The following is a 72,089-nucleotide window of genomic DNA, read 5'->3' on the forward strand; positions in this document are numbered from 1 at the left end:
GTAGATATTTCCACTTTAGTTCTTGTGTTTTATGGGAAAGTATCACATGATTTCAAACATGCTTTAAACTCACTGGTAATTTTTAGTGTAATTAATGATTTCGGACCTGTATGTCCAAGAATGATCATGTGATTTGTCCATGTTAGAAATTTGCATACAAAAGAAAAATACTGATGACAATGGGGAAGAATTTAAGGTGGGAAAAGGAAAGAATTAAATTTATGGTTAAAAAGACAGTTACATGCTTGCTTTTTGTGATTAATCTCTGTATCTTATGAATACCCACCATATGCAGATTACCATCTGGAAAACTAGTAGAGGAAAGCTAGAGGGATAATGTTTTATGGATCTCCATATTCCAATATTTTCTGGTCTCCAAAGTATTATGAAATAAAGAACCAGAAACCCATCTTTCCCAACTTTCTGGCTCTCATTAACTAGTTTCTATTCTGAAACTCTGACCATGTCTCTGGCTCCCTGAAACATACAACTGAAAATACTTTTAAGTATTTTCTTAACATTATAAATATGATAATCTATTCACATTCATCAGTTTTAAAGACATATATTTATTTATTGAAAATAGAATCTCCTCTCATTCAATACATCCAAATCATAGTTTCCCATCCCTCTACTCCTACCACTCCCCCACCTTCCCTCTGTCCCAGAATCAGTCATTTTTCTTTCCATTCAGAAAGGAGCAGGACTCCAAGGGACAACAATCAAAAATGATAAAACAAGATACAATAAGACAAGGCAAAAGCCCTCATACAGAGGCAGGTAAAAAGACAATGCAATAGGAGGAAAAGGATCTCAAAAGTAGGCAAAAGAGTCAGAGATACACCCACTCCCACTGTTAGGAGTCCCAAGCAAACACCAAGCCTGCAGCCATAACCTACATGCAGGAGCCCTGCTTCAGTCCTGCCAGGCTCTGTGCTTGGCACTTCAGTTGCTATAAGCCTGTGTCCTCTATTACCATTGTAGATTCCAGGACATCTCCAACATCCCTCCTCCCAACACACCCATTCTAATTCCAGACAGCTTTTCCTCACTCTCTCACTCCATCTCTTCTACATGCACCTGAATCCTACCCCCCCCCTGAAAAAAAATCTATTCTATTTCTTCTTCTCAGGGAGATCTATACATTCGCCCTAGAGCTCACCTCTTTATCTCATCTCTTCATGTCTGTGGATTATAACATGATTATCATATACTTAACAGCTAATATATACTTATCACATTTGTCTTTCTGGGTCTGGGATTACTTCACTCAGGATGATTTTTCTAGTTGCATCCTTTTCTGGCTTTTTTTTTTTTGAATAATACTCCTTTGTGTAAAATGTACCACATTTTCTTTATCCATTCTTCAGCTGAGGGATATCCAGTTTCTGGCTATAATAAATAAAGTTGCTACGAATAGAGTTCATCAAGCATCCTCCTTATGAAGTATCCTTTGGATGTAAGGCCAAGTGTGGTATAGCTTGGTCTTGAGGTAGATTGACTCCTACTTTTCTGAGGAACATTCATATTGATTTCCATAATGGCTTGTCTTAGGCTTTCCATTGCTGTGAAAAAACACCATGGTCAAGGCAACTCTTAAAATGTATAACATTTAATTGGGGCTGGCTTATAGATTCAGAGGTTCAGTCCATTATCATCAAGGCAGGAAGCAGGTCAGTATCTAGGCAGTCATGGGACTGGATGAACCAAGAATTCTAGATTTTTGGTTGGAGAAGACTGATTCCCACATGGGTAGAAGTAGGGTCTCTAAGCCTACAGTCATAGCAACACACCTCCTCCAGCAAGGTCACACCTCCTAACATTGCTACTTCTGGGCTAAGCACATTCAAACCTCCACATTCTACTTCCTGGCCCAATAGGTTTGTTCAAACACATGAGTCTGTGGGGGCTATTAACCCAGAAATGTTCCTGTCCAAAGGAAGAATAGGGACAAAAAAATGGAACTGAGACTGAAGGAAGGACCAACCAGGGACTGCCCCACCTGGGGATCCATCATGTCTGTAGACACCAAACCCAACACTGTGGCCAGGGTCAAGAGGTGCTTGCCAAAAGGAACCTAGTGTGACAATTCCTGAGGAAATCACCAATTCAGATGTGAATCCTGGAGCCAACCATTAAACTGAGCTCAGGGAACCAGGTGGGGGAGCTGGCAGAATGACTAGAGGAACAGAGAGTGATTGCAGCCCCATTGGAAGAACAACATAGTCTGGCCTGGCCACCCAGCTCTCCCAGAGTCTAGACTACCAACCAAGGAATGTACCTGGAGAGATCCATGGCTCCAGATACATATGTAGCAGAGGCTGGCCTTGCCTGACATCAATGGGAGGGGAGGCACTTGGTCCTCCAGAGGCTTAATGCCCCAGCACAGGGCGATGCTGGAGGGGTGGGGTGGGAGAGTGAGGGAGCATAGGCAAAGGGGAGGGGGAGGGCAGATGTGAGATGGGGCTAGTGGAGGGTAACCAGGAAGTGGAATCTCATGGGATGGGAGTTGGTGGAGAAGATAACTGGGATAGAAAAGAATGGAATGATTAAACAAATGAAAAAAATGTAAAAAAAATTAAAAAAACAAAGAAAAATATATTTAGTCCAACTTTAAAAGTCCCCACAGTCTTTAGCACTCTCAACGATGTTAAAAGTCTTTTCTGAGATTCATTCACTACTTTACTATAAACCCCTATGGAGATTCATTCTTCACTTTACTGTAACCCCCTATAAAGTCAAAATCAAAAAGCAGATCATATACCTTAAACATGACAGAATATACGATACTATTCCAAAACTCTATAGGGAGGAGATACTGGACCAAACAAAAACAACAACAACAAAAACCAAACCAAAACAAAAACAGCTGAGCAAACTTCAAACTCTGCATCTCTGTCTGATGTCAAAGCTCTCTTCAAATCCCCAACTCCTTACATTTTTGTTGATTGCAACAAACTTGTTTCTCATGAGATGGTTCCATTCTGTTAATACCTTTCCTCAGGGGGTTTCCCACAGCTCTCGCATCTCTAGTATCCTCCCTCCTCCCTCCCTCCCTCCCTCCCTCCTCCCTCCCCTCCCTCCCCCTCCCTCTCGTTCTTAGGAGGAGGAAAAGATCATTTATTGGGGGATCCTGCATCACTTCTTGGCCGCTGCCTTCCTCATGGCTGCCAGCACATTGCTCAAGCTCCTCCCGCTTTCTCTTGGCCCGGATGTGCATGGCCACCCTCTTGATGAACTAGAGTGCATGCTTGTCTTTGGATACCTTGAGCAATTCTGTGGTACACAGCTCATAGGGCTGGAAGCCGCACACCTCCTAGATCATGTCCAGCACGAACTTGGTGTGCTTGGTGAGGCGCCCGCGAGCTGCCTGCCAGCTGTGCCTCAGCTTGCTAACATTCTTGTGGCCCTTGTTGTGGCCCAAGGCCATTGGGTAGCACAGGGCCATGGCTGCTGCTCTCTGATTGTGGCCAGGACAGGAAGAAAGGCGCTGCGCAGAATCCTGGGCAATACCTGTTGTTCCTTCTTTTTAGTTTTTTTTTCTTTTATATGTGATACCAGTGGTTTTTTCTATTTTTCTCCTGACTTTTAAAAGTACATTATCCATATATTTTTATTTATTGATAGTTTCATACATATATGCAATGTATTTAGGTCCTTTTCCTCCCTAGTGCTGCCTGCAACTACAATGTCATCTTGTCCTACAAGAATTTTTATTTATTTCACATTCTATTGCGTGTTTTGTGTGTGTGTGTGTGTGTGTGTGTGTGTGTGTGTGTGTGTGTGTGTGTGTGTGTGTATTTTGCATGGGATATGACCGAGCAAAGGTATTTTTTTTTTTTTTATTATTAACTTGAGTATTTCTTATATACATTTCGAGTGTTATTCCTTTCCCGGTTTCGGCAAACATCCCCTCCCCCTCCCTTCCTTATGGGTGTTCCCCTCCCAACCCTCCCCCATTGCTGCCCTCTCCCCAACAGTCTAGTTCACTAGGGGTTCAGTCTTAGCAGGACCCAGGGCTTCCCCTTCCACTGGTCGAGCAAGGTATTCTTACTGGATAACTATATTTTCAGAATCCTGGGTTGAAAATGACCAAATCATCTCAAAACATGCAGTGTACTGAAGGCGGAAATTTTAGCCCTCTTAGATTTGGAGGCTCAGGAAGCAAAGGAGTCTATGCTTATCACTGTCCTACCTAAAGGAGGCCATTGCTGTCAAAGCAACAAGGAAAACAACTCGCGGTGTAGCAGAGAGCTCTGAGGGAGGATAAACAGTCAGCCTGACTGTGTGCGGGCCTCTCACTTTGTTGCTTCTTACCCTTCTGTTTATTTATCTTTATGTGAATCAGCAGAAATATAAGTAACAAGTGACCAATCAACACAGCCCATAGCAGTGATGTTCTCCAGGTGCAGTCTACCTTGTATTTTGAGACAGAGTAGCTCATAGACTCGGAGGACTAAAGCCTATTCATTAGGCTGAGAGGCTTGCCTGAGAGCACCAGGGACATCTTCCTTCTCAACACCGGGATTATAAAATACACCACTCTATTCAGCTTTTTCCCTCGGGTTCATGGCTTTAAACTCAAGTTCCCGGCCTTGCGATGCAAGCAATTTATTGACTGAGCACCTTAATCATTTATTTTTTAATCTTCATAGGTTCTATTTATTTCTTATTGAAAGCAACAGTCATATTTTTCATGTTCTAAATTCTTCTTACAGTAAGTTTTTCCTGAACTATTGTATTCTGTGTATCTACTTGCTTAACCCCATCCTAACAACACAACATAAATACAAATGAAATTTTCTAGAAAATACTAGCGTGATAATGATACAGTATTGCCACATTTGGCCACATGTTCGTTACCGCTCATAGTAACTTCTTTCATTATGTCTGCTTGCTTTATTGGAAATGATAACTAGACTCATTTTTTTTTTTTTGGTCTTATCCCTAAGTGTCAGTTTGGTAATTTGATTCCAAGAATATTAAAATAAACAGTTATAAAAAAATCTGATATCAAATTATAGATGTAAATCTGGAGAAGAATGCCACTTTTATGTGATTCATTTAATACCATCTAATGAAATAATCTTTACTCTATTTTAAAAAAATCTTTTTGGATGTCCTTTTATAACATATTGTAAAATCCTTCATATTAGGGGGTATGTAGTGCTTATTAAATTCACTTCTAACTCTTTCATGGCCTTTAGTTATAATCATAACATATTTCCATTTTGATTTATAATATGAGTAATTAGAATATTATGATTTATATATTGGTTTTATAATTACACATCAAATTAACTTGTGAATTCATATATATTATTTCCACAAGGGTATTTTTGCAGTGCAGGAAGACTATAATCAATATTTGGTTAATTCTGTTTTTGTCATGGTATGTCATTCGTTGAATTATATTACTTTAATTAGATAATGTGTACTGAAAAGCTGATTAATATTAATGACAGTCATTATCTATGCTCTGGTCTGCAGGAGCTTTCCCATTTTACATTTAAAAATGACGTTTGCTGCTTCTTTGGAACAAATAAATAACATTTATAGTAAGCTTTCTATTTTAACTGTTTTAGTTATGTTGAACTTTACTTAAAGCGAAATTCGTTTTTCTTTAATTTTTGTTGATTAAACTCTTCATTCCATGTATTTATACATCATTACCCTTAATTATAAGACATTGCTCATATTTTGATAGATTAATATTTAAAAGTTTTGGCATTCTTATTAAAATCTTAATTTGTTCCTGGTATCCTGTTCTGACCTCTAGCTTATGATTTCTTTGAAATATTCACAAACGTACTGATGAATTATTTTTGTCCATGATTTTAAACTATCCGTTTCTTATTTAACATTACTTCTACTAATCTACACTATCTTTATTCAGATATTAATTGTGTACGTGAATTAGAACCAGGGGGTATTTCCATCCAGACATAAAGTTTTCACCGTCTGGACTTAGTGCATAAGACTTGTGTGTACTTTACCCTCATCTACGTCTACTTTTATGCTGTTACCCCACTTGCTTTATTACTGTGGCTCTATTTGTGTCTGAAAAGTAGACCACAGATGCAAACCCACTTTCCTAAACCAGGATAACCAACATAATTTACAGCCTAAATATCTGTCCTTATACCTGTAGGTAAATGAAGTCCTTACCCCTCATCAAGAAAACCTTTCCTTGCAACAGATAGAAACTATTTCAGAAAACAACAACCAGTCAAAATGGAGAGTTGTGGCGTTCAGAGCAAGTGGTCGGTCTAAAGAACTACTTGCACGTAAGACTCAGGGAACGTTTCAGGTGAGGGGAAAGATAGATTCTAAGAGCCAGAGGATCAGGAAATGGGTGGTCAGACTGCGTCTCCTAAAAGTTGCCAGTTCTTACTGTTGTTTTTGGTAGATTCTTAAAAATAGGAATTGACTCAGACTTTTAACTTCTTTTTTATTGGTTATTTTGTTTATTTATACTTCAAATGTTATCTCTCTTCCCGGTTTCCACTCCGAAAACCGGCTTTTCCACTGCTCTTCTCCCTGCTTCTATGATAGTGCTCCCACCCACTCACCCACCCACTCCAGCCTCTCCGCCCTAGCATAGGGGACTATGCTGGGGCATCGAACTTCCACAGGACCCTCCTATTGCTGCCAGCCATGGATCCCACTTTGGTTGGTGGTTTAGTCCCTGGGAGCTCTGGAGAGTCTGTTTGTTCATGTTGTTGTTCTTCCTATGGGGTTGCAAACTCCATCAGCTCCTCGTGTCTTTCCGTTAACTCCTCCACTGGGGACCTTGCGCACTCACTTGTGGCTGACCGTGAGTATCTGCCTCTGTATTAGTCAGGCTCTGGCAGAGTCTTTCAGAGGGCAGCTTTACCAGGCTCCTGTCAGCAAGTGCTTCTTGGCATCAGAAATAGTGTCTGCGTTTGGTGGCCTCATATGGGATGGATCCCTAGGTGAGGCAGTCTCTGGATGGCCTTTCCTTTGGTCTCTGCTCCACTCTCTGTCCCTGCGTTTCCTTAAGACAGGAGCAATTCTGTGTCCATATTTTTGACATGGATGGGTAGCCCCATCCCTCAACCGGGGGGCCATGCCTAACCTCTGTATTTTCCTTTGGTTGTATCTTTAGTTCATGTTGATATTTTAATAAATTTTGTTACTTTTACTCATAGCCAATGATTTATTAGGCTAGAGTTAGATTTATCAATTTAGATTTTTAAATGTTTATATTCTTTTTAATTCTTGAGTAAAATTTTGTTCATTTCCAAAATTTTGTGAGTTTGATTATTTACTTTTGTTATATAATCTATTTGGACTATTATCAAAGAAATCAGCCAAAAAGTACCTAATACTTGAAAGTTTATACTTTCCTTGTTGATAATAAGATTTTCAATTGAACTTTTCTATAAATATTTAGTCAGCACATAAAAGTCTATGTATAAATATATAAATACCACATATTTTCTATTGCCTTTTTACAATGAGGTTTGGTTCAAGGTAATGGCTAGTATGTTAAGTACATTTTCCTATCTATAAGATATTTTAATGACAAGGTTGATAGTGAATAAAATATATTAACAACAACTGATATCTTAATTTTCATTTTGTATAGTAAATACAAAATATGCATTATATGTGCATATACCATATAAATTTATTTCATTTATATGTATGAGTTGTTTTGTCTGAATGTATGTATGTTTAATACATGTATGCCCAGCTTACCTGAGGTTAGAAGATGATGTCTGATTTCCTAGACCTGGAGTAACAGCTGCTGGTGGGCCCCCATATGTGCTGAATTTTGGACTCCAGAGTTCTGAAAAATCAGTATATTTCCTAACCATGGAGCCATATCTCCAGTCCCTTAAATACTTTATTTAAATTAATTTTAAATCAAAACATAATGGTCTTTTAAAAAAAAAAAAAAAGCGGAGAGCTTTCTTTTGGAATTTTTTATAGTGTGCTTTGATCATTCTGATCCCCGACTCACAGGAACTTGCCCCAGGCCCACTTCCTGTCCTACCTAACTATCTTTTTATGTCTTAAAACAAACAGGCAAATAGTCAAGAGCAATTTGTGCTACACAGATGTTCTTGGATGTGTGGCCTTCCAGTGTCATGTGCGCGACTGAGAGTCTCAGCCCATCTTCCAGAAAACAATGTACCTGGTTTGACACCTCCATGGCTCTTCTGAGTCCCTAAGCAGAGGTACTTTACCTGACCTTTGACCTCATAGAAAGGATGAGATAATAAATCTGTTGTTCTAGGCTCTATAACTATGGCGGATTGTTATGGAAAGATACGCATCTAATGAATCCCTAGTCTGAACTGCAGCTCTGTGTGTTTGCCTATTTAAAACTTCATATAGGTAGAATCATTCAATGGATAGCCATGGCCTTTGGCTTCTGCAGCTCTTTGATGCCTGCATATATATAAATTTTGAATTGTATTTATGGTTTTTTCTCTACTTATTTTTCGTGAGTGTCTCGGCATCTCTCTGACCAGGCAACTGTAGCCAGTTATGGTTATTTCATGAGTCACAGAGCCAAGTAGGAGACAGACAAAACGTACAGAAGAGCGAAGCAGATTTAACGGACCGTCTCCCCTGCACCTCGTCTTCCATCACTAAATTATGCTCAATAACAAAGTATACCTTAAGTCTATAAGTTTTATTTAAGTCTGAAATTATGCAGATAAGTTTATCTTCAGTTCACAATTTTAATATTTTTCTCAAGTTATTTTGGGAGAAGGCTGCTTAGAAAATCCTGCTTATAAAAAGTTTTATTTTGCCACTAGCTAATATGGAGAGTTCTCGTGGAACTGTAAATGAGCTCAATATTCATTATGCAAATGAATACAACCAGACAAAATTAAATGGGTTCAGCTTGGTGGCAACGTTTCAGGGATCTCATTTAGGGGCTTCAGGCCTCTGGCTGGAGAGAGCAATAGGAGCTACATTAACATGCACTTGATAAATAATAAAACATTTCAAAAAGAAATTACGTTGGAAGGGGTACGACCTACAGACGACCGGAGGAAGCGCTCCAGGAAGACGATGCCAGGCAAGGAGGAGGATCCCATCCTGCACTGTTCCCTACTTTAAGTCTGCTGGAGTGTTCTCTCCCTCATCCTTTAGTTCTATGATCGGCTCACCCACTCAAATGTTTACAGACTTATTGTGTATTGCTACCAACGCCTTTTTCTTTGATAAACTATATTTTATCATTTCAAAATATTAGTAGAGTCAAAAGAAGAAGGGTATTGGCTGAATGTGTTGTGCACATTTAAATTATTATATATAAGTGACTGAAAGAATATCTTATCATCTTAGGTAGATAACTTTCCCCTTCTAGTTCTCTTTCTTTTTTGTTAAATAAGGTAATGACGACGAAATGATATAGAGGAGTTGCTCTGATACAGGCTACTAAAGTCTTAGAAATTAAGTAGGAGGGAGCATGACAAAGTAAGTAAAATATTAAGCACCTTCACACACGAATACTGTCCGCTGGTGTTGCTGCTTCCATATAAACTCAAAGGTGGGCCACTTCAGTCACAGCAAAGGTTCTGACATGTTGCTCACACGGAGATGACGCTGAGTAGGGGAGAAGTAATCTATGTAACCAGATCCCAGTATTGTTAATCAAATTTCCAAATTTCTTTTTGTTTTCACCCTCACATTAATTTCAAGTATATTTACTTAGTCTTCAAAAAAAATACACACGATTTCACGTGGGAGTGCGAAAAATTCCACCAAAAAAAAAAAACAAAAACGCAAAATAATCAGCATCTGGGCTTCTTTTGCCAATTTAAGGTAATAATTATCAAAAATAACACCCAAATCTGTGCTGAACTATAGGGATATCCTTGTGTTCTCTACACTTGGAATGCTGAGCTAGAAAAATTAAAGTGTTCAAGGCTAGCTTTAAATATCACATTCATAGCAAGACTGAGGATAGCCTGGGCTACACGAAGCCCTGTCTCAAAAGCTGAACCCAAAACAACCGAACTAAAACAAATAAAAACCAAACCGCTGCTCTGCGCGGGCGAGATGCAGAGAGCTCATATCCTCAACCCACAAAACTGAGCCACGAAGAGAGAGAGTTCCCGCCACCATTCTAAACAAAACCGGAAGGGTCCTTGCTACTGTGTGGCTCTAGATATTGTCTGAGAAAACTGAGAGCTTTCTTAATAAGGAATGACGGTTGACCCGCTCTAGAAAGTGAAATCAGCTTGCAGCTTTTACTAACCGTACGTTTTAACAAACAAGAAAATGGGTAAGGGCTTTTAAGGAAATGAGGTTCTGCTTTATAGTTAAGAATAGAGCTGCACATGTATATATGTATGGACATATATTATCATCAGATCATCTACTAATTAATCCATGATGGTAGATATGATTGTTATTGTTATTATTATTATTTTATTATTATTATTAATGTTTGATACAACAATTTATCTGTATTCTTCAGGTAAGAGTTTTACCGCAAATGTTGTCATAACTCCAAAAGTAGGGTAGCCTCTACAATTGTTTCTAACTATCTAAACAAGCTGGGTCTTTACAGAGAGTTGTAATTATTTTGATGAAGTTGTCCAGACACCCGGCAACCCTGTCTTTGCAATATTCGAGGCGGAAAAAAAAAAGCAGTTTTTTCATGCCAACCTCCTGCTAATCCCAAAGAAGCACTTTCAAAGGAGAAGGAAAGTCATCGTTGCTTTTCTTCCAAGCCGTTTTTTAAAGTCGTAGTTTCATAATAATTCCTACTTCAAACTAATCAAGGCTATGCTTAGCAAGGTGGGCAAGTACATCTCCAACACCACTGGAAGACTCAGACATTTTTCCTTAATGTTCACCCCTGACACTGCTTTCAGTATGCACTTCATCCCCCTACCCCCATCCCCCAGATTCCACTACTGCGGTAGGCATAAGGCTGAGATGATACCTAGCAAGGTTAGGTGTCCACATTGAAGCCACTGGCTGGTCACCAGAGGAAATCTTTATCTACCAGGCCAGGGACAACCCCACATTCCTTAGATACTCCTTCTGGAATAATCTAGCAAAGAGCTATTTCTGCTTCCTCTGTTTCTTGACTGGCATCTGCAGGAGCACCGATGTGGGATGTGGACATGGGAACTGTGTGTGGTAGAATAAAGCGGTAGTCGTTTTAATGAGACATTCCTCCACCCGCCTTCAATGGCACTTACAACAGTTTTACATAAGAATCTTGGGCGACTGTCGTTAAGCTAAAACCAAAAGAAATAGCAGTACTATAAACCAGGGCAGATTCGAAAAAGAATAGGTCTGATGGCTGAGAGTATCTCAGAAGACATTTGCAAATCCTGATATGTAGGCACAAAGTTCACTTCAGATATTGATTATCAACACACCAGCAATGAGCAGGCTAATGTGGCATAGTGAGCATTGCTTACGTGAAAAAAAATGTAGTTACATGTTGCTTTTGCTGGACTGACAATTTGATTTGGTAAATTCCCTCTGGATTCGGGTATACAAAATGTAATATTCATACAAATTTGAAATACGTTAGTAATTATCTTTTAACTTACAGTGAAAGGGTCTACGTTTGAAAACTGAGAGCTGACTTGACAGAAATGAGTATCACATGTATAAAATATACAAATGAAAGCCAGCAAATAAAGTTTGTGCTGCCCGTAAATGCTTCGATTTGCAGCCTTCCCTCTTAAAAGAAACTTACTAAGTCTCTCTCAGCACCTATCTCAGCCAACAGCGCCTTAGCTAAGGATGTAACTTCATGTCATGTCACTTCTCCATGGTCCACATTTTCCTGGCCCAAGCTTGTAGAGAGAGGTCTTGCTGTGGACTCATACAACTAAACTGTGTTCAGGAAACAATATTTCCTTGTCGTTATAGACTATTTAGGTCTGTTACAGTCATCCATCCCCTCTTCTACAATGATCCCTGACGCTTAGGATGAGATGTGTGGTATAGATGCCCCATTTATAGCTGAGCATTCACCTCTGGTCTAGCTGTGGGTGTCCATGTGAAGTACTGTCTTTACCCAAAGGAGCTTCTTTAGCGAGGACTTGCTGATGTACCAGTCAAAGAAAACAAAGGCAAGAAGCCATTAGAATTCCGTCCAGTACTATGTCCATTTAGTAGAGTAATACTAGGTTTTATCCTGGAGCCTAACACCCATCTAGTCACAGGGTCTTGGCAGCACAAACTATATGTGTTTTAGAGAAAAAAAAATAGGGTGATAAAAGTTGACTGGGTAAGGAAGTGGAGGGAGAAGGAGAGGGCAAATACGATCAAACTACATAATATGAAATCCAAAGAACTAATGACGTGTTTGCAAGGAATAACTAACTATCCTGGGGTAGAGCGGGGCATGGTGATAAAGGGATTCTGAGAATTCCTACCTTACAGTTCTGATCTGCCAATGAAGTTCAATGGATTTTGGTTCTTTGGTTTTTGTTTTTATTTCTTGATTTGTTTTTTGTTGTGTTTCTTCTTCTCTTTGCTCAGTGACATCCTACCCTGGTGAGACAGCCGTTCTGTTAATGCCAAGACTTGCTTCCTGGGTACTCTTATCAAGGCCCAACACCTCATTAGTCTATCGAGTTCATTTTGACCTTCACTAATTAAGGAGATTTCTCCCAACTTTTCCCCTAAAAAAATAACAGCCAGCTCCTTATTTGCACTTACAAAAAAAGCTTTTGCTTAAAGCCAGCTTGCTGTACATGAAGTGTATGTATTTTTGAACCTGAGAGTTAATCATCACCCAATTATCATCTTAGGCATCACTTGAGAACTTTGTTTTTCTTGTTTTCTATGCACCTGATAGATCATAAGAACAGATTACGTATGGGAATCAAGCAGTCATCTATTTACCAAGATGACTAAAATTGGTACCCGAATGGAATTATGGATGGATCAAAATAGATAGGTGCTAAATGCATTCAGAAAACAAACATATATTTGGAAGTCTCAAGACTTCTGAAACCAAGCCTGGAAATGATTGTGAAGGTCACATTATCCCTGATATTCCTTCCCTGTCATGCAGTAACTCTACTCCAGAGGTTCTCAACCTGTGGGTCGAGTCCCCTTTGGGGGTTATATATCAGATATCTTTTAGATCATATATATTTATGTACAGGATGATTCTCAACAGTAGCAAAATTCCAATTATGAGGTAACAACAAAGTAATTTTATGTTTGGGTGTCACCACAGCATGGGGAACTATATTAGAGGGTCCCAGCCTTAGGGAGATTGAGGATCAGTACATCTTCACGTCAGTGTACTTATAACAGGAACTTGTCACTAGCAAGTGTAAGTCCTGGCACTGTAAAATGTTTCTGAGTGTGGTAGTGTTTTCATTACACTTTATATTACCTCCTGTGTGATCTACACTGAAACTGATATCTAACTGCTTACTTTTTCCCTATGTCTAACTTCAATACTGTCCTGTACGACTACCCAGGAAACAGAAGTGTTTCAAAGGATTTACAGTTTTTACAGAGTTTTCAAACTTTGTCAGGTTTTCAACCTTCCCATATCACGCTCCTTTTCAAGATATGAATTTATCGTTTAACTAAAGCCAGTAATAAAATGTTATTAATAACTGAAAAATGAAATATATATAATTCTAGAGAGTAGATACCAAACCCATCTATCTTTCAAGGGCACAGCTAAGACCCACTATATCTCACAATCCACAAGATGAAACTTCTTTCTGGGGATATGGAGCATTGAAGATTGAAGCCAGGACCCAGTGAATGCCAAACAAGTATTCTACTAAAGCTCCACTTTCCACCCTTCAAATTTCCATTTGTAGTAAGCACAGAATTGCACTTGTGCTTTTAGCCTTGAAATGAGAAGTACAAATGATATCTACCACAGAATCCCTATTTAAAGTGTGTGTGTGTGTGTGTGTGAGAGAGAGAGGGGGAGAGGGAGGGGAGGGAGGAGGGAGGAGGAGGGAGGAGAGAGAGAGAGAGAGAGAGAGAGAGAGAGAGAGAGAGAGAGAGAGAGAGAGGTTTGAAGAAATTAGTCAAGGAACACTGATGGGAAAACTTCCTTCTCCTCCGTTACTGATTACCATAAGTTGTATTTGGCATCCATCATTTTGGGCAGCTTCCATAAGTTTATCCAGATTCCCTTCATTCTTGGTCACCATTTCAGATGACGCGGGTAGCATACCTGGTGATAGGACCCATGCATTCATTCCTGACATCTCTACTCATAACTGATTAACTCTTTCAGTGTCAAAAATGTCCAAGTGTTTATTCACACATACCCCAGATATAGAAACATGAGGTGCCTTAAAGACTGAAAGCAACCATACCCATTAAGCATAATCTGGTAGTTTCTCACCTTCACTACTTAAGGTGCTTCACCCCTACTTCTTCCCTCAACAAACAACAACCAGCTCCCTACTTGCACTTAGGAAAAGCATTTTCTCTCTGTAGTCCATGACCACTTCCTTGGCAAATATCATGGGATGCGAAGAACAAATTGCAGTAGTAGAGCTGGAAAGGTGAGGGTTGGTCCTTCTCCCCCAAAAGCTTCACACGTCTGTACTCACTACTGAACTCTGTTGATTCCGTAAACTGACTGCATCTTGGCGATCAGTTGTGCCTTCTGGCAGGGCTGTGGCTCAAACCCTAACTTAGCTGAACCTCAACACTGAGCTCTACAGTTTTGTAGTCACACCCCAAAATGTGTATGTGCGTGTGCATGTGTATATGCATGTGCATGTGTATGTATATGTATATGTATGTATTTCATACAATAATCACTAGGTATAGCTGTTTCATTGTAAAAGAATCTGTTTCCTCACATAATGATGGGTGTGATATCAAGAATAATGAAGGAGCATTTTGCAATCATTAAGTAGCTGTTTTAGAAACCATGAAGGAGGTAATTGAAAACCTATGCCAGTACTCACTATCAGTTCCGGTAAGAAGGAATTTTTACCCGTTCTGAACTGAAAGGACTTGATTTCATCGCTATGGTGGTATGACGCGGCCGGGTGGTCTTCCACAGGTGGTCTTCACATACAATGATCATTGTGTGGACCGACCTTCTTCAGATGGTGCTGTGGCTTCAGACACGTCCCCACAGCAGGTGCTGCAGTGCTCTGAGACTCTTTAACCTGTGTTAATAGATGAATTCTAAGTGCAGTTTGTCCTTACTTCAAAGTTTTTCAACCAGAGCACTTTCTTGGAAGCAAAGGGGAGGGAGTTGGGGTAAAGAACTCAGGGATGGGAGACCTGGAAGGGCGGCAAACTTTGGAATGTAAATAAAAAAATAATTAAATTTTTTTCAATCAACTATAAAATAGTGATTATTTACTTTTTATTTCATCCAAACTTTCAGGCACTGCATATTCAGGGTCCCACCATCCACTTACATTTCTACAACCCCAACTGAAAGCCATAGGGGATAAAATCACTCCACTCCTCAAAGAAAACAGTTACTGTCCAAAAGGCTCCACTTTTCTGACTGTTTCTACAGCTACCCCTTCCTCAGCAACTGGATTTGCTCTAAACTTCCTAGTAAATGAGAAAGGTTATGAGGTCAGATGAGAGCTTCAAATCCTACAACCTTTAGGCAGAATTCTTCCGTAATCCGACTTAAATTTACAGACACCTTGTCTGTTTATTGCCTGGAAATATGTGCACATACAGCAGAGAGGCATAAAGAAAGGCTTATTTGGGTTATCCAAGCTGAGCATAATGAAAACAGCAAACAAATAGAAATTAGGGAATATAAATCCAATTTACAAAACTCTCTTAGGACTAATAAAACAAGGTAGACGGTCACTTGCAGGACCTGAAGAGTGCTTCTTTATTGTCCTTTTTTACAGCCTATAATTCTGACACTGACAACATTCATTTTTATGGGCTAGTTATATGAATATTCTATTCAATGTTTACATTTTAAAAACCGAAGAAAGGAAGCAAACCTGCAGAGCTAGCTCTCCGTGGCCTGAGACGTGACTCACTCAAAGAGATTACAAAGTATCAACGAGCACCAATATCAGATAGCAAAGAGTTTCAAAGGCCACACAATTGCAGCAGAGGACAGCTCAGCAAGCTTTCTTCAAACTTAACAATGCCTGCTACTTCCACGTAGTGTTTTATGAACATTTTAGGACTGTGCTTTCCACGAGTTTCTAAAGAGAAGATCCCAAAGGCATCTCTCCATTATCTCTGCTCAAATAAAATACAGTGTGGGTGGTCTTAACTACAAAAATTACAATGTTAAGAGATTCTTTCTGTTGGAACTTAAAGGTTGAAGTAAAAGAAAAATATATACAATTAGGAGTCTGGGCTGGGGACAGAGGTTATGCCTGGGAATTAAATCAGGTACAGAGGATGCCAAAGGTCTACCACCCCTCACTTCCCTAAAAGCCTTTTTCTTTTGTTTATCTCATTTTGCAACATAATTAAAGGAGCCATATCCATAGTTAATAGTCTATCCCTTAAGGATATTTAACCTTGTTCAATTCTAGCCCAATGTATATCTGTTGTTCATAGGCCTTCTTCAAGGCCAACTACCCAACCATTTTATCCCATGTAGGTAAATACAAAAGGGAAATCCACCTGTCATTAGAAAATGTAATTACAGCTGCATTGCAGAATGAAGACCAAGTAGAGATAGAAAAAGAATTCTGTGGTCCTAGAAAGAATGACTCCCCTAGTCTACTCTGTGCCTGAAGTCTAGATACTATGAATAATAATTATGTCCATAAATTATTTTTAATGTTTAATATAAGTTTAATGGGGCTCTATTGCCTTACAGCAAAGGAAATAAAAAGTGCCAAGGTTGTACTCAGGACTCATGGCTAAAGGTTGTCTTCCAGAAAACCCTAGACTTTGGCCTTTTGAAGGACACAATATGTTTGAATCTATTTTATGAGCCTGTAGAGCAATCTTGATTCTGTCTTATCATAGGAGATGGAATTTTTATATGGTCTCCTTCTTCCCAGCTTGATCTCTATGACTTACAGAAATCCCATACCCTCAGTGTATTTGAGAACTTGGACTTTAGTACAGAATCACAAAAAGGGTTGTAGAAGGTTTTTGAGCACTCAGAAACTCAGAAGTTAATTCAGTGTCAACTGTGTAATGACTCTGCGTTATTTCTGGAAATGCTGTCCTGTTTTGCATTGGCTTCTTTGAAGCCTTGGTTCTGAACACACACTGCTCTGTGAATCCCAATGACAGGAACAGGAGATAGAACTGACCAAGCAGTTTTAAGGTATGGTAACTGAAAGTAAATGTTTTCTTATTTTACTAAAACCTGGAATATCTGAGGCCCTGTCAGCTATCTGCCCTAGCCAACAGCTAGAGACAGTGCCAATATTTAAGCCAAAATATTCTTGATTCTGCTCTGACCAAAGGCTAGGCATGCCAAAAAGGGAGGTCTAGTCTTACCTCTCCTCCACAAAAGAGCATGCTTGCCTGCTCCCTATATGTGAAGACAATGAAATTGTTAGAAAACAACTGGAAAACTAGTGACAGAGATGAGCGGGCAGACCCACTCCCTGTCTCTGTGCCTCTCTGCAGTTTCTTCCTTAAGTTGTATGAAAATCCTCTCCCTGCCTACATCTTTCTTAGAGACCTCATTCTTAGAGACCAGCTCTGTCAGAGCTCTGTCTTATTTTGCTTAAGTTATCCCGTAGGTATGATCTACAACGAAAGCCTTTCTACACTTCTCATTCCTTTGTCAATGTCTTTCCTGCTTGGAATTCATAAAAGAAGAACTCAGAGACCTGACTCGGTGATTGCTCTGTGTGACCATAAAGATCTGACACACTAACGGCAGAGTTAAAGCCCATTTGAGGGTAGAGAGAAAACCTCCTTGGAATCAAAAGTCATCCCAGATTCCCTAAACTACCATCCTATTCCACGGTCTGAGCACGGCTTCCTGAATCAGCTCAGGGTCAAGCATGAAAATACCTTGAAAAGGTTATACATTGAAAATAACGTTTTAGTGAGATCTTTGATAGAGAAGAATTCTATCTTCCTCCATAATAGGAGACAGTTGACATAAATGTAATTTCCAGCCTAAAATCAGCCAGAAATCTTCAGACTATTTCTAGAAAAATCTAAAAGCTTAGAATGTCCTCTCATCTTTAGAGTAGTATTCTAGTCTAAAATACATGTTCATTTTTTTTCCTAATCAAGAGTAGCAACCTTCATGAATTTGAACTTAGATGCTAAGAACAACATTTGAAAAGGCTTAGACAAACACTGAACTCTCTTTCTTAAAATAGTTACTGAAAGAAAGAAACAAACAAATAAAAATTTCTATTCAGAAGAACTTTCTTAACTCTAATGCCATATCCTAAGGAAAATAACAAAGATCGTTTGTTACTGTTTGCAAAATAAAGTCACAAAACTACAAATAGGAGAGATGATGAATTGAAAGAAAACCTTCAGGAAGAGAAAACTATGCTCTGCGTCTTGGGCCCAGTCCTTGTAGATAAGAAATAGCAATGAGAAAGAAGAAAACCACCCATTGAGTAACTCACTGGGCAATTTTTTCATGATTTGTGAGTGAACTATCTGATTGTAAACCTTGGCTCTGCTGATCTTCAGATGTATAGCCAATAGGCAAGACATCTGAATCAGTGTCCTCACCTGTAGCACACAGTAGACCTCCTACATGATATAGTCACCATGAGGATTGGATTAGCTCCCAACCATCTCAAAAGTATTGTCAGTTTCACCTCAGGTAAAACTTCTACTCTTCTCCGCTGTGGGTTCTAGTGTTGTAATCATCTATCCAAAGTCAATATCACGTGTCAATCTTCCATAGCTACAGTTTGGCCAAATTACTCTCTTCTATGTTTTTCCTTCCTGCTATCCCAGAGGAATGCCTTCTATAAACAACTCAGGTGCTTCGCCATCTTCTAGTGGATTACCTCAGTTTGTAAGCATTCACTCACTTAAACTCATGACTGCCCATTGCTTTTTTTTTTTAATGTGTTGTTTCTTTCCCATTTGGCCTTTTCATGATTAGAAAAGAACTACACAGAATATCTCTAGTAATTCTGATGTAGGAGAGAACCCGAAGGTTAGAAATGAACTGTCTGATAAGGACGAAAAAGATTATGAAAAACAAATAACCTCACAGTCAGATAAAAATGAACCCTTGTTCAGGAGCTACACTGCAAGTCTGAGAACCAAGAGGTATAGCTTGCTGCAGTATTCCAGAAACACCGCCAGGGGACTCCTGCTTTTAATGAAGAAGGCAAGAAAGAACTCTCCAGATAGGCAGCCAATGAGCAAAGAGAAGACATGTGAATGATAAACATGAGTATTCCACTATATTAAAAAATACTGAATTCCCTTGTTTTAAAAGTGTGACACACATGAGAAGAAAAACTGTGAAATTGAGAATTGTTTTTAATTTATTGAGAAAATAAGTAGACTAGAGAAGGGCTAATGCTTTCTGTTTACTTTTTCCCAATCTCCTATCACGAACTGTTACAAAACCCCCTAGACAGGTTGTCAGTAGTCGTAGGTTAAATACATAATAAGGTGGTTGGAAATCTATTTTCATCCTCCTGGGAAAATTATGTCATATACCACAGAGAACATTCGAGAGGATTATAGAAACAAGAGGGTGCTGAGCTTTCATCCTTCTTATTAAGAATTTAAAATAAATAATAACACTGTTACTTGCGGGGAAGAACGAAATGATCATTGAAACAACAGATAATTCAGTTGCTAGCTCCAGCCGACGCTTCCTGCATTTAAATGAGCAAGCCATTGCATATGATGGTGAAAATATTAGAATTTTTCTTTATTAGCCCTTTATTTTTTAATAAACATGGAAGATGCAAGTCTTTTAGAACTCTTGTCATCCATTTTAATAAGAATACTGAATGTTTTCAGGCACTGGCTTGAGAAAATAAAATCACATAAGTAGGAATAAATGCCAGACCAAACATCAATGTTGGTTTGTTTCTATAAGTCTGCCAAAAAGGAGAGTCTATTTACAAATAGAAAACACTCTATTATTAGGCTTTACTGTCACTGTAATACCTCACTAATGTTCCATCTAAAAGGAGAAAAGAGACCAAAACCTCCCTGTTGCCCGATAAGTATTCTTAAGGGTGGGAGCACAGAGAGACTATACCCCTCTCAGCAGAAAAGGTCTGTTGGGAGGAGTGGGTAATATATTTTGTTTTAATGCAGCTACAATTTAAAAGATCTTATTCTTCTCTTTCTCATTCTTTTTCACAACTTCACATCATCTCGCCAGCTCTCCTAAATTGGTTAGATGCCAGTATTGTTATCTTTCCTGATGGGTGCTCCTTGTTTGCTTTCAGTCTTTATGATGAAGCAATGTATTTAAATTATGTTACATATATGTTTAATTAAATAAAATTTAAAGCCAAATAGGGACAATAATTTACACACCAGGCAATGGGGATAAGCTAAATGGGATAGCTAGAGAGGAACATTTAAACTTACACTGACTAGAATTAGGACAGCTCAATGAACTAGCAAGCCATATGCGTGCAGAGAATTCTTTGAACTTAAGTAGCCAGTTCCTATTAAGCATAGCTGGGAGAGGGGTGGATAGCTATATACACAGTGTTAACAATGTAATAAATCTTAATACAATCTTCTGCTAAGTACTGAGTTTATGTATTGAATATGGATAGGAAAAAGATCTCCAGCTATTCTAAGTTGTAGAGCTATTTCAATGAAGTGGGAGAAAGAGGAAGTTGGCAGAACGTTAGTGGAGAAACTCTCTTTTCTCTCTAACCCATCTCTACTTCATTGAATTCTGATCATCTCCTGTGAAGCGGATATTGAAATGGAGCTTGGGCTCGGCATAATGAAGTGAAGGAAGAGCTTCCGTTCAGGATTCCTTCCTGAAAGCTGGCTAGTATTTCCTGTGTAAACAACTGCACTAGAAGTTAACAAGTAACCTCACGTGCCATCCATCAGCAGGCTTGAGTCTGAACAGTTTGCAAGAACAGATGGAGATTAAGAGTCTGATAATAGACTCATGCATCTTAAAACAAGAGAAAGCGCGATTAAAATTTCTGTTCGGTATTAAGCACATTGTGTCTGTTGTCTTATCAGTGGGTGTCCTATATGGGGAATGTGAGGCTCCCTAGCTTGGTGTCCTATACCAATGAACAACAGACTGGAACATCATTGGATGTGCTGTGCTGCTTCGACTGAGTTAGTTATCCATGCAACCCATCTTTCCCCTTTCACTCTTCCAAAGGACGGGGGTTCTTTTAGTTAAAGCTTTGATGCAATGTCCTATCCCATATAAGAATACTGCTATGGAGCTAAAAATGCCAGGGAAACAGGGACACTAACCAAAGACTCTCACCATACCCTTCTCTCCTCCAAATCCAACCTCCACTCTGCAACAGAACTCCTGCTCAGCCTTCCTCCACCCTAACATCTTTTGTAGATCTCACAAACCTTCCTCTTCTAACTTCCTGCCAGCCCCCATACTCTAGTCCAGTCCCTGACTCCTGCAGGCTCCCCCTGTTAATCCACAAGCCTTTTCTGTCAGGGAACAAGGTAAGTAGACTCTAGTAGCTCTTCCTCTGCTCCTCCAGAACCAAGCTCTCTGGTTTCGTCACCAGTTCTGCAACAGAAGGAGTCTTCCCTGCCCTCCTGCACTCGTCTCCTGTGGGTCCCACAGTCCCGCTCCTCCTAAGATCCCTGCCCCACTCTATTGCTTTACCCTACTCTCAACCTCTGAAGACGCCATCTGCTAACCTAAAGGCCACACCTCCAAGGGAAGCAGCTAGGCTGACAGCAGATCTCCATCTCTCCTTCAGCTTCAGTCCAATCCACCAGTCTCATCCCTAGCTCTGTAGCTTAACACTTGCTGCAGTCTTCTTTTCCTTTCTGTCCCCATGCCCAATGGATCACAAAGATATCCTCCAACATTTCTTCCCTAACTCATCCTCCTATTCCGTCTTCTAATACCAGCAGATATTTCCTGTCGACACACCAGTTGAGAAGCCCAGGGGAAGAGTTAAGCTAAGGAGACCTTCACCACTCATTTCTCTCCTCCAAACACCAGCTGTCACCTTCCTTTCTCCTCTGTTCATATCTCTTGTTCCCACAGATCTCCTCTTCCTAAACTTCCTCTCCCAGCTCCTAGCTCCAGAAGGCCCTCCTGCTAAGCCCCAGGCCACTCCTGCCAGAGAAGCAGGCAGGTAAATTCTTTCCCTCTCTTCCTCTTCCTATACATCCAATCTCTCGATCTCATCCATGCATTGTGGCAGACTTCTGGGATGATAACTCTTCACTGCCTCCTTCCATTCCAAGGAGATGGAATAAGGAGACCCTAGTTGAGCACTCTGCTCTCTTTGCTCCTGTGAACCCCTTCACACACTTAGCCTCTCCTCATTCCTACATATTAGCTCCGAATACCTAGAAAAAAGATTTTACCTTGAACTCCCAGTGTCCACAAGCAAACCTATCAGGTCCAAAGTAAACTTTCCTACCAGGCAATACACAAACAGCAAATCTCGATGAACCAAAAGAAAAAACAAAAACCAAAGAACAAAGCACTCACCCAACAAACACAAATCCAGACATCAGCACCCAGACCTATAGTTATTTCAATCTCAGATGGCTACACACCAATATAAGAAGAAAATCAATAACAGCCAGGGTAATACGTCTCTGCTAGATCCCACTTTATCCAACTGCATCAGACTCTAACTGTTCCAACATAGCTGAAGCAGAAGAAATAGACCTTAAAACTGCCTTCAATGAGGATTATAGAGATCCTTAAAGAGGAAATGAAGAAATCCTTAAAAAAAAGAATCCAGGAGAACACAAGCAGTGAGAGGAAATGAATAGAGCAAAGAAATCCAGGAAAACACCAACAGTAAAGGGAAACTGATAAAACTGTCAAAGATCCTAAAATAAGAATGTAATCAATGAAAAATCACAAAACTGAGGCGATTGTGAAAATGAAAACTTTAGGCATTCAAACAGGAGCTATGGAGGCAATCTTCACCATCAGAATATAAGAGATGGGAAAAAGACTCTCAGGCACTGATACCATAGAAGAATTGGGTACACTGTTCAGAGAAAATGTTAAAGTCTCAAGAACTCCTGACAGAAAACATCCAGGAAATCTGGAACATTCAAAAGTCCAAATATAAGAATAAAAAGAATAGAAGGAGAAGAATCACAGCTCACACACCCAGAAAATATTTTCAACAAAATCATAGAAAAAGAATTCCTAACTTAAAGGGGAATTTTTATAAAGGTCCAAGAGACATACAGATCACCAAATAGATTGGGCCAGAAAAGAAGGTCCGGTCATCATAAAATGATCAAAGTATTCAGACAAAAGAATATTAAAAGGTGCAAGAAAGAAAAAGAAAGTACCATAAAATGGCAGACCTAGTAGAATCACACCTGACTTCTCAATGGAGACTCTAAAAGCCAGAAGGGCCTGGACAGATCTAAGTGACCATAGATACCGGCTCAGAAAATCTTTCAATCACCATAAATAGAGAAAATTAGGTATTCCCTGACAAAGCCACATTGGAACAATATCTACCTACATATCCAGCTCTGCAGAAGATGAAGAAAAGTTCCAATCTGAGATTAACTATACCAATAAAAACATAAGAAACAAATAAACCTCACATCAGTAAAACAAAAGAAAAAGGAAACATGCACACCACTGCCAAAAAAAAAAAAAAAAAAAAAAAAAAAGAAAGGAAATCGAAAATTTACTGGTCATTGAAAACGCTCTACATCAATGGTCTCAATTTCCCAACAAAAAGACAGAGACTAAGAACATGTATGTAAAACAGGATCCATCCTTCTACTCAATCCAAGAACCATATCTCAATGTCAACAATAGACATTACCTCAGGGTAAAGGATTGGAAAAAGATATTCCAAGAAAATGGACATAAGAAGCAACCTGGTATAGACATTTTAACATGTAACAAGATAGACTTCAAACCAAAGCTAATCAAATAGACATAGGGAAGGACACTACATATCCATCAAAGAAAAAACAATCCACCAAGATGACATTTTATTTCTTAACATCTATGTCCCAAACATAAGGACATTAAGCTTGTAATAGAAACACTACTACAGCTCAAGTCACATATCTACCCTCACACATTAATAGTGGCAGACTTCACTGATGGGCAAGTCATCCAGACATTATAAAACAAATGCACCTCACAGATATTTACAGAGCCTTTCACTCAAGCACAAAAGATTATGCCTTCTTCTCTGTTCCTCATGGAGCTTTCTCCAAAATTAACACAAAGCAAGTCTCACCAAATACAAGAAACTTGAAATAACTCCCTATATCCTATCAGACCACCATTCATTAAAGCTAGATATCACCATCAAGAGAAACAACAGAAAGCTTACAAACTCATAGAAATTGAATCCCTCTCTACTGAGTGAAAAACGAGTAAAGAAATACTTTCTAGAATCCAATGAAAAGGAACGCACAGCATGGCCAAACTTAGGAGATGCAATGAAGTTGGTTCTAAGAGGCAAGTTCACAGCATTAAGTTCCTACATGAAGAACCTAGAGAGATCTCATGCTATCAAGTTAACACCCCTGAAAGCTCTAAAATAAAAGATATCTAATCATACTTTTAATCTTTAGAGGTTTAATGCTTAAAGAAGACATAGATGTAATAGTTCTGGTGACATCCTAAGTAGTTCTTTTTTGATACATGATTATAAACTCCTGAGGTTAGCCCTTGTAGCTTTTGTTTGGGAACATGATATCAACCTCTCACAGGACATTGTACCATTTCCCATGAGGCCCTGACAAGAGTTTCAACCCATGAGGCTGTCTGATCTTGGATTGCCAATCTCCAGAAATATAAACTCAATAAATATATTTTAATTCTGATTGCATTTTTTTCTTTCTTTGAGACTTTGTCTCATTATGTAGCTACCAGCCTGGAACTTACGATGTCACCGTCTTTCTTAAACTTAACTCCTGGACATACTCCCATATCACCCTCCCTACTGAATGCCAGAAATACAGGCACTGGATAGCAGTGCAGGCTCAAACATTTTTTCTATATAAATATCTACCTAAAAGCAATCAATTATAAGTGAAGAATGTCCAGTATAATCACAATTTCTTATAAGATTGAGTGGGATTATAAGTCCTTTAGGATGAGGGGAGTTAAAAGCTTTTGATGATGAGCTAAAATATGAATAACACCGAAGAGGATATGGATTGCTTCAGTATTTTCCCTTTTGATTAAACTTCCAATACAGGAATCATAGCTTCAAAGGAAATATAGTTGGTCCACGAGATTATTATCTTAATTGGATAAGAGCTATTTGTTAGCATAGCCTATAAGATGGTAATGGCTGGCAAGGGGAATTGGATGATGAAAACACCCTGAAATAAGAGAAATAGTAGTGTGATATTCGGCATGCCCAATCCCGTGTCAGGTAACGGTGAACTCTGAAAGGAAAAGGTCATCAAGATGGACACAGATTTACTATCATGGAGCTTCATTCAACTGAGAAGAGACATACGGTGAACCAAAGAGATGGTAGGCTAGGCGGTTGCTGCATTATCTACAACTGTAGTCTACAGGAGACAGAGACAAGAGGACCACGATGTGAGCTGTATGGTCGGCCACATAACAGCATAAAAACAGAGAAAGAAAGGCACCATCTTGTAGTGGTAAGTGCTGAGAAGTAAGTGCTGTAAGACAGGAGGATGCAGGTGGTAAGAAATACAGGGAAAGCCCTAGACCAACAGTCAGGTAGAATGTCTCTGGTGGGAAAAGATTTCAACTGAGACTTCAGTTTGGAGGACTCACAGCAGTACAAGCTATCCACAAAAGAGAAACTTTTCATATAAAACAGATTATTTTTCCAATGTACACATGTCAGTATAGAGGCAATACAATTAGAATAAAAGTTAGCGTTAAGTTTGGACAGAGAATATGGGCCATGTTCAGAAACCCTGTTATGATGGTTAGAAGTCAGATTTTAAAAGAATCAATGGAGACAGTAGTAGAATATATGGCATAAAATCAGGTGAAAATATTATTTGTGTCAAATAGACCAATGAGAGAAGACTAGCGGGAAAATGAATAACAACAAAGTGTGGTGTGTGTACATGTGTGGGCACATACATGTGTGTGTATGTATGTGTGTATGTATATGTCTGTGTGTGTGTGTATCTCTGTTTCTGTGTGTGCATGAGTGTGTCTCTGTGTGTGAAAATGTCACAAGGAAACCCACTCTTTTGTGTGCATATTAACAATTTAAACTTAAAAGTTTTGCTTTCATACTGATTGATTTCAAAGTTACTATAAACCTTTAAGTCTTTAAATTTCCGTAGCAGAATACCATATGCTTGGTTTCTGGTGTGAGGGAAATGCTTTTCCCACCATTTTGGAAGATGCATGTCTAAGGTTACAGTGACAGTTGGGCTACTTTGTCATGAGGCCTCTCTTCTTGCTGCCAGTCAGCCACCCCTGAACATACCCTAACAAACACATTCCGAGGCTCCTGTTGTCAGCCTCTGACGGCTGCTAAGGTAGCATTTTCCTTATGTACGTGCATTCCTAGTATTCTTCTCTTCCTCAAACAAGCGATACTACTGCTTTATCATCTGACCACTATGACATCACTTAATCTTACTTATTTTCCTGAAAGTTCTTTCTTAAGAAACAATATGATTAGGGATTAAGTCTAGAAAGTTTTAGCTTAGGGGAGCACAACTCAGTCAAAGCAACGATTGGCGTTATTTTGTAAAAAAAAAAAAAAAAAAAAAAAAAAAAACCTCTCTAGAGGCTGTGAGGATTTCAGTTGGTGGTCATAGCAATATATAAAGATTCAAAGTCAAAAAATAAAATAAAATACCCCAAGTCAGTATTACCTAGCTGTACCTTATGTGAATGTGTTCTTTCAAACCTCTGTTGTTAAAGGCACATGAAAAAATATGCGACATGCTTGTTTATTGGCAGTTAACAATAGATCTGAAAGTCAAAGTTCAGTACAAATGAAAATCCTGGATGTACTTCAAGAACAAAAAAATTGCATTAATTCTATTAAGCTTTCTTTCTCTCTTCTTTGAAAGATCACAAGGTCATGATTTTCTTCTTAATAAATTCCAAGAAAGGCATTTTATTAGATCGTTAGTAGCAACATGAATTCTGAAAAAAATAAAATACGAAACAACCCAAAACTTTATCATCATAAAGGTCCTGCCTACTAAGGGAGGCAGGTTGCTGGCTTTTCCTTTTGTTTTGTTTTGTTTTTGTAAGCCCAAAGCGATTTGTTGACTAGGCCTCATTCGCTGTAGTCTTTCAGAGCCTAGGTTACATACTCAGACAGACTGACAGACAGAAGCTTTTTCCCAGCTTGCTCAACTGGACAGGAAGTAAGAAGAGCGGAGAAGGAAGAACTATGTGAAGTCAGAGCTCGTTCTTTGTCCCAACTAAATAACACGTGACAGAAAAATCCCCTTGAGCTGAAAACCAACCCAAGGTAAGTTGAATAGTTACATACGATGTTGCTATAACAAAATGCCTGACAAAGCAATGGGAGGAATCAAGACCTTAGTTTGACCTACTGTGTGAGGGCACTGTCTGTTGTAACAGGAAGGCCACATGCAAATGCAGGCTTTGATGCCAAATGCATTAGGCAGCCACTCACATTTCATTTGTATTCAGAAGCAGAAAGGGGAACTTTCTTTATTCCTTTGGTGTTCAGTCTTTGACCTTAAATTATAGCAGGGTGCCTCCTTGCTACACATTGGGGCCTCTCCACTCGGTTGTGCCTCTGTGGAAACTACCTTGATCACACAGAGCCTCGGAGGCACTTTCAGTTGTCCTTAACAAAATTTTAAAACTGAAAAAAAGGAGGTTCAGAGGACGAATCTGATTATCTGAAGCCACATTAGTCAGTATGGCCCTGAGAACATGATGTACCTCAAAAAAGTCTATATACATTGCTGCAAGCCACTGGGTATTTCTGTAAAGAAACCAGAAATGTTAGGGAAGAGCTCTTAGAATGATAACAAAGCAAACTTTGCCATGAGGTGTTAAACAATTTACAGTTAGTCTAAAAAAAGATGTAGCAATCTAACACCTATATACTATATCTATATATTGTATAACATATTATATAAAATATTATAATTATAACATATTATTTAATAATATGTTATAATTCATATATACACTACATAATAATGTATAGTATAGTATACGGAAGTGATATATATGTGTATATATATGTATACTTATACATATATATATATACATATATATATATATACTTGCTACATTATTTATTGAGACTGGCTGTTAGTCATATCTCCAGTTTTGTATCCTGCCATTGTGGACTCTTCCTAGCTTACACAGCTGCAGCAATAGGAGAGGATGCAGTGTATTCACCAAAACAAGGTCGATTGAGTTTTTGAAGCCCAGTGGCTTTATCTTGAATCTTATTGAGTTTGAATGAAAGAAAAAAAGTGATAATTTATTATCCATTTGCCATTGATCTATGTATGAGCTTATGAATGTGCACACATACACAGGTGCATGGATATCATTAAACAATATTAAGATCATACTCTGTCACACACCCTGCTCTATATTGTGCAAATAACTTCATAATAACCCTCCAATAGCTACACGGTGAGTGCTCGTTCTCTCTCTGAAAGCAGGAATGTAAGTGGAACCTGAACATATCACTAACCAACAAAAATTTGATCTCCATTTCTTTCCTCTGAACAGGGTGACCTGATTCTGTTTCTTTCCTGGGCACATTGTATTGTATACTCTCAAGGAAACATTTACCGTGAAGGATCTTTCACACCTGTGTGGACTCCAGTCATGAGCCACCTCTGTCCTACCTTCATCCATGGAAACTGGATCCCACTCCCCTAATGCATTCAGCTGGGGAGTCCTTACTCTGAGAATGCCAGGACAGACCACTTTCACGAATATTTAATAGCAAGTCAAATAAATGCATCTATATCTGCTCTGTCGTTTCTAAGAATGTCATGATTTCCATGCAGATACATTGTTCCTGAAATCATAGGAGATACCCATAATGGTTTTACTTAGAGGACCACTGAAAACAGAGAAAAAAATCTCACCAACAGTTTTCTTCAAACAAATCTTTCATTTAAACTCCAACCTCATTGCCTCCTCATCCTTAAAGTCCCAGAGAATGCACAGTTGCATGGGTGTGAAAGAGCGTACCCCAAAACGGGGAGCTGCATCTCTCGCTCCGATCTCGGGGTGGGGTGCCCCCAGGAATCACCAGCAGCCATTCTTGATGTAAAAGCATGAGGTACCTTTATTAACGAGATCCCAGGTCTTAGCGGGATCCCGGGTCGACTCGTATCTCACACAGGAGACAGAGGAATCGACCCCGAGCTTCCAAACTCTAGTTCTACAGGTGGGCTCTGCTAGTCCTTTTTTGCTCTGGAAAGCTCCTTTGTGAATGGAGTTCTCGTAGTTAGACCTGTAAAGAAACTGAGTCTGACCATTCATGGGACTAGAAACATTTCCGCAATGGCAGATAGCTCATTTAGTAATTGTAGGGAGCCGTATTGGATTTGGGCCTGGCCGCTTTGTGACTGCATAGCTCAAGGTGGCTACGTGACTCTGGGCTGTATGGCCACAGATGCTCACCCCTAAGATGGCTGCTGAGATTGTTGGACAAAAGCCTCTTCCAGGAAGATTCCGGGAGCAATCACACGATGTTTCAGCCTGAGCAAACACCAGATGTCCCTGAGCAGATTCCTGAGAAGGGTTCGACCTTTTCAAAGAACATGGCCCCGGAAGACTGTTGCCTCTTTGTTTAAGGAGGATATCTTGCAGTTTAGTGATTCACCTTATATCCTTGGGCACTTCCCAATACTCCCCCACCTTAAGCTTCAATTCCTGCCTCAGAGCTTTAAATGCTGTACATTCCTCTCAATAAACAAGACCATGACAACAGAACCTTGCTTGGTCTCCTTTTCTCGCCCGCCTTGACCCTCAGGTAGCGCCTCTTCGGGACCCTGAATAACTGGACCTGCTGGACGGGTCAAATAATAAGTCTGAAAAGCAAATTCAGTGGGAAGCCTAGTTTATGCTCTATTTATATTTCTTAGTATCAGTGATCCATTACTTTACAGATTTAAGAGAAGATGTTTTCCATCAAAAGAGCTTCTAGCCGATCTGTGAGCACAGAGGGACTTCAAACAGATCAAATGCTGGTTTAAATATAGCTGTTATTAGCGTAATTATTAGTATTGTAGTTCACACTTCAGCAAGTAATTGTTCTGTTTTTCTTTGCAAGATACTCTGAGATTTTTTTTTTTCCAGAGACACATCAGTAAATAAAACAAAACTGTCTGTGCCTAAATTTCTGTCAAGGGAGATTAGGGGAAGTTAAGCAGAACAGTGAATTTGTGTACTTGCTAAAATTTGTCAGCATTAATAAGGAAGGAATAAACAGGGAGGGCCTGAGAGACATTGAAAATGACCATGCAGGCGTTTGCTTCACCTAGGGTGGTCATATAAGTGTTTGCCTTGGGTAGATTTAGGCAGAGACTAAAAAGGTGAGCAAACCTGGGGAGAAATTCCAGAGAAATACATTAGCCAAAGAAAGAATATTTCTTAAAGCAGGAAAGAACTGTGTGTTTGCAGAACCAGGTAAGATTTTCTAGAATAAAGAATTAGGAAGACTTACTTGTAACCATTACTAAAGGTATCAAGGCCCTCCCACTGGCATTTTTTTATTTTTTATTGGTTATTTTATTACATTTCAAATGTTATCCTCCTTCCTAGTTTCTTCTCCATACGTCCACTATGTCCTCCCCCTCCTCCTGCTTCCATGAGGGTGCTACCCCACCTGCCCAACCAGTCCTGCCTCAGTGCCCTAGGATTCCTTATCCTGGGTTATCAAGCCTCCATAGGACTAAGGGGCTCCCCTCCCAGTGCTGACAGATAAGGCAATCCTCTGCCACATGTCCAGCTAGAGGCATGGTTCCCCCAATGTGTATTCTTTGCTTGGTTCTGCAGTCACTGGGAACTCTGGATGTCTGGTTGGTAGATATTTTTGTTCTGCCTATAGGATTGCAAAACCCTTCAGCTCCTACAGTCCTTGCCCTAACTTCTCCATTGGGGTGCCCACACTCAGTCTGTTGTTTGGCTGTGTACATTCACCTCTGTATTGGTCCAGCTCTGGTAGAGTCTCTCAGAGAACATCTATATCAGGCTCCTACCAGTAAGCACTTCTTGTCACCAGCAGTAGTGTCTGGGTTTGGTGTCTGTATATGGGATAGATCCCTAGGTGGGGCAGTCTCTGGATGGCCATTTCTTCAGTTTCTGCTCCACATACTTTGTCCCTGCATTTTCTTTTGACAAGAGGAATTCTGGATTAATAATATTCTGGGTGGATGGCCCCATCCTTCAACCAGGGGCTGTGTCTATCCACTGGATATGGTCTCTACAGGTTCTATCTCCCCTTTGTTGGGTGTTTTGGCTAATGTCCTCACTTTTGGGTCCTGGGAACCTCTGGGGTCCTTGGCATCTGGAACTTTCTAGTGGCTACTCCCAGTTCCCTGTCCCCACTGCTACACACCTACTTTCAAATTTCTGACCCTTTGTACTTCTCCCCAATCTTTTCACATATCTAAACTGGCCACTTTTTTTTCCTTCTCCCTGCTCTCTCCCTCCCAGATCCATCTCTCTCTCTACTTCCCAGAGATTATTTTCTTCCCCCTTCTGAGTAGGACTGTAGCATCCACACTTTGGGTGTGGACCTTTCTTCTTGGGTTTCATATCCACATATTAGGAAAATATCTTTACCAACTCTACATCTGATAGAGGATTAACATCCAAAATATATAAAGAACTCAAGAAATTACACTCCAGAGAACCAAGTAACCTTATTAAAAGTAGGGTACAGAGATAAACAGAGAATTCTCAATAGAAGAATTTCAAATGGCTGAGAAGCACTTAAAGAAATGTTCAACATGCTTAGTCATCAGGGAAATGCAAATCAAAATAACCCTGAGATTCCACCTCACACCAGTCAGAATGGCTAAGATAAAAAACTCAGGTTACGGCCCAGGAGAGGCAGGAGCCCTGCCTGAGACACCGCCGGAACCTGAAAGAAACAGACCGGATAAACAGTTCTCTGCACCCAAATCCTGTGGGAGGGAGAGCTAAACCTTCAGAGAGGCAGACACGCCTGTGAAACCAGAAGAGACTGCTCTCTGCACACATTACTGATTCCAGAGGAAAACACCGGAGGCCATCTGGAACCCTGGTGCACGGAGGCTCCCGGAAGGGGCGACGCAGATCTTCCCGGTTGCTGCCACTGCAGAGAACCCGTGGGCAGCACCCCGAGAGCGAACTTGAGCCTCGGGACCACAGGTAAGACCAACTTTTCTGCTGCAAGTGACCTGCCTGGGGAACTCAAGACACAGGCCCACAGGAACAGCTGAAGACCTGTAGAGGGGCAAAACTACACACACGAAAGCAGAACACTCTGTCCCCATAACTGGCTGAAAGAAAACAGTAAAACAGGTCTACAGCACTCCTGACACACAGGCTTATAGGACAGTCTAGCCACTGTCAGAATTAGCAGAACAAAGTAACACTAGAGATAATCTGATGGCGAGAGGCAAGCGCAGGAACACAAGCAACAGAAACCAAGACTACATGGCATCATCGGAGCCCAATTCTCCCACCAAAACAAACATGGAATATCCAAACACACCAGAAAAGCAAGATCTAGTTTCAAAATCAGATTTGATCATGATGCTGGAGGACTTCAAGAAAGACATGAAGAACTCCCTTAGAGAACAAGTAGAAGCCTACAGAGAGGAATCACAAAAATCCCTGAAGGAATTCCAGGAAAACACAATCAAACAGTTGAAGGAATTAAAAATGGAAATAGAAGCAATCAAGAAAGAACACATGGAAACAACCCTGGATATAGAAAACCAAAGAAGAGACAAGGAGCTGTAGATACAAGCTTCACCAACAGAATACAAGAGATGGAAGAGAGAATCTCAGGAGCAGAAGATTCCATAGAAATCATTGACTCAACTGTCAAAGATAATGTAAAGCGGAAAAAAGCTACTGGTCCAAAACATACAGGAAATCCAGGACTCAATGAGAAGATCAAACCTAAGGATAATAGGTATAGAAGAGAGTGAAGACTCCCAGCTCAAAGGACCAGTACATATCTTCAACAAAATCATAGAAGAAAACTTCCCTAACCTAAAAAAAGAGATACCCATAGGCATACAAGAAGCCTACAGAACTCCAAATAGATTGGACCAGAAAAGAAACACCTCCCGTCACATAATAGTCAAAACACTAAACGCACAAAATAAAGAAAGAATATTAAAAGCAGTAAGGGAAAAAGGTCAAGTAACATATAAAGGCAGACCTATCAGAATCACACCAGACTTCTCGCCAGAAACTATGAAGGCCAGAAGATCCTGGACTGATGTCATACAGACCCTAAGAGAACACAAATGCCAGCCCAGGCTACTGTATCCTGCAAAACTCTCAATTAACATAGATGGAGAAACCAAGATATTCCATGACAAAACCAAATTTACACAATATCTTTCTACAAATCCAGCACTACAAAGGATAATAAATGGTAAAGCCCAACATAAGGAGGCAAGCTTATACCCAAGAAGAGGCAAGAAACTAATCGTCTTGGCAACAAAACAAAAGAGAAGAAAAGCACACAAAAACACAACCTCACATCCAAAAATGAATATAAAAGGAAGCAATAAACACTATTCCTTAATATCTCTCAACATCAATGGCCCCAACTCCCCAATAAAAAGACATAGATTAACAAACTTAATATGCAATGAGGACCCTGCATTCTGCTGCCTACAGGAAACACACCTCAGAGACAAAGACAGACACTACCTCAGAGTGAAAGGTTGGGAAACAACTTTCCAAGCAAATGGTCGGAAGAAGCAAGCTGGAGTAGCCATTCTAATATCAAATAAAATCAATTTCCAACTAAAAGTCATCAAAAAAAGATAAGGAAGGACACTTTATATTCATCAAAGGAAAAATCCACCAAGATGAACTCTCAATCCTAAATATCTATGCCCCAAATACAAGGGCACCCACACATACGTAAAAAGAAACCTTACTAAAGCTCAAAACACACATTGCACCTCACACAATAATAGTAGGAGATTTCAACACCCCACTCTCATCAATGGACAGATCATGGAAACAGAAATTAAACAGAGACGTAGACAGACTAAGAGAAGTCATGAGCCAAATGGACTTAACAGATATTTATAGAACATTCTACCATAAAGCAAAAGGATATACCTTCTTCTCAGCTCCTCATGGTACTTTCTCCAAAATTGACCATATAATTGGTCAAAAAACGGGCCTCAACAGGTACAGAAAGATAGAAATAATCCCATGCGTATATCGGACCACCACGGCCCAAAGCTGGTCTTCAATAACAATAAGGGAAGAATGCCCACATATACGTGGAAATTGAACAATGCTCTACTCAATGATAACCTGGTCAAGGAAGAAATAAAGAAAGAAATTAAAAAACTTTTTTAGAATTTAATGAAAATGAAGGTACAACATACCCAAACTTATAAGGGACACAATGAAAGCTGTGCTAAGAGGAAAACTCATAGCGCTGAGTGCCTGCAGAAAGAAACAGGAAAGAGCATATGTCAGCAGCTTGACAGCACACCTAAAAGCTCTAGAACAAAAAGAAGCAAATACACCCAGGAGGAGTAGAAGGCAGGAAATAATCAAACTCAGAGCTGAAATCAACCAAGTAGAAACAAAAAGGACCATAGAAAGAATCAACAGAACCAAAAGTTGGTTCTTTGAGAAAATCAACAAGATAGATAAACCCCTAGCCAGACTAACGAGAGGACACAGAGAGTGTGTCCAAATTAACAAAATCAGAAATGAAAAGGGAGACATAACTACAGATTCAGAGGAAATTCAAAAAAATCATCAGATCTTACTATAAAAGCCTATATTCAACAAAACTTGAAAATCTACAGGAAATGGACAATTTCCTAGACAGATACCAGGTACCAAGTTAAATCAGGAACAGATAAACCAGTTAAACAACCCCATAACTCCTAAGGAAATAGAAGCAGTCATTAAAGGTCTCCCCAACCAAAAAGAGCCCAGGTCCAGACGGGTTTAGTGCAGAATTCTATCAGACCTTCATAGAAGACCCTCATACCAATATTATCCAAACTATTCCACAAAATTGAAACAGATGGAGCACTCACCAATTCCTTCTATGAAGCCACAATTACTCTTATACCTAAACACAATAAAGACCCAACAAAGAAAGAGAACTTCAGACCAACTTCCTTATGAATATTGACGCAAAAAATATCAACAAAATTTGGCAAACCGAATCCAAGAGCACATCAAAACAATCATCCACCATGATCAAGTAGGTTTCATCCCAGGCATGCAGGGATGGTTTAATATAATGGAAAACCATCAACGGATCCATTATATAAACAAACTGAAAGAACAAAACCACATGATCATTTCATTAGATGCTGAGAAAGCATTTGACAAAATTCAACACCCCTTCATGATAAAAGTCCTGGAAAAGAATAGGAATTCAAGGCCCATACCTAAACATAGTAAAAGCCATATACAGCAAACCAGTGGCTAACATTAACCTAAATGGAGAGAAACTTGAAGCAATCCCACTAAAATCAGGGACTAGACAAGGCTGCCCACTCTCTCCCTACTTATTCAATATAGTTCTTGAAGTTCTAGCCAGAGCAATCAGACAACAAGAGGAGGTCAAGGGGATACAGATCGGAAAAGAAGAAGTCAAAATATCACTATTTGCAGATGATATGATAGTATATTTAAGTGATCCCAAAAGTTCCACCAGAGAACTACTAAAGCTGATAAACAACTTCAGCAAAGTGGCTGGGTATAAAATTAACTCAAATAAATCAGTAGCCTTCCTCTACACAAAAGAGAAACAAGCCGAGAAAGAAATTAGGGAAACGACACCCTTCATAATAGACCCAAATAATATAAAATACCTCTGTGTGACTTTAACCAAGCAAGTAAAAGATCTGTACAATAAGAACTTCAAGACACTGAAGAAAGAAATTGAAGAAGACCTCAGAAGGTGGAAAGATCTCCATGCTCATGGATTGGCAGGATTAATATAGTAAAATGGCATTTTACCAAAAAGCTATCTACAGATTCAATGCAATCCCCATCAAAATACCAATCCAATTCTTCAAAGAGTTAGACAGAACAATTTGCAAATTCATCTGAATAATAAAAAACCCAGGATAGCTAAAACTATCCTCAACAATCAAAAAGGACTTCAGGGGGAATCACTATCCCTGAACTCAAGCAGTATTACAGAGCAATAGTGATAAAAACTGCATGGTATTGGTACAGAGACAGACAGATAGACCAATGGAACAGAATTGAAGACCCAGAAATGAACCCACACACCTATGGTCACTTGATTTTTGACAAAGGAGCCAAATCCATCCAATGGAAAAAAGATAGTATTTTTAGCAAAATGGTGCTGGTTCAACTGAGGTCAACATGTAGAAGAATGCAGATCGATCCATGCTTATCACCCTGTACAAAGCTTAAGTCCAAGTGGATCAAGGACCCCACATCAAACCAGACACACTCAAACTAATAGAAGAAAAACTAGGGAAGCATCTGGAACACATGGCACTGGAAAAAATTTCCCTGAACAAAACACCAATGGCTTATGCTCCAAGATCAAGAATCAAATGGGATCTCATAAAAAACTGCAAAGCTTCTGTAAGGCAAAGGACACTGTGGTTAGGACAAATGGCAAACTAAACAGATTGGGAAAAGATTTACCAATCCTACAACAGATAGAGGCCTTATATCCAAAATATACAAAGAACTCAAAAAGTTAGGACCAAGAGGGAGACAAATAACCCTATTAAAAAATGGGGTTAGAGCTAAACAAAGAATTCACAGCTGAGGAATGCAGAATGGCTGAGAAACACCTAAAGAAATGTTCAACATCTTTAGTCATCAGGGAAATGCAAATCAAAACAACCCTGAGATTTCACCTCACACCAGTGAGAATGGCTAAGATCTAAAACTCAGGTGACAGCAAATGCTGGCGAGGATGTGGAGAAAGAGGAACACTCCTCCATTGTTGGTGGGATTGCAGACTGGTACAACCATTCTGGAAATCAGTCTGGAGGTTCCTCAGAAAATTGGACATTAAACTGCCTGAGGATCCAGCTATACTTCTCTTGGGCATATACCCAAAAGATGCCCCAACATATAAAAAAGACACGTGCTCCACTATGTTCATAGCAGCCTTATTTATAATAGCCAGAAGCTGGAAAGAACCCAGATGCCCTTCAACAGAGGAATGGATACAGAAAATGTGGTACATCTACACAATGGAATATTACTCAGCTATCAAAAACAACGAGTTTATGAAATTTGTAGGCAAATGGTTGGAACTGGAAAATATCATCCTGAGTGAGCTAACCCAATCACAGAAAGACATACATGGTATGCACTCATTGATAAGTGGCTATTAGCCCAAATGCCTGAATTACCCTAGATGCCTAGAACAAATGAAACTCAAGATGGATGATCAAAATGTGAATGCTTCACCCTTCTTTAAAAGGGGAATAAGAATACCCTTGGCAGGGATAGAGAGGCAAAGATTAAAACAGAGACTGAAGGAACACCCATTCAGAGCTCTGCCCCACATGTGGCCCATATATATATACAGCCACCCAATTAGATAAGATGGATGAAGCAAAGAAGTGCAGAAGTGTAGATCGCTCCTGAGAGACACAGCCAGAATACAGCAAATACAGAGGCGAATGTCAGCAGCAAACCACTGAACTGAGAATAGGACCCCCGTTGAAGGAATCAGAGAAAGAACTGGAAGAGCTTGACGGGGCTCGAGACCCCATATGTACAACAATGCCAAACAACCAGAGCTTCTAGGACCAAGCCACTACCTAAAGACTATACATGGACTGACCCTGACTCTGACCTCATAGGTAGCAATGAATATCCTAGTAAGAGCACCAGTGGAAGGGAAGCCCTGGGTCTGCTAAGACTGAACCCCAGTGAACTAGACTGTTGGGGGGAGGGCGGGCAATGGGGGAGGGTTGGGAGGAACACCCATAGGAAGGGGAGGGGAGGGGGATGGGGGAAACTGGGAAAGGGAACAACACTTTCAAAATGTATATAAGAAATATTCAAGTTAATAAAAAAAAAAAAAAAAAACTCAGGTTACAAGAGATGCTGGCCAGGGATGTGGAAAAAGAGGAACACTCCTCCATCGTTGATGTGATTACAAGCTGGTACAAACACTCTAGAAATCAGTCTGGCAGTTTCTCAGAACATTTTAAATAGTTCTTCTACCTGAGGACCCAACTAAACTATTCTTGGGCATATACCCAAAAGATGCTCATATACATACATACATATTCATATATATATATGTATATGTATATATATGACATATGCTCTACTATGTTTATAGCAGCCTTATTTTAATAGCCAGAAGCTGGAAACAACCCAGATGTCCCTCAAAAGAAGAACGGATACAGAAAATGTGGTGCATTTACACCAGGAAGTACTACTCAACTATTAAAAACAATGCCTTCATGAAATTCATAGGCAAATGAATGGAACTTGAAAATAGTGTCCTGAGTGAGGTAACCCAGCCACAAAAGAAAGCACATAATATGTACTCACTGATAAGTGGATATTAGCCAAAAAGAATCCCACGTGGAATACCCACGATACAACACACAGACCATTTGATTCCATTTTGAACGCACTTTCAGCTTCATTTTGGTAGTCAGTGATAACGGATCTCACAGCAAAAACCTAGAGACAGTATGGCGCGCGCACATGTGTGTGTGTGTGTGTGTGTGAGAGAGAGAGACCATGTGGTGGAAAGAATGATTTTAACCCACAGTCCCTCACTGAGTCACGAGACTGTAAATTTGGTGACTCTTGCGTCCACTGCTGCAGCTGTAGAATGTAGCAAATGGCATGGCACAAACCCATGCCTCAACAAATGTCACCTGGAAGAGTAAATGAAAGAATGCAGTGGTCAGCTGTACATCGCAGCTGTATTGTCACTAATGTGATTTCATACTCGTGCATTTGATATTTTTCCAAGAGAATTAGCTGTATGGCTTTGTATAAATGTATTATTTTTCCTGGAGATAGAGTTATTTTGGATTAACAGGCACCCTGAAGATTAGCCTTCTATAGCAAACATAGGTCTACTGTAGAAGGCTAAAAGTTCAGGTAACAAATGACCCTTTGCAGAGGCCATGAGTCATATTGGAGCTATGAGACCATATGGACCACATATAGAGAAACTCAAAACTCCTGATATGGGGACAATAAAATGGTATCTTTACCAATATATGGATTATTTTTCCTGGATGTTTAGGGAACAGTTAGTGCTTTACCAACCTAAATACTGGTTGCAGAACAGGGCTTGAGTTTTGCAAGAATTTTGTCAGCCGTGTTCTTTGAGACCAGCTCCTTAGTTTAGCTAGAATACTTGTGTACTATCTAGGGCACAAGGTGAGACAAATCTTTATTTGGCACCTCTCTATAAACGCACCCTTCAAACCTGCAGGGATGGGACAGAGGTACAGACTGCAAGGACATTTGATTTTTGGTATTGTATGGTAGGTACTTACCATGAAAAATTCATTTTGCTGCCAGCTTTATGTGGTAGAAAGAATAATAATCTAGAAAATTAATACAAAGAACGTAGTGCCTGACTACTGAATTACTTAGTATTTTAATATTTTCTCTTTATGGTTCTTTTGTATGTACATCGACTTTTCAAATACCACTGTAAAATATTTCCATAATTACTCTTTAGGATTTTCTTAAATTTTGCTTACTAAATGAGCACCTTACTTGGTTTACTCTAGGCCAGTTATGCCTTAACTGATAAACAACAAATAAATATTACATATCTCCTTTATTACTGTTATTTTGTTAATCCCATTCTACTGAAGACCGATCTCCCTGTGTCTCTCTGTCCATTTCTCATTCTCTCTTTTCTCTCTCTTATAAATACACACTTATACAGGAGCTAAAAATCTTCTACTAAAATTTCATACTTACTGATCTATGTCATAGCCTGTTTTCCGAAATGTAAAAAAACAACAAGACAACAACAACAAAAACCCCTACATATTATTTACCATAGGTAGCCTTTTAAATCATATGTCTCCATATTCTCACATATTACCCACATGGCGTGGTACAGGATTTAATGCTGGGAATGCAGTATGAAAGCTTTATCTGTCACAAGCACATGCTGCTTTTCTGTGACAGTTCCATCTAATCTGATCAACAAGTTTAGAATGGTGCCTGGGGAAACAAGATTTAGCTCTGCATAGATGATTACATTTCCTGATGTGAGAGAGAACCAGATCTATATTGGCAGAGGCTGTTTTGAAAGGCACATTCTAGAGAAGGAAAGATATACAACTGACATTTGCATTGAAAACGTATACAGTGGGCAAGTGTTCAAGTATTTGTCACTGTGAAATTGTATTGACATGTCCTGTACTTGAATCATGTGATTCAACAGCTGTACGTTTTGCCCACATCATGTTACATTTGCATCCTGATGCTTTTATTAAATTTATTTATTTATTTATTTACTTTACAAGCCAATATCATTCCTTTCCTCCCAATAACCCCTCAGATAAGTCCTCCTCCCATTCCCCTTAGAAGGGAAAGCTCCACTCTGGGTGTAAACCTCCTTCCTTATCTCCCCATCCAACCTCCTACTCCACCTCGCCTAGTCCCAGGGCAACTTGATGTGCATCCTGATTTTTCTGCTGTGACACAAACCTAATTCTTCACAGCATGGCCAATAGGAGTGAGGTGGGAGGAAGAGAAGTATTTTGCAAAGCTTATGTATACTACTCATCATAATGTCTGTATGTATATATCATACAAACATTGCTGGAAATATGCCACATCTATAATTTAACAGAATTTTCTTGTTAATTGGTCAAAATTGTATTAAAGTTGCAATAAAAAATATTGTGCTCTTTATCATACACTTTCTAATAGATGTGTGTGTGTGTGTGTGTGTGCGTGTGTATGTACGTGTGTGTACTAACATTTCAGTTTCATCACTGACATTTGTTAAAATTCATGTCTAAATAGTCTATAAGACTAAAAGCAATGTACACTGTTAAGAAAAAAAATTTGTGGGACAAAAATGCCTAATTCCTGATAGCAAAAAAAAAAGTTGATATTTATGTATGGAACTGAGTAATTTAATGGTGTTTTGAAACATTGAAAAATCTGCGATTTGGTTCCTTCTCTTTCCAGATTCTTTTTGGCTGCTCTTCCTAATGGAAATGTAATTCTTGCCTTTGTCCACCACACAACTATTTAATATTAACATAATGCTTGCTTGGAAAAACCTTTAATAAAAGGTAACTATCCTTCTCATCCATTTTAGCTTGTAAAACATGAAGCAACAACAAGGCCACATTTCTAATCGTCTTTTTCACAGAAGTTTGTATTTCCAAGCTTCGGTTCTTTAGTGATGGTGAGAAAAGCCATTCTGTGTATTCAACAGTCCTAGCATTTCCAGAATGAGAAAACTATTAGTCACAGTATTTTAATAATATAGAACACAAAGCTGAATGATTTATTTAACTCATAACACAATACATTTTTTATAATTATCTTAATCATTCAGGTTTTCCCCTCAGCTAAACATTTGCGTCATTGTTTGAGTTCGAATGGTAGATTTTTGACTAAGATGGATATACATATAGTTTTCTTATTTGTAATTGTTTGCTACTATTATATTTCACCTATCCAAATATATTTTATTTTCACCATTTTATTTTTATGTTTGTGTTTCATTAATATTTTGATATTTGCAGAAACAAACACAAACATCTTTAAAGAAAATAACACTTCCTTTTTCCAAGTCATGAAAAAGAAGTGCAAGGATTTTATGGGGAATAAATAATAAATATACAATTTGTGCTCATATCTTCATTAAAAAAAGGAAAACAGAACAGATGGAAGTGAGGAGAGAGCATGAATGCAACAGTTTCTGCGCATAAGTAACATCGCCTTCAAGTCGGAGCTCTAAGGTCTGAAAAATCAAATTGGGCTTTATGGACAATGAAGGCCATTCTAAAATAAACAAAGTAAGAATAAAAAAAATCTGAAATCATTACTCAAACTGTGATCTTGCCTGGGAATCCGGACTTCCTTGTAAAAATTAAAAAGTGTGCTCAGTGATTTGATAGCAAGATCCGAATATTGTCAGAGACCTGGTTTACTTCTTAAAGTGAGGATGAGTTCAGATTGAAGCAAACAAGATATATGGTATAATTTTTCGGCCAAATGACCTTCGCAATCAGGAAGCGGGAACTGTGTTTAAGGTAAGAAACCATGCTGGTCATCTTTGTGTATGTGTTGTCTTTAGAGTGGATGGAAATTATGGAGTCCCTGGTTGAATGCTTTCAAAGTATATTAAAAGTATACTTTCTATTATCAGGGTCTACCAAGTTGAAGGGTAGCAGAAGAGAGAGAAAAGCTTTCACAAATGATTAAATTATCCAAGAAAATAAAATGAAGTGCAAACCCAGGACGGCCATGTAACAGGTAGAGTAGAAATGACTTGATATAAAACCCTCTGGAGGATTTGCATTTTGGTTGACAAATAAACACCGGAAGAATTGCTGTGATGCCTAACAAACTGGTTTGCTCTGGACTCTGCGTAAGGACAGTCTCTGAAGCAGATTCTGTCTTTGTATATCTAGGGTCTATTGAGAAGCCCTCTTTGTTTCTGGGACTCCCAAGTCTCTCTAAATTGAATGAGACCTCAGACATCCCTAGTGAAGGGAATTTTTTTATAGTTTTGTTTTAGGGATACTCCAAACACAGAGCTGATTTTGAGCACTGGACAGTTAAGAGGTAATCTATGGTTCACTTTCTATTTATCAGTGAGTATTTGAACCTCATTCTGACATCAAAGTTGGAGACCGTGTACTGTTGGCTTTCTAATAGAATAGACACATCTTTTACTTAATCAGAATTTGAATAAAATATATTTGTTAGTGAACATAAAAAGAAATACTTTATGTCCAATTAAAACAGGAAATTAAGTCTACCTTTTTTGCACAGTCGTGAAGCGCAGTTTTCAACCAGATATTTCAGTAAATCCAAAAGCTAATTAAGGCCAAAAGAGTTTTATTTGTGCCCTAAAATCTGCAACTATTCATATTTTCCAGTAAATTTGGATTGTTATGCAGCCTATATTCTTATGATATTTGTGTTGCAAATGCTTTTGTGAGCTAGAGAATCTCTAAATTCATTAGTAAAAACAACAAACTCCAGCATTAAAGGAAACCCTGCCTTTAAACTATTGTGATGGGCATAATAGAAAGTGAACTAGTCATGGCTCTTAACTGTCCTGGAATATATATCTAGTTAGCTGTTGACTCTGGAACCCTTTCATCAGTAAGACCCTAGAAATCATACCTCCATTTTTGTCACCTAAGTTTTTGATCTTAGCCATTCTGACTGGTGTGAGGTGGAATCTCAGGGTTGTTTTGATTTGCATTTCCCTGATGACTGCATTTCCCTGATGATATTGAACATTTTTCTAGGTACTTCTCAGCCATTCAATATTCCTCAGCTGAGAATTCTTTGTTTAGCTCTGTAGCACATTTTTAATAGGGTTATTTGATTCTCTGGAGTCTAACTTCTCGATATATATATATATATTTCATATATATATTCTTGATATATATTTCATATATATATATATATATGAAATTAGCCCTCCATTAGATGTAATATTGGTAAAGATCTTTTTCCCATCTGTTTGTTTCCATTTTGTCCTAATGACAGTGTCCTTTGCCTTACAGAAGCTTTGCAGTTTTATGAGGTCCCAATTGTCGATTCTTTATCTTAGAGCATGAGTCATTGGTGTTTTGTTCAGGGAATTTTCCCCAGTGCCCATGTGTTCGAGACTCTTCCCCACTTTTCCTTCTATTAGTTTGACTGTATCTGGTTTGATGTGGAGGCCCCTGATCCACTTGGACTTAAGGTTTGTGCATAGCGATATATTTGTTAATGAACATAGAGGGAGTATCCTGGTATCAAAGGGGTGAGCCACCATGCCTTATAAATGTCATCTTACAAAGCACTTTACTGTATATCTGTTTGTTTAGTGTGTGTCCCTTATGCAAAAAAATCAACTTATTAGCGAGATGTAGAAAAAATATTACTAGTTCGCATTTTGCCTTTTTCTGTACCCGGGACTTGTTGGAAGGACATTGATTCATTTTCCAGTTTAAGAAGAAAGTGAAACACTAAAACATAAAACACAGAGATAGTTCAGGCTTTAAGACAAGATGAAAAGCGGTAGGCTAGGATGTGATAATCACAGATAAGATAACCCAGGCATTTGAAGAGAACACTGCTCTGAGACCTGGAATGGGCTGTGCTGTAATACTGCTTTTATAGACATCCGTACTGTAGAACATATCTTCCCCTACCTGGTCTGAAAGCATGTTCTTGGGGATTAAAGACCTTAAAGGGTATTGAGGACCAAGTGTTCCTGAGTATTATTAGTAAGATGGAATAATTCTGCAAGACAAAGTTCTTTTTACTTATTTACTTCTATTCTTTGAGGTGTTTGGATGACATGGACATGGATATGTCAATCAACAGATCAGATTAACTCTTAGATCCATCTGCTCTGATTTCCAATATTTTTTAGGTTAAAAGAAGTAAAGTATGCATTTCCTTCCAACAAGTTCCAGGTACAGAAAAAGGCAGTAATATATATATTTTTTTACATCTCCCTAAGAAGTTGATTTTCTGCCTAAGGAGCACATGCTAAGCAAACAGATACACAGAGCTCAGCAGAATAGTACAGAAAAAAATAATCTGATGGATGCAGTTGGTTAACCAAGAGGACTAGCATCGGAGGAACCCCCACTCTGAAAGAACATAAGGACACAATTCAACGACTTCTTAGGAGATAGGAGATGTTAAGTAAACAGAAGCACAACAAAAATTTACATGATTTATCTAAGCAACTGTGACTCCCAAGTTGAAAAGCTCCAAATGAGAAGGAATTCAGAAGCTCCATGCAGGGAATACAAGGGATGAGTTGATTCAAATGAACATGGAAAGAAAGAAAAGAAAATTTACGACCGGTCACAATTGAAAGTGACGTCTTTGGTCAATCCCTTCGGGAAATCTTCATTTATACAGCTACAAGGTTACCACCAGTTTATGGTTGGGGGAACACACATTTATTTTTGTCTTAAAAAATGTAAAGAAATTTGTTCAAGTTAAGTTGTGGTTCTTGTAAATTGAGTCAAGATCATTCGTGAAATCTAAATAGCTTTGCTCCACAATATTTTTCCAGTCTGTTTGACCTCCTCATTGACTTTGAAAAGAGCAGGGAGTAATAAAATAAAATAAATGAAGTAATTATATATGATACCATTCAACTTTTAAATGGAAACATTTATCCTGGTATCCAAAGTCTTGGCAAAGAGGCTGTGCGTAGATGTCTGCCAGTGGTTTCTTTTTACCTGCATGAGTATACTTCACCTCCTAATAGTCATGCTACTATCCCTTGGTTTGTATTCCATTTTTCCCAATATCAGATCTGCTCCTCCTTGACATATGTCCTAATTAAAGTTTTTATGAAGGAAAGAAACAATGCATTTTCCTCCTTTGTTTTGCTATGTTCCTTGTGAACCATGGAAGAGATTGCATAGCAGAGACAGAGTGACCCAGTGTGCAGAGCGTTTGTGCGTTGTACTTCCAAGGGTCTATGAAACGAATTACAGATTCTCTGTTGACGGGAAGGGAACTCATCCACACAGAAGAAAAGTAGCCTGATGATTACAGCAAATAAGAGAAAAACCCATTAAAGGTCTGTCTGCTAATGTCAAAACTCTTGTTTTCCTCACTGCCTATTTCTGTTGTTTGCAGTTATTGATTACATAGGCTGAAAATCCCTGTACTTCTGGGATGAAGCCAAATTGATTACGGTCATTAATTTTTCATAGCTTCTGAATACAGTTTGTAAGTATTTTGTTAAGAAAAATTTGCATTTATGTTCATAAGAGCAATTGGATTATAATTTTTGTTTTAGTTGTTGCTGGGCCTTTTCTCTGCTTTTGTTATAAGGGTGACCTCATGTTATAAAAAACAGTGAAAATATTCCTGTTTTCTATTTTACTGACTAATTTGTGCAACATTGCTTTTCATTCATCTTTGAAGTTCTGATGGAATTCTGTCCTGAATCTATGAGCTCTTTAGTTGGGAAATTTGGCATAAAAGCTTCTATGTCATTGGTTGTTATGGATCTATTTAAATTTCTTATTTATTTAACTTTTGTAGGCCAGATATATCCTTAAATCTATCCTTTTCTTTTAGTTTCCCAGTTTGAAAGAATACAGATTTTAAAGGCATGTTTTAATGATTTTTTATATCTCCTCAGTATCTGTTAGAATCTCATTTTTCATATCTAATTTTATTAATATAAATCTAGACCTATTCTCTTTCTTTTGGTTAATATTTCTTAGAAGTGTCAATCTTTTCAAAGAAGCAACTCATGGTTTAATTTTTGTAATCTTTCATTTCAACTTTATTAATTTTCACCCTCATTTTGATTATGTCTTGGATATTGTTTGCTCTTTTATTTGTCTGTCCTCAAGGACCTCAAGGACATCAGCAAGTAATTTATTTTAGATCTTCCAAGGTTTTATTTCAATGTAGGTGTATAATGCTATAAGATTTATTCTTAGGATTGCCCTCATTGTATCTTATAGATTTTGGTATAGATAGAAAATCATTATGTTATTATTTTGTGATCTATCAAACATTTCAGTGTATACATATAGTGTTATGGTCTTTGCTCTCAAAACTAGTTCTACACCATAGTCTATTTTAATTTTGATTTTATTCTAGTCATTTTCAATCCACTTCTTGATTTCTTCCTAAACCCAGTTATCATCCAGTGCTGTGATGTTTGTTTCTATAAATGTGTGTGTTTTCCCTATTATTAATATCTAAGTTTATTCCATTGTTGCCAAAAAGAATGCAAGAAAAACTACATTACCATATGATTGATATTCCTTCTTCTATATCATAACTCTGAATTTTTCATGAATGGGTAATTAGGTGGTACAAACATTTATTAAGCATGCATGCACAAGATCCTGGTTTAATCCCGTATTCTGGCAAAGTACAGTTAGATTTATTAATAGCTATTATCATCCATCTTTCTGTATATCTGTCTGTCTGCTCATCCACTATCTATCCATCCATTCACCCATCCATCCATCCACCCATCCATCCACCCACCCATCCATCCATCTGTCTACCTATTTATGGATATAGATAATATGCACATGATGTAAATGCATTTGTTACCTATACAATTAAAAACAACTGGGGTTTCTGAAAACCTTTGGGCAGGTATTGGTACTATTCTAAGACTTCCTTGCACCCTGTACTCCATTCTCTCAGAGTTCCTACTTGAAATATCAGCTTTCTGACAAGCTCATTTTTTATTAATAAATAGGTCATACATCAATGAGTTTAATTAACTTTTTTAAAATAACATTAAATGCTCCTTCTCTACGACAAAGCATAGATTCTAGTAGCCCACTACAAGATCAGTGCCTAAGCCTGAATTCTTTTCCAAATATACATCCATAACTTTGTCTTATAGTAAGTGATGCAAATGATTTCCTTTAGGCCTTTAATCATCTCAGGATGATAGCACCTCTTAATCTCGCCTTTGCTGAGTTCTGCAGAGTTCTGATAACTAAGGGAAATGCTTGTAAAATGGATTTATCCCTGTGAGGAAAGGATAACATCTTTCTTATATTAACAAGACAGTATAGGAGATGTTTAGAGATGACAACCTAATATTAAGTGCACAGTACATACTGAATATGTCGTTACCCAGGGTTTATTCCCACGTTTAAGTTTACTCTGCAAATACATTATCTTGGTAATATCCAACATCTCAGACAAGGTAAGAAACCTTCACAAAAGTATTCCATGGTCAAATTTGCAAGTCCCAAATGCAGGTTCACCCTTTTCCGTTTACAGTCACTGAAAAGAGTGTGCCCTGCCTTCCTCTGCCCACATTCCCAGAGGAGAGGTGGAGGATGGGGAGGGAGTGTCTCTGTGAAGCGGGGACTGGGGAGAGGGGCAGCATTTAGGATGTAAATCAATAAATAAAATAAAATTTTAAAATAGAAAAAGAAATTCTAATTGCTTAAATAACTACTTGGAGAGTCTCATACCTTCTTCTATACACCGTGAGAAAACCAATGTCACCACCGGAAGTGCTACATTTTATATCCTCAAAGTTTTTAAATCTTTTTAATTATATCAATACTGTGTATCTTGAAGATGAAGAAAAAAAACACTTTGCTAGGAATGGGCAAACTTATGAGTACTTTTGTTCATAGCTCTTGTATTAACTATAATATATACATATGAAGGGGTCAAATCACAGCGAAACAAAGAAGCCTCACAAATCTATACCATCAATAAGTGGTAGAACATAGAAAATGTTCTAAGTCATTGGTACTTCACAAATGATACATCTAAATGAGATTATTAAGTTAAAATTATTTTAAATGTTAAGTCCTATTCCTGAGGACACATCAGTTTTGAATTGCGTTTACTGCAATGATTTGAGATTAAAAACCATTAATACCTCATATTCAGCTACTATACATATTTACCTCCAGTTTTTCTAAAGCACGATGATGACTTCTGATTCGAACTATTGACATTTCTACTACATAGTTGCCCATTACTTTCCTCTTTAATAATTAATTCTCATCAAGATCAATTACAAAGGAGTCTGGGAAGTGGGGTTATGAGTGTTCAACCTCTCTAAAGAGAAAAGAAGTAGAAATGAAGCTTAAAAAAGTCAATACAAACTGTTGCACATGATGTTTAAGTTCAACACTATGGCATGATGTGAAATTTAATATATATTACCCTTGAGTATGACACAGATTCCTAATAAAAACCAATATCGTGATCTATCTTAAATAATTCAATACATCCACTTTTACTTCCAGTGTTGGAACACTCAGGGAATATTTATAGGCAATATTTTCTTATAATTAAACTAGAATTATAGTTAGAAAAGAAAGGGGTGAGAAACAGAATGGGGATACCAGAGGTGAATCCCAAATTTCATAAGTGAGATATCAAAATTATATAGTATTGCACCTTTTCTGAACTAAGCAATGTCAACATATATTTTTTCATTTTAATGTTCATAGAATATATACCTAGTGAACTTATTAAGTGTACTTTATGTGCATTTAGTTTCATGCTCAATACTGCAAACACTATAGATAGACATGTAGGATACATGATTTAGCATGTTGTAGGACTAGAATGTTTGAAGAGAAAACCTTCTATACACACATGAAAACCAGAAACTAATGAAAGCATTAGTGTTTAGAATATTCACTGAGCAGAAGATTCCTTTAGAAGGTTCCTTCAGTGTTTTTGTTACTGGAACAAAGCAATATAAGTGTGGAAATGCTTACTTTAGTCCATGGTTTCAAGGATATCAGTGTGTGGTCACCTGACTCCATTGTTTGGGAACTTGTGGTAAACAGAGTATCATATCAAAAGGGTGTGGTGGGACAACAGATTGACCATCTCATAGTGTCCAGAAGGCAGAGAGACAAACAAAAAGGGTCCAGAGTAGCAGTGGCCAAGCTGCTGCTGGGAAAGGTGCACACGTACACTGCAGACAACTCTCCTTATGAAAGAGTCTGAGGGGTTGGGTCCCCACATGGCAAGGACCTGCGTCATCTTCTGGTCTTTCCTGGGGATATGCTTGCTTCACTTTTGCCTTGTATTTGCAATCTTGGCTTTGCTAATTCAGTTTTCACTTTCACTTTGTCTGGGGCAGACATTTCTCCATAATCAGAATGAGAAAGCTAGATCATGATTCATTTTTGTCTCTAAAGATCATAGGAATAGAATGGAACATATCACTACTCCTCTGTTTGTTAGTAATGGTGACGTGTTTGACACGAGGCCCTGGTCTGGGTAGATCAGCTAACATCTGATTACATGTATCAGCAAACATATGATATATTATTATATAATATTTATAGAACTATATATTATAAAATAAAAGTGCCAGAATGTGAATTCTTGGTCCAAGTGTTCTTTTGTTTGTTGTACATTCTATACACTCTCCTCGGGGTTCTGAACCCTACCATGGCTAGACTCCATCATCAGAGTAATTCGTACCTCTTGAAGATTTGCTCCTAGTAACTCCCTCCCTCCAAGCAGACTGTATTCCCAGCAGTCAACCTCAACACTCTCATTATCAAGTGACTTTTAATAAAGCCACCAACCAGAATACTTCAGAGTCAAAGCATAAGCCGGTATAAAATAACAAATAAAATGCATTTCTAGATGTAAAAGCATCGGCAATAAAAGCTTTGAACTTCTTCTGAGGAACATACTTTCCTCCTATCATGGAAACACGTTTATTTTTTGCTAAGATGAAGCAAGATAACCATTGAGATACTGGATTAGTTTACGGGAGGTGTCCCCTGCCCCCATTTCCTGATGTCAGTGCCTACTTTGTGTCATGCAGGACCTAGTGTTTCACGGCCCAGAGATTTTATAGAAGAAAAGCAAAAGTTCCAAAGTAAAGAGCGTTCCCACATTATTACTAAGAGCTCAAACCCATAGAAGAAAATATTCTTAGTGTCTGAGAGGAGGTGGAGTCATTATCCCTTGCAATTTGTAAGACAAAAATTAAGAGAGAGATTTTCCATTAAATGAGGCAGATTTAGACATCTCTGGGATTTTCAGGGAGTAGAAATAGTGTGTGTGCCCTTCAACTGTAGACAACACTCTTTTGTGCTGGGGAAACATCTCAGGAACAGAGCTTTGGTAAACGTTGAGTTGCCAGTCAATGTCCCATGACCCTTGGCTATCTATGATTTGGAAAGAAACAACACAATAGGCTATGCCACATGGAATTTTATCACCAACAGTCTTTAAGGAAAGCATGCACACTTGAAAATAGGAAATAGTAACAACTGTCACAGGGTATCTACAACTTTCCAGAAGATATAGATGAGTATAGATGTTCTATAAATGAGTGGGGCTGATTTTTGCCAATGATGTTGATCATTGAGTCCCAAGAGCTAACCAAAGTCAAGTGAAATAAACACTGATATGTCATCTCCACCGAGAAAGAAAGCTATTTGTGAAAGTAGTTGTGTAGACTTAGAGATAAGATATAAAATTTTGATGGCAGATTCATCTTGGTCTGCTGCCGAGTAGTGCATGTTAGACTTGACCTCTCAGGGGATCGGACGGGGGACCTTCTCTCTTTTTATCTCTGACCAGTTGTCAGACAGCACTTCACGTCTGCCCAATGAGCAGATGCTATCTGCTACCATAAAGTTGCTCTGGGGCCATTTTACTTGATCAGAACCACAAAGCAGAGAGAAAGGTCAAGGGATGATTTGGATAGATGTAGTCCAGAGAACCCAATGCACACAGGCACAATTTCGAGAAGGTTCCCCACTTTCAAAGCCCACGCAGAGCTCAATCAAAAGTCTTAAAAGTGTTGTCGGATGTGTTGCATTTCCTACATAGTGAAAGCAAGCCGGAAGCATGTAACATGGTAGAGCTATCATTCCCCTTAAACTTCCACTTGATGGACTTCATGCTGTTGGGTAGCTTCCTAACTATCTGTGTTGTCTGCTAAAAAGCAGGAAGGGTTCATACATTAAATGAAAGCAATCATAAAACATTAGTATTGGTGAAAACTCATATGTCAGGAAATTTTAAAATAAGACAAGTAAAATTTAACACTCTCAAATTAACCAGACTGAGATAACTTTTTAAAAAACATTTTATTTTTCTTGGATATTTTATGTATTTACATTTCAAATGTTACTCCTTTCCCCCCTCTCCCTTAGTCCCTCTCCCTCCTCCTGCTTCTATGAGGATGCTCCCACTCCCACCCACCCACTCTAACCTCAAAGCCCTGGCATTCCCTACACTGGGAAAACAAGCCTTCACAGGGCCAAGTACTTTTCCTTCTATTGATGCTGGACAATTCCATCCTCTGCTACATATGTGGATGGAGCCATGGGTCCCTCCATGTGTACTCACTGGCTGGTGGTTTAGTCTCTGGGAGGTCTGATGGGGTCTGGTTGGTTGACATTGTTGTTCTTCCTATGGTGTAGCAAACCCCTTCAGCTCTTTCAGTCTTTTCTCTAACTCCTCCACTGGGGTCCCCTTGTTCAGTCCAATGGTTGGCTGCAACCACCCTCATCTGTATAGTAGGGCTCTGGCAGAGCCTCTCAGGAGACACCCATATTTGGCTCCTGTCAGAAAGCACTTCTTGGCCATCAGCAATAGTGACTGTGTTTGGTGGCTGCGTATGGGATGGATCCCCAGGTGGGACAGTCTATGGATTACCTTTGCTTTAGTCTCTATTAATTTATTCCTTTACCCAAACGTTTCTACTTTGAGAATTTTAAAAATGGGGAAAAAACTATCCAAGAATTTTTGCTATTAATTTTTATGTCTCAGAAAATAGTTTTAGGAATAATAGATTCTGATGTAACAATTATGAAATAATTTGAGAAAATTGAAGGCAAAATAGATTTTAGATGCTATATTAGATGACATAAATGAGATGATTTTGATAATAAAAACACAATGAAGAAAGTTTAGAGAATCAAACTCTTTTAATAAAACACATGAAAACTTTAATAGAAGAATGTTTTAATGAAATGAATAAGTAGATATTACAATATCTCTACAATAGTTCTAGTATTCAAATTTGCTAACAAAGATAATTTTTGAAGATGATTTAACTCAGAAAATCTTTTATTTGACATGATTTTACCCACACAAATATTTATATACATCTTCCATATATGATATGACTAACTGAATCTAAAGTAAAATGTACGTCACTTACCTGTAAGTTAGTATGGCATTGGAGAATGCAAATTTTAGTGAAACTGATGGTGGTCTTATAAATCCAACATTTCAAGTTTTAATTTTTTGTTTTGTTTTCTTAAACAATTTTCTTTTTTTCCCCATCTTTATTAAATTGGGTATTTCTTATTTACATTTCAAATGTTATTCCCTTTCCCAGTTTCCAGGCCAATTTTTAAAATAATAACAGAAAACTAAAGAACGCAAAAGTAACCATTTCCCTTATACTCTTTGCTCAATAAAGTCTGTCATCACCACATTAGAATTACAGAAAGTAGAAAGATAATAAGTGTAAAATCATTAAATGTTCTGATATCTTTTTTAAATCTTACCCACTTGGGGTCCAGGACACATTCCTTCAGTCTGCGATAACATCACTTTTAATTTTATATTTAGAAGATACATTTCAGTTGTGTTGATTCAATGCTTTTTCATGATTATATGGAGTTTGTACAGTTTTAACAAAAAAATGAGTGAAGAAATGATGTGTCTTCAGGGCATTGTTAGTACACATGTTCATATATTTTATTATTGGTTGTCTTAGCTCATTTTGTGTGACTATAGTAGAAAGGCTGACCTTGATGATATATAAAGAAAAGAGTTTAATTGTCTCATGATCCAGTACATGATTCAGAGTTCAAAGAGCAAAGTGCTGACTTCTGGTGAATATCAGGGTCTCAAGAGAGAGATCTGTTAAGAGAAAGCAAAGGCCAAGGAAGGGCTGCCATGCTTTATAGCATTATTATCACTGGGAGCTGATTAACCCTGTCACCCTCAGTACTATCACAGCAAACCCTGTCACTATCAGTACTATTACAACAGTAAGTAGCCAAACGTCCATCATATTAATTAACCACACCCTACGTACAAACCAATGCATTGATGGTGTCAGCCTCCAGCACTTAAATGACGTGGTATCTCCCATGCTTCTTCATTACAGATTTTTTTCTTTTCCCTGAAATTAATAAATACTGCTTTGCCACCAGCATTAATTTTCTTCTCTAGTGTAACAAAATAAAATAAAACAAAATCATCACATCAAAGTTGGCATAGCAAGCCAACAGAAGGTAAAGAGTCCTATAAGAAGTCACAGAAAGCAGAGACACACTTATTCACACATTCAGAAGTCTTATAAAATACTCAAATAAAAGCCATAATGTGTACACAGAGGACATGTTGCAGACCCATGTTGACCCTATTCTGCTTCAGTCTGCCACAAACTTATATAGCAAGGCCCCATTGCTGAAGACAACACCCACACAACGTATTGAACGTGAAGCGGGTAAGCTGGTGCCTACATAGAACCTCGACCCTATATTCTAGGGTATTTGCTACAAGAAGGTAGTCTGCAGGCTACCCAAAGGAAACATAAACTAACCCAGCCACAAAACCTTTGATCTACAACTTGTCCTGCCTTCAAATTATGTTAGGGCAATGGTGGCCCAAAGTTTGTGGGAGTAGTCAATCAATATCACATTTGACTTGATTCCATAAGTTGGAAACCTTACCTGATGCTGCTTGGGTGACCAAGAACCAGAGATTTGATAACCTAGAGACCTAGGGTAAAACCAAATGCCACTGATCTGAAAGACGAAGTAATAAAATGAATCTCACTGACCTTCTGCTATACTCATAGATTCAGACGCCATCAGGAAAGATTTCTCCTTCCACAAGTAGATGGGAATAAATACAGAGACATTCTCAGGTATTAGGCAGAGAGAGAGAGAGAGAGCTCAGAGACACAAAACAATAAATAGGAAGATTCCATGAAATCTCTCCCCTCAGAGCTCAGGGGACCCAGCAGCAGAGGACACATAGGGTCTAACATCCAGAAGGACAGAGGACATCCTGAGCACAAGACCCTTCAATGACTGCATTATATAAAGATCTTTGTGACTACATGTGTTACCCACTTCTCGTTGTACTCTCCCTGGTCATCTTAGTACTCATGACTGCCTCATGCCTGCAATGCCTATTTTGACAATATTTGCCAAGGGTTCATTCTCCTTATCTGTTCTCCTTGGGTGTTTGGCTTTTCTTTCTCGGCCAATACACTACACTGTCATTGCTCTTGTGAATCCTTTGTCTACCTTCTATTTTTGCTCTCTGTTTTCCAGGTTTTAGTTCTTAATTTCATGTAGGTTTATCTTCGTTAATGTCATTACTTTCTTTTAAAGCCCCATACCATTTTATGGTTTCCACAGATTTCTCGCCATGAATGTAATTCTTAATAGAGCTAAATTTGAGTGTAATAAAACCATTTTTCTCTGCATTTGGCTCATTTTGACCTTCGGTTTCCAATTTAGATAGATTTGCATGTTAACATATATTTGTTTAGGCATATTTTTACTGTATTGATTGCTCTATTTTACTGTTTATTGTTTTGTTTTTATTTTTGTTGATGGTGTTTTGGTTTTTATTTGTTTTGTCTGTGTGTGCATGATGTGTTTTGTTTTGTTTTATTTTTTCCTCCCAAGGAATTTACTTTCAGTAATTATTGTACAACAGTTTCCTAGAATATTGAAACATTCCATCCTAGAGGCAAGGTCCTTAATCAGGAAGGTCAACAATGCAAAATAGGCTCAGAAAGTCCCTGAATCTGAATAGATTCATTTGACCTCATCCTGCCAGAGTACCCATAAAACTGATACGTTCCCTGTCTTAGTTTGGGTTTCAAACCTGTGAACATACACCATGACCATGGCAACTCTTATAAAGGAAACTATTTATTTGAGTCTGACTTACAGTTCAGAGATTTACTCTGTTATTGTCAGATAGGAAACATTATCAGACAGTATGCAGGTAGACATGGAGAAGTTGCTGAAAGCTTTACATCCGAATCATCAAGTAGCAGGAAGGGAAGTGGCTTGAACTTCTGAGACCTCAAAGCCTACTCCCACAGTGACATAGGTCTTCCAACAAAGCTCTACTTACTCCAATAAGGTCATAGCTTCTAAAAATGTCACTCTTTATGAACCAAGTAATTAAATTCATGAGTCTATGGGAGTCTTTTATATTCAAACACCACATTTCAATCCCTGGCCTCCATAATCTTGTAACAAAATGCAGAAATTCATTCAGACAATTTCAAAAGTCATTATAGTGTATACCATTCTCAACCCTGTTTAAAAGTCAAAATTCCAGTGTTTCTTCTGATACTCATGCAAATCTCTTAAATGTAATCCCCTATGAAATTAAAATTATAAAAGCAGATTACATACTTCCAACATACAATGACAATGGATATGCATTACAATTACATACAAAAGGATAGGAAGCTTAATGAGAAAATACCATACCAAGGCAAGACTTAAAACCATCTGGGCAAAGTCCAAACTCTACATCTCTATGTCTGATGTCAAAGAGCTCTTTAGATCTCCAACTTCTTTGAGCATTGTTGACTGCCACACATTGATTTCTCTTGGACTAGTTCCACTCCCTGTGAGCAGCTTTTCTTGGAAAATTTACCATAATGCTGGCAGCTCCAACATCTTGGGGTCTCCAAGGCAATGTAGGCTTCACCTTCACAACTTTGCACAATGGCCTCTCTAGGCCTCCATGCAGGAACACCCCTGATACATGTCAGGCCTCAGCAGTTTTCCTTAGTCATAGAGGGAAATTCTATAACCCTCTTTTCTGTTATTGACTCTAAAGGCAGAACCACATGGCCAAAACTGCCAAGTTCTGCTGCTTGTTAGGGCTGGAAACATGGCCTCTTGTTCAATTACATCTTCACCTGCTCTCTGTTTCCTATCGTTCCCTTCACAACAGCAGGTTTGTTACTTGACTTATGGTTTATGTTCTTGAATGAAAGACAAATGCACAGATTTTATATTTTAATATACAGCAGAATAGATGGCCTACTGCCTAACCTCCATGTAGTCCCGAGTTATTACTTACTAATTCTATGTTCTGTCTTGACTGTCCTAGATGCAGTTGGGCAGCCTTCTGGGCTGTGCTCTCCTGGTTCCTTTACATGGTAGCTATGCCTCTCTGTCCTGAAGCCTTCCCAGGCATAGCACCTCTCATCCATACTCCAGCATGGTGGATCTCCTCCTTCTCTCTGCTCCCAGTTCTAAGCCTAGGAATCCTAAAATCCTTCCCCTGTCTGTTGGCATCTTTATTTATCAATCAATTGGGGGCAGGTTCCCAGAAGCTACCAAACATTCATGTACAGTTTTTTGGGGGGAACATAATTAGCATTAGAATATAAGCAGCTATGCTACCTAAGGTTGGCTGTCCTAGAACTCTGTAGACCAAGCTGGCTTTAATTTTGAAATGTGCCAGCCTTCTCATTTTTGGTGCTGGGATTAAAGGTGTGCACCACCTTGCCTAGATCTAAGGTGTTCTCTAACTCCTTTTCACAAATTGGAAGCTTAGCTGGGTAGGATTTTGCCCTCTGGAATAAACAGGCCACCACTCTGTTTATTCCATTTAATATCAGGCTTTTCTTTAATGTGTAATCCAAATTGAAGAGCAAATTAAAATCTTCTTGAACACAAAACTTATCTCCCTTTCCATTCCTGGTGCCCACTTCCTCCTTAATCTTCTTTTTGGGGTGGGTGGGTGGGAGTGGTTTTGTTTTATCTTCTTGTTTGTGATCAGCTTGATCTTTTTCCTTGTAGATCTTCATAAGAGCGAACACTAGCAACATGACAGAGTGGTTAGAGCTTTCTTCTAGGCTGTTAGAGATTTCTTCTGCCAAAGCAATTAATCCCAAAACTCTTCACTTTAGCTTCAGGCAGACTTTCTGGACAAGGGCAAACAAAAACAAACAAACAAACAAAAAAACAAAACAAAAAAAACCCAAAAAACCAAAAACAAAACAAAACAAAAATCCCCAACCAAATTAAAACAAAACAAAAAAAAAATCCAGTCACATTCTTAGCCAAAACATCACAAGAACAGTCTCTGGCCCATACACTAACATTCTTCTCTGGAATATCTTGAGCCAGACCCCCACAGTTCAAATCTTTTCTCAGAACCACTGTCTTCTATGTTCCTACTAGATAGCCCATTAAGTCCCACTTAAAACACTCAACTGTTATCTTAATCCAGAGTCTAAATATCCACACTTTTTTTCCAAACAAAAGCATGATCAGGCCCATCAAATCAATGCCCAAGTCCCTGGTACCAACTCTTGTCTTAGTGTTTTTATTGTTGTGAAGACACACCATGACCGTGGCAATTCTCATAAAGGAAAATCTTTAATTGGGGCTGGTTGACAGTTCAGTTGTCATGGCAGGAATTATGGCAGCATGCAGGCAGATGTGACACTGGAGGAGGAGCTGAGAATTTTACATCTGGAGCATCAGGGAGCAGGATGTGAACTGGCTGAGCTTCTGATGCCCCAATACCTCTCCATACAACGACAGACTTCCTCCAGCAAAGCTCCAGGTATTCTCTCTCCCAAGGCCATGCCTCTTAATAGTACCACCCTCTTAATAGTGCCACAAATTCGAACGCATGAGTCTATGGAAGCCATTCCTATTTAAACCACTGTATCCCATCAGAATGAAGCTGAGCTGTGAAGAAGATTTTCAGAGGATCCAAGTTGCTAAGAAAACTCTGAGAATGGACCAGCTCCCTGGAAGAAGCAGAAATCAGCCAAATTACCCTAGAAAGGTATAGACCAACTGAGACACCTAGAAATGACATTCTCCAATGTTTGATCTTTGCAGGCTGTGTGGTGTGCTTCCAGTTTCCAGCTTTGTGCGCTGTCATCTTGTAGGGGTTGCCTTTGGTGATGTAGCTGTCTTTGAGTCATTTCTCTCCCTTTTAAAAACTCTTATCCATGTGCTTATAAGCATCCATACACCACATTGGCTCACCAAGTTGTGTGTTGGTGGTCTCTGTACTTTGGTCTGTCTTCTGTTCCCTATCTAACATTAGTAGTCAGTAGGCATGCCTGTAGCCTACCCCAGGAAACATTTGTCTCACAGCAGCGATGCACGTAGAATTCTGTTTTATGCATTTAATGTCTCTACATGGATTTGTTAATTTTACTTTTATGATTACTCTGTATTTGGAAATTTTTCTAGTACCTGTAGAGGCTATTTTCTTCATGCATATAGTTAATGGGTTTTGTTTATTTCTGATAGATGGTGGCAAATGAATGGGGTTCAATATTTTGATTCTATGGCTAATAGAGCCTAAACTTGTTGTTGTTGATGGTGTTGTTGTTGCTCTTTTATCAGTTCACAGAAAACTGATTGTTTCTTCCCATTTTCCCCTCCTTCCTTGAAAAGGTACACTTTATCAAAGCTACCCCTCAAGGATGCACTTGAAAAAGTACACATATCAAAGCTACCCCTCAAGGAAGCTCAGCTTCAAGGCTTGCCCTGGATTCTGTAATCCGATCTTTTATGATATATTCATAGTTTGTAATAATAATGATGATGATGGCCTCATGAGCCTTAGAACTCTAACCTACCTGTGACTTCCCATTTTCAGTAGTTACTCTCTATCTGCCCTTGTTAAAAAGGGTTGCATACAGCAGAGGTGCAGTCGGAACACAAGATCTCACAACTGGAATCTGGTGATATTTCACTTAACTTACTTTAAAAAGTGAAAATTTTCTGCGTTTGAACTTGAAAGAAGGATAATATATATATATATATATATATATATATATATATGTGTGTGTGTGTGTGTGTGTGTGTGTGTGTGTGTATACATACATACATACCTACATATAAACATACATACATACATATGTATATATGTGTTTCTTCTGGTTGGTCCCATATTATTTGGGGAAAAATTTTAGAGAAGGTATGCCTTTGTCTTTAGATACCTAGACAAAAGCATTATTATTTATTCTTTTCTATTCTTTCTGATATATTTGTCTTCTTTTTCTTCCAAACATTCACTATTAGCAGATATTATGTGTATTATGTGATTAACATAAATATATGTGTGTGTATATATACATACATACATATGTATATACATATGTATATACATATATATATGTATATATATATATGGAATATGGCAGAATAGGAAATAGGAAATACTGTGGTCAGCTTTCTAAACTCTGGTGCCCTTTCTTAGAGTCTTAAATAAATCAAATTTATTATCTAACATATTTTAATAAAGAAGAAATATCAGCATTAATTCTTGCATCTGGATGCATATGAGTGTTTAATTGTGTACAATGTAACATAGAACACACAAAAACAAAATAATTTGTATTTTCCACCTATTTTGGTTGTTTACATCATTCATATCATATTGCTAAAACACTATGCTATTTAATTGAATTATTTTCTCATGCCAGTTTAATGTGCATCACATCTCTTTTGAGTGTTTATAGAACTCTTAACATTTTCCTAAATCTCTGGTCAAAACCACAGGCAGATATTTACGCTTCTTTCAAATGATGAGTGTTGAATCCCGAGCTCTGTTGGCCAGTGCCAGCTTCACACAGTGTGTCCACTCCAGGGTTCATTCCCCTTTAATGTCTGGCTCTCTTCCGCGGTTACCTGTCACATCAATTTTCAGAATCGCACTGTGGTTGTGATGGCTCCCGAGTTGCTGCAGTCAATAGGGCAACATTGACAGTGAAACTGTCAACCGGAAGGAACGCAAAGGGAGCCGCTTCAGCAAACAAGCACTGGGAGCCCCAGCGTGGTAAGACCAGAGCCAAGCATCACAGCTAATGAGGGTCAGAGAGAGAGCATCATGGAGAGGGAGCAGACACACAGGAGTACTGGTGGAGACAACAGTTGAGAATCCTCAGAGGGACCCTGTAGGCACATCTGTGCCTGGTCCATGAATTTTTTTATTGCTTCCGGTTATATCACTAGTTATTTCTAGACCAAGGTGGAAGGCAGGCTCAGGTTTCTTATTATAATCCACTGGGTATGGATTTTGAAACTTTTTAAGTAGAAAAATGATATGTCCCATTGTGTCTGGGATGTTGCCATTCCGTACTGTTTTTATTTAGACATATGTATTAACAGCTTTTCCTTTGGCTCTCAGCTCCTAGCTTCAGCAATTAACTATATTGTCAACTCCCACTGAGAAAGACTGGGATTCTTCTGAATTTCCATAATAATGTCGTTACTGATTGGCAATGTCTGCCTAGGATTATGAATGACTAATTTTTTCAATTAAAAGTAAGGCTCAGCCAGCTTAGTGTGGTGATGTACTCCTTAAATCCCAGAGCACAGAAGGTAGAGGCAGAAGGATTGTTTCAAGTTTAAGGCCATCCTGGTAAACACAATGAGCAAATCTTACATAGACATTGTCACAAACAAATGACAATATAATAATGACAATATAATAAAATAAGAACCTCAATGAGCTCATACCTTAGACTATGTCCCCTTGCCAATATAAGGACAGAAGCTACCTGCAAATAATCAATGACACAAAATGGAAAGAAGTGGTCATATTAGTATATGTGACATCAAGACAATCTTATTGGCTTACGGTAGTAATAATAGCAAGAACAGAGATGATGAAGCATCAGTAAGTGAAGTAGGGTAAGCTTGTGATTGAATTCTAACACACTGTATCCGTTCAATGATAGTAAGATACGCTTTTCAAAAATACTTTATTTCTGAAATTAAAAATGGACTTACATATTTCATATGGTTTAAATTACAGCATTTTCTGAGCATTCATAATATTCTGAGTAATATTATGAAAGCCTAAACTGTATTTCTCTTCTAATGCTCACCATGAGTTCCTTGGTAAACATTTCTTTGTGCCGTCCAGGGGAAATACAGGGGTTTATTTAGCTTCTCCCTAGAGCACATGTACTAAGTATCTCTAAACTGAAAGCACACAAGTTCTCGTAGGGCATTTTCTAACATCAGAGTCAGTTTTATTTCCTTCCTTTAGAAGGTGAAATGAGGCCCTCCCTGTAGTTCTGACTCCCTATTCTAGAATCTGTGGATAAATATGTCACATGGCTTCAGAAAGGAAACAGGTTATCGATAGTGAGTTAGTTGTTCTACCGTGAGTCACTGACTGATGTTAAGTAGGGGGGTTGTTTTGGATGGGACCATTATCACAATCATTCTTAAAACTGGAAGAAGGACAGAAAAGAGTAAGAGTGATCAAATATAAGGACTCAGCCTTCTCTTCCTGGTTTTGAAGCAGTAAGAAGGAACCCGTGGGCTAAGATATCTAGGCATCATGGAGTCTTCAATAGGCAATGAAAGGAAGTACTTTCCAGAGGACCCACAACAGAGCAAGCCGGCAATTACCTTGAATTTAGCTCACCGAGATCTGTTTTAAATTTCTGCTAGAGAGGATTTATGATAATACATGCCTTTCATTTAGAGTCACTAAAGTTACATTTGTGGACAGCAGCCACAGACAATTACTATTCCCTTTCTGGACCTACATTTGGAAGATAGTTCTTATACTGGAAGCGCATCATTCCCAACTCACCTACCAAGGGACTGTGTGAGCAACTGTGTGCCTGCGTCAGTCTACCTCATCATTACTGTCTGTGCATTAGGTACATGTTCCTTCTTGGATACTCAGGAAAGCCACGCTCTTTTCCTTTCTAACAGTTCTGCATGTGCACATTCCTCTTCCCACAATATTCTTCCCCCATCCTCTGGAAGAACCATAAGGACTCTGAACCACTGAGTCATCTCTCCAGCCAAAACATACTCATTACTTATTCAGAAAAAATTATCAGGCTTCAGTGCATTGTGTTAGAAGTGGGTAGACATTTAAGCAATAGCTGTGGGTGATTATTGTAGAGTTATGATGACACTAGGTATGTTCCTCTTGACAAATGATCAGTGCCCACATGCTCATTTTGTTAGTGTCTACCAAGTCAGGCAAAATACATGCTGACGATACGACACATATATGAGGCAACTGCAGGAGAGAGAAACCAGAGGACCAAAGTTCTTAATGTGCCTAAGATCACAACCTGATCAGGGACAGACCCCAGGAATCTAAGGAAGGTATTTTGGGTATCAGCATTTGAACAGTTACTGTGAAACTTGTCTCTCGCCCTCAATACTAGTGCCTGGATGCGATATATAATTTGTTGAAGCACAGAGTACACTGAAGACATTTAATATATAGACAGACAGACAATGAGCCATGAAAAAAAATACCTGGGAAGAAAACGTAAATTCTGAAAAAAAAATATAAAAATGAAAGAGAGGGCAGTAAACACTGTCATGGAAAAACAGCCTGCAGCCATCATGGAACTGCTAAAATTTTAATCAAGGGAAAGCAAATGCTGATTAAACCTGGAATGCTTTTCTCTGGTTCCAAGATGCCTCTCTATATAAAGAGTAGCATCAGTAATGGGTTGACCTGACTTTAAAGGCTCTGTGCCCTACTGAGATCTTATTAAATGCTGCTGGGGAAGCTGATTTCCCTAAGTTATTCCACTTCAACTCCAGCTCCTGAAAACCACGTTATCCCACCTAACAACCAACAAATTAGCTGCATGTTAAACAGCACTTTAATTTTGTTTTATTAATGTTCATTAAACAACTAAAAAAGGAGGTTGATTCTGTCAAGCTTACCATTTTTAATTAAAATGGAGAGAGGCAGGGATGCCTGATTTGCAAACACAGAACTTCAGACAGCAAACAGATAAAGTTTACTGTGCATATCTCAGGGAAAAAAATGTATTTAGCATTTAATTAAAACCTTAGTAGTTTAAAATGTCTTTTCTCCAGACATAAATAACTACTTCATACCATAAACCTGTGTATAGAAAGTGTCATATACAGCCATAAATATTGATGATGGTTTTTGTTATTGAACCATACACACATGAATGCTTTATAGACAGGATTCTGAAGACACTCTACTGTCTTGGAATTGGAGGCTGTAGTTTTGACCTGAGTTTTATCTGCTTCACGATGCTTGAGTTGTTAATCTGACCTTTACAGATTTAATTCACATATGGGGTGGCAGCTTGTCACCTCAAAGGCTTCCTGAAAATAAGAGTCCTTTTTATTCATAACCCCTAAACAGACAAAATAAGTATGAGACATTATCAATCGTGCTTCTTTTAGCAAAGGAGTGGCAGGCATAGCCTGATTCCCTGAATTGTAAACCACTCAGAGCATAGCCTGGACGGATAACCCACTTTGTGTTATGAATGTGGTCTTGGGGGTAAAGCGACACACAATTAGAGGTTACATCAAAGGGCTCGAAATGCAATATATATACAGGGTCATTTTTACTTAAAAAATAAATTATATCTGTACACTAACCTGCTCACACCCAGACTCATGGCAATACTCTCTGAATTCAGTGTGAAACCTTACCCTTCACTATCCCTTCCCAAGGTCAGTTCCTCTCCTTTTAAGAGACAACTCTTGTAGTGTTTTTAATATATTCCCTTCCAATTTCTCTTCTGGTATTCATTGAAATCTGTATTGTATTGTATTGATTACTATGCATCTTTAACTTGCACGAATAGTGCTATAAATGTTCTCACTGTGTGGTGTGGTGTCGTATTCTCACTATCTACAAATCTGACACTGTGTGACGTGGAACCGTATTTTACCACGTGCACGCACTGCGTATCATAAAACACTTAATAATAGCTTTGAGAGTGGACATAGGTTGCATCTAATAACTGACTTTCCTCAACAGCAAATATTGTTACTAAATCTTTTCTACAGGTTTCTTTCTGCATCCATGAGAGATTTTTTTGTTATAAACACAGTAGTGGGATTTCTTGGCCATAATGAAATGTTATGAACGTGTTGGGTAGGCACTAACAGTCTCTTCTCCCAAGTGAACAAACAAGTTAGTCAGCTCCAGCAGTAGCGATGTTGATAATATTCTCACAACATATTAGCACTTGTAAGTTTTAATATTTGCACATTTTAAAGAGGATTATCTTTTATTCAAAAACGTTTATTTTGTTAAGAAGTCAAATAGGATATGGTCATCGTACTTCTTTCTATTTTCAGATATTTAAGCTTATTTCCTCTGTGTATTCATTAATATACACGGTTGTATTTGACAGTGTTAAATTTTGATTGTACTGCTGGTGTAAAACCATAAGTCTGTTATATAGCATTATAGTACTACTGTGGACTTAGATTCTTCAAAACCTAATTTAATAGTTTTAATCTCCCTTCTAGTCCACCAACCCACAGAGTAGTGGAAAAGAAAGGTTATTAGGACACAGGGGAATTGGATATTTTTAGAAATAGTTATGTGGGGCAATTCCAGTCTTCATTGTCAGGATACCAGCAGCTCATTCTTCTAGCAAATCACCAATCATGAATCAGCAGCTTCCGTCCAGTCCACTCTGCAGACACAACATACAAGTTGACAGATGCAGGTAGAACCACAGTAAACTGAGAGGCTCAGCCAGATTGGCTTAAGTCTGGAAGGGGTAAGAAGCCTCCAAGTTATCACAAGTTCTTTGGCGAGTTAGTAACTCTCTTCGAAGTCACAAAGATCAGCAACATGATACAAGGCAAATCAATGCTTGAGTCTATTTCCACTGTCTGCTGTGCTCATATCTATATTCTTTCTAAACATCTTGCGTCTCTTCACCTGCCTGCTACAGCAGAACTTCTCTTACTTATCTCTGCTTCAGCAAAACATCCTCTCACCTGTGTGCCCCAGCAAACATCATATGGTATAACTGAGTTTTCAAAGAAACCAGAAAATTCCACTTCATCCTATAATGAGTTTCTATTAGACTTATTTTTTTAAATAATTTTATTTTTCTTGAATATTTTATGTACTTAAATTTCATATGGTATCCCCTTCTCCCCTCTCCTATATCCCTCCCCCTCCTCCTGCTTCTATGAGGATGCTCCCACCCCTACTACCCACTCCAACCTCAAGGCCCTGGCATTACCCTACATTGGGGAAACAAACCTTCACAGGACCAAGGGCTTTTCCTCCTATTGATGCTGGACAATGCCATCCTCTGCTACAGATATGGATGGAGCTATGGATCCTTCCATTGGTTGGTGGTTTAGTCCCTGGGAGATCTGGTGGGATCTGGTTGGTTGACATTGTTGTTTTTCCTATTGTGTAGCAAACCCCTTCAGCTCTTTCAGTCTCATATAACTCCTCTATTGAGATCCCCTTGTTCAGTCCAATGGTTAGCTGCAAGCATCCTCATCTGTATCAGTAGGGCTCTGGCAGAGCCTCTCAGGAAACACCCATATCTGGCTCCTGTCAGCAAGCACTTTTTGGCATCAGCAATAAAACACTGTGTTTTGTGGCTGCATATGGGATGGATCCCCAGGTGGGGCAGTCTCTGAATGACCTTTATTTCAGTCCCTGCTCCACTCTTTGTCCCTGTATTTCCTCCTGTGAGTATTTTGTTCTCCCTTCTAAGAAGGACTGAAACGTCCACATTTTGGTCTTCCTTCTTCTTGAGCTTCATCTAGTCTGTGAATTTTTTCTTAGGTATTCCAAGCTTTGGGGCTCATATCCACTTACCAGTGAATGCACACCATGTGTGCTCTTTTGTGACTGGGTTATGTCACTTAAGATAATTTCTAGTTCCATCGTTTTGCCTAAGAATTTCATGTCGTCATTGTTTTTAATAGCTGAGTAGTACTCAGTTGTGTAAATGTACCACAGTTTCCATTCGTCTGTTGAAGGACATCTGGGTTAATTGCTAATTCTGTATGTATAAGTGAAGTGGTTTGTGAGTTTTCTCTCTGTATCACCTTTAATTTGTTTGTTATAAAGATTGTCATTAATAACAAAAGATTGTCATTAATTACATAAAATAATTGGATAGTCGTAAGCATTTTTATATGAGCCTTTAAAATTTATGAACAATTTCACTTCCATTAAAAATTTTCAATAGTCAGAATTTATTTTTAACATAAACAATAGGTGTAATAATTTAACAATAAAAAGGTGAAATAGAGTAGAATAATAAAAAAGCTGAATGTCCTGTGCCCATTTGATTGTACAGTTCTGTCTAACATGTACTTTTTGGTACACACACACACACACACACACACACACACACACATCTACACACACACACAAATTATATATATATATATATAAATTAATATATATTATTTGAATTTGGTTCAGATCCTATTTTCAGAAAAAAACAATATTTTCAGTTACTAATAAAAACGTGACATTGCCTTAGATAAGGATTCTCCCAGGTTGAGAGTCACCCATGTACACACGCAGCCTCCTTCACCACTTCCTAGATCAGCAGAGTTTAATAGGATAAACTTGGCAAGCAGCTCGTCAGCAGGTCTTCAAAGACTACACGTGGATCAAAAAGGAGAATCTCCTTATCCTTGGGTGTTTAACTCTCTATGGGGATGTCTAGTTAGCTCTGTGGGATTCCCATCTTAGAGAAGGGATGAGGAACCCCTGTGGAGGGATGAGAGCTTAAGTCCTGGATCACTAGAATCAGAAGTGACAAGCAGGCAGTACCTCAAACTCTTCAGGCAAGCTTTCTCCAGAGTCAGTACCTGCACGAGGCACCTCTCCACAGCATTTGCATTCAGTCATCCTGAGGATGTTGAGTGAAGAGCTTCCTAGCTATCCTGTAACAGAATAACCTCGTAGCTTTGGATGTCAGGCATCGTGTCCACATGGTGGGACTTCCCCGTCAGTAGCTTCCCTTCAACTGTGCTTCTATGAATCCTGTATCTCCCAAGACGCCTCTATGCATTTACATGGGTCTCTGCGCAACTCTTCCCGACTTACCTCAAGCTTCTGCCCCAAAATAGGCTTCTAAAGATCAAATAACGGCTTAAAGGAATTTCATATGTGGTCTTAAGTAAGGAGGAAGCTTGCATGCTTTCTGAAATACAGGACTTATCTGGTGAGTATAACATGTACCTCCATGTCCTCTGCATTATAACAGTCACGAGTATCATATTTTTTATTGGATATTGCTTGTACATTTTAAAAGGTGCTAAACTAGTCATACAAAAGAATATCATTGAATCCAGAGTCAGCAAGGTTTAAAACAATATTGCAGCAGTAACTCAAGAGAGTGAATTTCCTTTCTGAACCATTTCCCATAGGGAAAGGTTGGGATTCAACAATATAACAATTATCCCCCTCTTTCCCTACTGAAACTCAGCGATTCGCTGCATTTACACGAGGTAAGCGACGGAGAGTGGGATGAACCAGAAACGTCTGCACTCTTCTACTAAGTCTAAGGCTGAAATACATCTAAGACCTCTGCTGAAGAGCCTTGGTATGGGTGATAGCAAATAAAACTGAACTTCAGTTTACAATACCCCACTTGGTGAGATTGAAAAGGCCTGGCTTATTGCTTGGTTGTTGTCAACAAATGAGTCTCGAAGGTGGGATTCTGCCAGGGAGAAAGTCGAATTATACTTTAATTGGCCTGTCAACCGTTTCAATTACATGTGTTTAAAGTCGATGGATTTCAAGAGGCTCTAAGGTTGGAATTTGAGCCTGTTCTCCATCTCCAAAGTCTGCTTGTTAGAATTCGTTTAGAATTTGTGATTCGAGCTTTGGATTTTACTGCAGGGAACTGAGAAAATGTTTTGGGTGGAAATAACCAGTCCCCCCAACAAGGCAACATGGGGCAGTAAAAACACTCCCGTCTGTCAGGAGGCTTGACTTCTGATCAGCTTTTCACTGCTGTGGGAGTAAAGGGGGTTATTCGCTTGTGTACGCTTTTGGGTTATTTTCTCTTCTGTCAAAACAGTTAATGGTATCATACCTGTTGTTCAGAAAGGTATTCTCGAGGAAGATATAAGAAGAAACATGTATAAAACCATTCTAGTATTAAAAAGAACTCTTGCTATTTCTTCATGAGTAATGACATTGCATAAATCTGAGGAGCACAGTACTTTACTCCATCCTGTCCACTCTGCTAAACTAGGATTGCACTTATAAGGAGAAGAAATGGAGAAACCAGATCCATACACTGTCGTAAAGAGGTACCTGCTACAGACACTGGGGGTAAGCAGAAAGAAGCCAATGAGGTAGAAAGAGCCACTGCATAGGGATTGGGCTTTATTTTTCCCATTGCAGATATTCCCGTTTTACTTTTATCTCCTTGAATCATCAATCATACCTCATGTTGTACTATCATATTTACTAATATATTAATTTTACTACTACAGAATAATAGGTTCCACTGACTATGCAAAGCAAAGTTTCCTGTTGCTATGTGTTTCTAGATTATATGAATCCGTACTGACACACATATATGCACATGTATGCATATCGAGCTATGCATATGTCATAATGCTCACTGCATACATATTTATGCATAGTTATGTCATGATGCTCAGCACAGACAAAGTTGAGTTTTGGTCACATGAAGATGAGATTACGTTTTAGATGCAAGAGTCACGTGGCTAGGGATTAGTCATCATTTGCTATTGTATAGTCATTATTATATTGGGTACATTTTATGTGGTATTTCATTTTACATTCCAATTAAATATGTCTTTATCACTTCGGAGAGGAGACATGCGTGTCGACTCCAGTAAATGACTGTCGAGCCATGGTATGAGCTGGTGTCTTAGAGGCTCAGGGGCAGACTTGTGTACCTGGTAATGTTTCCCTGCAGGAAGCACGTGGTTCTATTCAGCAGCTAATTTCCATCCAGTCCCCCTGTTCCTTTTCCTCACCCCCTTCACAAAGGCAGAAGAGATCTCCAGAGGAGGCCCTGTCTGTTCCAGTTAACCCCCCCTACACAGATTTTGCCCTTTGCCCTTTAATTCACTGTGATGCTCATCACCACAGACAAGTGATTTACAGGCCCTTCTGCTTCTTGTCATACCAAGCAGAGAACGCTGGTGACAATCAGGACATTTTAGCCACCGAGCTCCCCTCTCCTGTGAATCATACATTAATTAGTGCTAGACTGGATACAGATTGTCAAAATACCCACATGAATCGCACAGATACGAAGGCCAATCAACACCTCATTTTACTTGCAGTCTATTGAACAATGAGGTTAACCACATTCTATTAAAACTTATTAGAATGAGAAATACACTAATTTGATGCAGTTTTAGAGACTGCCATCTCAGACTCCAAAGAAAGGCCTTTTTAATCTCTTCATCACTTTCAGAACCCTGTGTGCTGCAATGAAATTAGCCACAGGAATCTGCCCTCTGTGCCCTCCATATGGGACACAATGTGATTGTTGATTGTCAGGGCCCTGGACACTTCACTGAAGGGCTCTCTCAGTTCTTATGATTATGAACCTATAGATAGGTTGATTTGTCTCTATTCTATATAAAGGTCATTATGTGGGTGCACCATTCCAAAATTATAGAAATACCAAGTTATATGCTTCAGCTAACAATACTAAAACAGTTTTATAAAGTGATAGAACATTTACAACATATCGTTTCTCTTGTTTTTTTTCAATAACTAGTGCAAAAAAATTGCATCTTACATGCATATGTAATTTTTATCCCAGATGTCAAGTTTTTTGTGATGTAAATGGAAAATCAGACAGTTCTGAACAATGTTTCACTTTTGAGGTCAGGGACCTATGTAAAAGATATAACCAGAAACAGACAGGGGACATTTTATTTGACTGCAATGATACAGGATTAATGTACGGAGAAAGAATTAACCATAATGCAGATTTAGATCAATCTTCCACTACTCCACCTGTCAGAATGGCAGTTTGAGGGCCTCGCTTCAGACATTCTCATATTTGGGACAGCAGCTAATTTTAGCCACAGATGGTGGCAGGGCTTCCATGAATGAAGTCAGCAGACACTCCACAGTTAGCAGCTCTACGGGAGGCACCTGCCATCCATCCCGCCTCCAAGTATGGACTTCTCCATCCATTCCAGAGAAGCCTCCACAGGCCTCTGTCAACTGGCCTAGTGGCTTTCCTGACAGAAGACAGGAGGGAAGTTAAGCAGAAGTATTCTACAAAGTGGAAGTCACCACAAGGAATCCTGAAACTGGGAAATAGCGACAACCGTTTCAACTTTTCAATACCAGTTAAATATGTTTTGCAGATAAAAGGGACTTTGTGCTTCCTGAAGATTTTTACTTTGGGAAATGTTCAAAATGTCTAATTCTGTGGCTGGGAAGATTGCTTAACAGATGAAGTGTTTGCCGTGTGAACATGAAGACAAGGGTGTGAATCCCCGGGATACATGAGAATGGATGCCTGCCTGTAGCTCCAGTTCTCAGGTGACAGACAGTGAAACTTTCCTAGGCAAATTGGCTGGCTGAACTGGCGAAATCAGTAAACTAATCAGTAAGAAACCCAGGCTCAGAAAGCACAGTGGGAGGTGTTCAAGGAAGACAACTTACTTTACATTCTAGCCTTTACCCTCACGTGTACATAAATGCCCATGCCTACCTCCCACCCCACAGGTACACATGCAAATACCAAGGCACACAAATCATATACATGTGCACACGAAATTTTTAGATACTTTTAAAATGTGTATCTCCTTTTAAACTATCAAGGCACAGTAGTCTCTCAAGTGTAGCAATAATTCATGAATTTCAAAAATCTTCTTTCTTAAAGACCTGTGGAATTTTTTTCCCAAGAAAGGTGTTTTAAGACATGTGGATTTATAAAACCCCATGCGACAAATTGTTCCTGTTTTTTAATATCATGCTATTCATCCAAGAGAATTTAATCATATCCTTAATTCTATAAAGACACATCTTTCAGACGAGCTGCATGACACTAGGGATTTCTATTTTAATATATTTTGCGATTACTGCTTCCCCAGTGCCTCCAGCACTAGGGCCATAATGAGCATTTATTGTACTGGTTATAAACTCCTGCTTGGCATTGGACACATGTCTATTCTCAGTCTCAATCCTTCCTATAGCAACATCTACATTCGCTGTCAGTCAGCCTGTCTGCTAGCTCACCTGCCAAGCATTGATTACACGGCTTTGGTTTCCTCTGCGATCGTGCGTGTGTGGAGGGAACTGATTGAATATTTACCAAACGGTTCACCTCCTCTCTTGTTCGCCAACATGATGATGTCTGTATTTTATTTCTCGTTTCTCAGTTCTTATTTTTGATCTGAAACTGATGTGGAAA

This window comes from Rattus rattus, chromosome 2, assembly GCF_011064425.1.
Source record: "Rattus rattus isolate New Zealand chromosome 2, Rrattus_CSIRO_v1, whole genome shotgun sequence".
Lineage (NCBI taxonomy): Eukaryota > Metazoa > Chordata > Mammalia > Rodentia > Muridae > Rattus > Rattus rattus.